Below are 72,089 nucleotides of genomic sequence, written 5' to 3' on the forward strand. Positions count from 1 at the left end.
CTTCGTTCTAATGATGGAAAAATGATCTTTTAAGGACAATTGAAATGGTACAGCCGGGGTCATCATTAATTTTGAGCAATTTGAACCCAAATGTAACCTTGGGGGTGTTGCAAACAACATTCCAGTCATTCGGACTCATTCTTTCTGTGCACCTGTTCATATCCAGAGATACAATGACCGGCCAGTCTGTTGGAAATGGTGTCGTGATCTTTAAAAATCCGCATGACGTGACAAATGCCATAGAGGCTCTGAATTAGTCTGGGATCTTGGGTCAACAAGTGCGCATTCAGTTAGCAAGGGCAGAAAAAAGCCTCTTCCAGTCATGGGGAAGAAGACGCCCAGATTCTGTGAGAAGAGTTTTCACAACCCTCAAGCCATGACTCTCATCGGCCTGCTGATTCTGGCATACGTCTGCATAAGAAGCGGCAGGAGTGCAGATTTACGGTTTATGATTGAGAGATCTGTTGAACTGTACTCCAGCCGCTAAAACACTTGTTTAAACCACTTGTTGTGGCTTAATCTCAATGAGGTTTAGGATGCTGACGGGTCGAGAGGCATATATAATGTACATGCTTCAACATCATGTCATACTGATATATGACTGGTTCCTGATGGAAGATCAGTGTGTCTTAATTATGAGAATATGCTCACAATTACGTGACTATTTAGTTCATAGAAGAAAACAGAGATCTTCAGAATGAAGAAGTGGCAAAAGCCATCGTGTGGCAAATTGCGCATTGAATATGGTGTTCATCATAATGACAACACTCTCCTCCATCCGGACACAATGAACATAAAGTTAATAGATTTTGGCAAGGCATTGCTCAGCAAAGAAACACGCGAGTTTGCTTTCTGAACACATTTCAAATAAACACTTATTTACTACACTTCACTGATGATGCTAAACACTAGAAAACATATCGTTTACAGGAAGAGAAGAAACTATTTATTGTTTAACATTTCCTATTTTTCTGATGAATGTCCTTAATTTAATTTCATATGTTCATTTTAATTAAGTTTTTATAATGCTAATACTGACTCGGTTTCTAGAGAGCAAAGGTTTTGTGAAAAAACATGGAAGATTTAAACACAAAGTATGAAAAATAATTGTTAAAAGCATCTAATGATGAAATTGAATAAAAGCTGAATATTCCACTAATTTATGTGTAGTACTTTAACAATAACCGAGAGTGTGAGAGACAAAACTGTTATTCAAATGGTCCTGTGTTTTTTCTTAATTCTGAATAAATATATATAAATATACATTAACAAATATAAATAATATAATATAAATCAAATATAATAATAAATCAAATATTTCACTCTCTCACACAGTTCTTTCACATAGCAGATGATCGATACACTTACTATAACACTACCCAAAATCATTAATAAAACAAACACCCAGTTGATCTAAAAGAGTAGATGGCAAAACATTTGAATAACAGTTCCTTTTGTGAAATGTGATCATTTTTAATAACTTTTAATAATAAATGAGAGTGAGAGAAACAAGACTTGGTGTTATTCAAGTGGTCCTCTGTGTTGTTGTTTGAGAATGCTTCACAGTCGTCATGACAACTCAACTGCCAACTGTCACTCTGAATTCAAAAAAATGCAGCTGTTCATTGCAAACTCAGTTATTTAAAAAAGTAAAAGTAATTTAAAACATACATATATATATATATATATATATATATATATAATATATATATATATATATATATATATATATATATATATATATATATATATATATAAACACAATTTAATATTTTTGTTACCCAAATTTTACAGGGTGGTCACATTGTTTGTTAGGATAGGACAATATTTGGCTGAGATACAACTATTTGAAAATCTGAGGGTGCAAAAAAAAATATCTATAGAGAAAAATCACCTTTAAAGTTGTTCAAATTAAGTCCTTAGCAATGCAGATCCACTCACAAAAATAATTGTTTGTAGGGATGGGCATATCGATATGAAGTATCGATATATCGATACTGACGTTGAATATCGAAAGTATCGATACTCAAATAAAAATATCTGTACTAAGATGTGTTTTTTTTAACCAGTGATTTTGTGTAATTAACAATAAATTTAATGCATACAATATGTACTGAATTGGACAAATAACCTATGTTAGTGAATAATTGTTGTAGAACTATTTTCCTGCTCATCTGAACACACGCAAATGTTGCAAGTAAGAACCAATCAATCATTAAAGTGTTCGCTCACTGCCGACACTACATTCAAACAGCTGTATGCGTTTAACATTGTAAGAAACCATTGATGCTTTTTGGGAAACGCAGCCCAGAACGATGCTTAACAGAAGACGGAACAACATAATATGTTTGAGTTATTTCACAACAAACAACATGAAATAGTAGCCTACATAGTTTTTGCAATTACATTTTTTTAAATTGAACATTAAATGTTCGTATTGATGTTCTGTACTGTAACTACACTTTCAGAATACAAAGTTTGCATTTTATGCATTTAACAGCCTGAAACTGGCAGTCCCTTATGAAAATGAATCATTACTACAGTGACCATAGTTCAGCTAAGTATTTGTAGATTTCGATGGTTACCACTACAAGTAAACATTTTAACCATGTGTAAACAAAAATATAATCTAATAAATTGCAATTAAGGCATATTGAATGTTAAAATACCTTTCAAATATAATGTTAAGTGGGTACCATTACCCATTTTACTCATAGTAATTCAATAATTTAGGGACTTAAATTATTAATAATTTAATAACTTAAATTCAGATTAGAGGTATCGTATCGGTATCGATATCGGCGATTTTGGCCTTGAAAGTATCGGTATTGTATCGAAAACAAAATAAGTGGTATCGCCCATCCCTAATTGTTTGATATATTTACAGTAGGAAATTTACTTATTGCATTACAGACTGATGAAACAGCAGCAGCTCAACGTCTTGTGTTTCTTAGCATAATAATAATAATCATTTTTATTTATAAAACACCTTTCCCAAGCTCAAGGTCACTGTACAAGGAGATAACACATACAGCATCAAAACTGTAAGAAAAGATTTTAGTTGTGATTTGAATGAGGAAATAGTGGCAGTGTCACAAAGAGTAAGAGGAGGAAGAAAATTGCAGTTTTGGAGCCAGAGCACTGAATGGCAGTTAGAGTAGAGCTGTTAAACAACGTGAGAGGCAAAACTGGAAAATAGCGACATAAAACACGAGATATGACAAAGAGTTTGCGATGCAAACTGAAGTGAAGCACTACATTGAGAGTGGCTTTTAGCATCAGGACACAATCAAAAGAGGCAGACACACAGTTTGGCAGTTCCAATCTAAATGCCTAAATTTCCCACAAGTTTCTATTGTACTTCTTAAGTTTCTCTTTGTACTTTGAAGCTAAACTTAAATGTGTCTCTTTGTAAGATTAGTACTAAATCCTTTTACACTGACCACAGAATTGAGTCTCTTAACAGCCTATCAAAGAGCAGCTGTTTGGGATGGCGTTGAGCCACAGGCCTCATCATGGCTTTACGTGTTTAAACAAGAAATCCATTAATAAGGATAAAAGAATGTGAAGGAAAGTCACTTCCTCATATGTTCCTTGCATCTTTTGAGGTCTTTTGCGTTACTTCCCTTTTCCTGTTGAATTGTTAATCCTGTGATTTTTCTGAGAGTCTATTGCCAGACTTTTCTCTAATTGTGCATACAGCAATATTTTTGGGTGGATATGGAAAATGTTTATCAAAAGGAGAAAATATAATATATATATATATTACATGAATATCTGTGTGTGAGTGTTAGTAATGAATAAAATATTTTACTAAAGAGGAAAAAATAGATCCATCTCTTTGACTGTAATCACACATAATACACCATTATACTACCTTTATTTAGAATTTATCATTCATTTAATTCTTGTTTTTAGTTATTTCCCACCTTTGAAATAAATGAAGATTAAACAGATGTGCAAATCTGCTGGGATTTTTTTGTAGAATACACTGTAAAACCCAATGAGTTGAGAATAGTGATGGGAAGTTCGGATCATTTTACTGACTCGGACTTTTGAGTCTCGTTCAACAAAATGAACGAATCTTTTTTCGAGTCATTTCGTTCATTTTAGCAAAATGTAATTAAAATGTTACGTGTTACTTCCCCAACACATCTACTACTTATGCAAACGTTGATCCCACTACAAACAATACAAAACTACAATGCTATAAGATTCAGAAATGATTAATTCATTACCTGGGTCTTCAGTTTATGACAAGCTGATTAAGCTCACCTCACCTCTTGTCTGACAAGTCTTCGGGTTTAAGTCATTCCTTAATGACGTGACAGGCAGTCCCATGCTAAACCAATGCAGTCTGAGCCGGAAAGAGAATTGATTAGTTAATTTCATGAGTCTTTCGGGTTTTTGAGTCGTTCCTTAAACACGTGACAGACCCATACACTAAGCCAATGCATTCTGAGCCGCAAAGAGAATTGATTAGTTAATTTCATGAGTCTTTCGGGTTTTGAGTCGTTCCTTAATCACGTAACAGACCCATACGCTATTTCTGACATTTCTGTCACTGTTTTTGTTACTGAGGATCTGTGGTGTGTTATTATAAATAAATAAAGCCCTGTTATAAATAAAATATTGATTAATTTATCTTTTTGACTGTCTATCTGTAAATAAACACTAGGCTATATAATAATATAATAATCCAAGCCTACAATACAAAGTATTTATAGCCTAGTTTGTTCATTTTTACTCCAATTTTGAGTTTGCTGTTATAATAATTGTTTTTCCTAGGCAGACTTGACATATTGGTCTAATATAAGAAGATTGCTCAAAAAGGACATAATGACATAAATTAAAAGCAAATAACATTTTGAATTTGAATTATTAATGTTAGTTTAAAACATCAAGGTTATGATAACTTCAGCTTTAACAGTTGTAACACAAACTCAAACAAAACTGGAGAGTTAACGTTATTTACTAATAAATATAATGTGCTTGGGTCACACAGCATAGTGTATGGGTATGTCACGTGATTAAGGAACGACTCAAAACCCGAAAGACTCATGAAGAGAACTAATCAATTCTCTTTCCGGCTCAGAATGCATTGGTAGCGTATGGGTCTGTCACGTGATTAAGGAACGACTCAAAACCCGAAAGACTCATGAAATGAACTAACAATTGAATCATCAGGTGAACTACTTCTAGCAGTACAGAACCTGTAGAATATTGCACATGCGCGACTGAACGAATCACCCCCCGAGACAACTCGTTCTTCCCGAGTCACATAAAAGATTCGTTCAAAATGAACAAATTGTTCAAGAACGACACATCACTAGTTGAGAATACTTAAAATTATAGTAGACACTGATTACCTCGAAAAATAAAAATACAATTAAATGTTAACTAGTCAGACCACACCAAAATGAACTATTATAACCATCAAAGAGACTATCACTATTTACTTGTATGAACTGTTAATCAACACAGCATTTATAGTCTCAAAGTTTCCCAGCCCGTTCTCGACCTGACCACAGGCTCTACTCTTCACCACGATGGTAACCCTAAAAATTTCAGCATCACAGAAACACATTAAAATACCAAAATAACAGAACATTAAACAATAATACATCTTCCCCTGTATTAATCCTGTACAAAACACACAAAATAACACTTATTTCAACATTTATTCTCCCTTACAGAGTGACGCAAAGCACGCTGGGAACTTGAAATCTGCTGCAACTCAGTTTAACGTTGAACGGATTCTTCTGATAACGTCTGTAACATCGGCAATGATGTGACATTTCACTTTATTTTTATCTCTAAAGTAATTTAAGGATAAGGGTTTACTGAAATACTGATCATTTTTAATAACTTTTAATAATAAATGAGAGTGAGAGCGACTTTGTGTTATTCAAGTGGTCCTCTGTGTTGTTGTTTGAGAATGCTTCACAGTCGTCATGACAAAACTGAACTTAACTCTTAAACTGAAAGAAGAAAATGATTGAACTGTTTGAGCGGTTATTGCAGACATTACACAGACTGATGAAACAGCAGCAGCTCGACATCTTGTTTCTTAGCATTGTTATCATAATAATAATAATAATAATAATAATAATAATAATAATGTTTTATTTATAAAGCACCTTTCCCAAGCTCATGGTCACTGTACAAGAGATAACACATATACAGCATAAAAGGGGGTTGAAGTACTGTAAGAAAAGATCAAAAACATTGGGATATTTATTGGCGAATTCCCTATTTTTCTGATGAATGTCCTTAATTTAATTTCATATGTTCATATTAATCAAGTTTTTATAATGCTAATACTTGAACTTTAAAGAATTTCAACCCAAACTGACTGGGTTTCTAGAGATTAAAACGTTTTGTGAAAAAAGTGGAAGATTTAAACACAAAGTCTGAAGAAAAAAAAAAAGAAAAAAAAAAAATTTAAAAGGATTTGATGATGAAACTGAATAAAAGCTGAATAAATCAGCTTTCCACTGATGTGTGTGTAGTACTCTCTTGAAGAGACTCAGTGTTGTTCAAGTGGTCCTCTGTTGTGTTTTTTTACTTAATTCTGAATAAAAAAATAAATATACATTAACAAATAAATATAATAATAAATAAAATATTTCAGACTCTCTTACTCAGTTTTCACACAGCAGATGATCAATACACTAACAGACTTTTCTAAAATAACACTACCAAAATCATTAATAAAACAAACACCCAGTTGAACTAAAATAGTAGATGCCAAAACATTTGAATAACAGTTCCTTTTGTGAATTGTGATCATTTTTAATAACTTTTAATAATAAATGAGTGAGAGAGACAAAACTTGGAGTTATTCAAGTGGTCCTCTGTGTTGTTGTTTGAGAATGCTTCACAGTCGTCATGACAACTCAACTGCCAACTGTCACTCTGAATTCAAAAAATGCAGCTGTTCATTGCAAACTCATTTAAAAAATATTTAAAACTAATAATTAAATTAATTTAAAACGTATATATACTTATATAAAAACAGTATAATATTATTAAATATTATATTATTATATAATATGTGTGTAACCTGGCTAGCGCACTTCCCCTAATGTTTACGCATTAAGTCAGTCCTTTGTGGCTGTTCGAACACATTCAATCACATGAACGTCTAAACTACGAAAGCAATACACTACTGTTCAATAGTTTGAGGTTGGAAAATGTTTTTGAAAAGCCCTATTTTTGGAAACTTCTAACAAACACTGCCCTTTTTAATATCAGTGTCAGTTAAGAGTAAGATACTTGTCTGGATTTCTCGGTTTGTTTGTTATAAAGAGCCACTTCTATAAACTTTTCAAGTTTACTGAAAAAGGGTTTTTTATAATAAATGATTTAGACCTAAAGACTATAGAATAACACAAGACGTGTCACTCGTATTGTTTTGAATGGGAGAAAGTGTAATGCGCAATATGGCGGAATGAGTCCCGCCTTCTAAATAAAAGCCAATCGCCGAACTGGTAAAGTCATCGCGTCACTGCAGCAGCCATTAGAAACACCGGTTTCTATAGAAACAGTCAGACGCGCGCCTCTGAAACATGGCAGAAGAGACGTGCATTTAGGTCTGCGCATGCGCATTAGCTTGATCCAGCCTAAAAAATACAGTTTTTTGTCATGATTCGAGCGTTTGGATAAAACATTTATAAGACAGCTGTTGTCAGATTTCATTGGTGATTTCAAATATGAAATGTAATCATAAGGTTGGCGAACAGTTTTGGAGAATTTGATGTTTCCCCATTCAAAGAGATAGGGCATGATGCCCAGGATGCCCGAGAGGCGTTTCAAAGATGGCCGCCGAGTGAAATGACTTGTCTTAAAGGGACTTTGTTTAGACCTACCACAGGGCAGTAGAATGCTTGAATCTGATTGGTTGATGCACATTCTAAGGTGTACATTCTGTGCAAATATTTTTAGGGAAACATTATATGATCAAACAATAAATAAAAGACATATGTCATACATGATACAGGCAAGCACAGCAGATGACCGTCTGTAACGCCCAGAAAACACACACTCCCATCCGAATCGGGACATGAAATTTTTTTGTTTTTAAAAGAAGTCTCTTATGCTTACTAAGGCTGTATTTATTTATCAAAAGTACAGAAAAACAGTAATATTGTGAAAAATTACCATTTCAAATATTTTTCTCTTTTAACAATGTTCTGCAGTTATATTTGAGAAACAGGCAGCGAACGTTTTCTGTGATTGATTGGTATCTTTCAGCATTTGCCTATGATCTGATGAGAAGAAAGTTCTATACTATACAGTTATTAGTTAGGAGTTTATTTTTCTGCTTTAAAGCTTTTTTTAGAGATTCAATTTCATGCTAAATAAATAAAATCACTAGTAAAAGTTTCGTTAGAGTGAGCTTAAATGAGTTGAACTGAGTTTAAATGCTTGAAGCGGTACATTTTTGTTGTGTTTGTCACAGGTTCGCTGGTTAGATTCATAAGTACTGCATGTGCTTATTGGGGGAATTATTAAGGCCAGATCTTCTTCTGCTTAGACTTGCCAGATCACTGATCTGTGGGATTGTTTTAATGATGGTGTGATCGAGAGTGTTGCATATCAGAAGATGTGAATGGGAGTTCCAAAGACAACCTGTATTCTTCCAGCTCTCTCCATACAGACGTGGCGGCAAGCAATGCACCCCTGATATTTTAGTGCACCTCTCTGTGAATTTGTAACAACAGTGATACCGATAGTTGGGATTAAGTTGCATTGAGAGAATATATTTTACTTTGTTTCACAGTGATATAAAATCAAGATTCCAATAAATAAAAATGTGATTGTGAATAATTTTCATAATCTGTTTTCATATATAATTGAGTAACAACATGATTGTTAATGTGGGGTCTGTTTTTGTTTGTTCTTGATTTAATTATTATTGAATAACATGAAGAAATCAGTGAAAATCAGAATAACGTGGAAGAAACATAAAGAAGACAATAGTGTCTGAAATGATAGCTTTCACTCAGAGATCTCCCAACATTTTCCCATCAGCCTTTTTTTTCAATTAGAAACATTTCATGCAAAAAATAAATAAATAAATAAAATTTCACATTTAAATATTGATGGTACATTAACACATGACCCAAAGTCTATACTATTGTGTTGCTCTGAATTTTTGTCTAAATTTAAAATCCAGTCACTCCTAAAAAATATGTTATTTTGTTGTGGATGCTGTTCCCTCTGCTGTTTTTCTTCCCATATTAAGCGTAACAATCAACATGTTCAGGCTCTTTTTCAAAGGGATACAAATTTGTTCATTGTCAAATACATGCAGAAACTTTTTTTTTTATTCAACCAGATTTTGGTCCGATTTCTGCTTATTTGTTAGCGATCATATCATGCCCAGCATTCAACTTTGTTTTGAAAATGTTTCATTTGGCTTTTTCACTTATGACATGTCTCAAGGAATATTATTTGATTAATTTGTTACTTCTGTTGGGAAAATTTAGTATACATAAATGTAAGTATAGTGGTCATAAAAAAAACATTAATTTTGAATCAGAAGTTCAGCAATACCTAAAGTCGATTTATAAAACAAGAAAGCTGTAAAATGTATTAATTTGTGTGTGTGTGTGTGTGTGTGTGTGTGTGTGTATATATATATATATATATATATATATATATATATATATATATATATATATATATATATCTCACCTGGCTATTTTTACATTTTGAAACCTCTAAAAAAAAAAAAAAAATAAAAAAAAAAAATTTAGCTTATGTACTAGCATAGCATAAAGATGCCCGAATTAGCCTGCATGTATTCACAATCATCTTTAATGTAATTGTGTTAAATTAAGTGTTAGGTAAATGTCCAGATATTTCAGTCATAAAAAGAATGTAATGATGTTCAATTATTCATCATTATTAATTAATTAATTAATTAATTAATTAACAGTTTCTTTAAGTTAAAACAGCCCAAACATGCATTTTAGCTTCAGCCTTGTTTGTGAAACCAGGGGTTAGTGTGTTAGTGTAAGAAAAGACTCCGTGGAGTGAGTTTTTCCATATATAAAAAGTGCATATTTGTATCCTCATCAGAAACGCATAGTTTTTAAAGAGATCTTTTAAGTCTCGGAGGGAAAGACTCACACAGAGAGAAAGAGTGCATTTACACTGACACAGCGTTTAATAGCTCATTTCTAAAAAGTATGGTGTCCCATCAAAGCGCCAGAGATGGAAACCCGAGTCCGTGACTTGGACTCGAGTCGCACTTAAGTCGCAAAAATAAACGACTTGCAACTTAACTTGGCTTCGTGAACTACTAACTCGGGACTTGACTTGGACCTCAAAGACTTGAGACTTGACTTGGCCACAGGGACTTGTGAACATCTCTGCCAAATGCACATGGGCATCCATTTTTGTCACGGTGTCTGGGGAGCGATTGGGGGTTAGGCGCCTTGCTCAAGGGCACCTCAGTTGTGGCCAATGAGAGTGGAGGAAAGCGCTGTTCATTCACTTCATTCTCGCTGGTGAGACTCGAACCCGCAACCTTCGAGTTACAAGTCCGAGTCTCAAGCCGTTAGGCCACAACTGCCCCATGCTGTTGTCGAGCAGCATCATCATTGCTGCTCTTTCTCATTGGAGGTGCTGAGCTTTTTACTCATCTGCTGAGGAACATTCAGTGAAGTGGGCAGCCGTTTTTGTTGTGGCGCCCGGGGAGCGATTGGGGGTTAGGTGCCTTGCTCAAGGGCACCTCAGTTGTGGCCAATGAGAGTGGAGGAAAGCGCTGTTCGTTCACTCCCCCACCTACATTCTCGCCGGTACTGAGACTCGAACCCGCAACCCTCAAGTTACAGGTCCGAGTCTCTAACCATTTGGCCACAACTGCCCCAAGCTGTTGTCGAGCATCATCTTCATTGCTGCTCTCTCATTGGAATATTTCAGTAATATCTATAGAAATCTAAAGATTTTATCTTCTGCTTTATAAATATATGCGATATCAGGAGCAAGTCCATAATTCCTTAGGAACAACAGTGTCTCATCAGGAATGTTGAAGAATGGGCTTACACGAGCCTTCCGACGTGGCACAGCAGGAATCTTCCAAGATGGCCCAGCCTCATCAAAAGCGTGAAAAAAGTTTGCCCGCCTAAGAGCAGCCTCCTGAAGCTCCTCGGGAGAGAGTTCTTCTTCGGGCTCCTTTGGAGCAGGCTCGTCCAAAAAGTCAAGGTAAATTATCTGACGTGGTCTGTTATTCGGGATTATTGGGGGTACCCACCACCACTCCTCATCCTCTTTAAATAAGGCATTTTTCAAGTGCTTCCAATGCCTTATGCTCTTGTGTCCGAGCAGATGGAATCGAACATCATCGTAAATCCAATCGTCCCTCCAGTCCCAATTAATGTTCTTGGGCCTTTTCAATTTGTTAATGGATGCTGTCCATGCTTCCTGTTTTCTTTTCACGAAATCTTGAACAAGCCTGATCTTATTCTGAATGCCATGGATTAACCTTAACAATGGGGTTGTTTTTCTATCCCTCATTGTTGCAAGATATGTCACAGCAAAGTATCAGAAGAAATCACAGCAGATGATCACAATAAATCACAGCAGATAATCACAATAAATCACAGCAAAGCAACTAGCGCAATAACCGGTAAACTCACTGTAGAGGGACTCGCGGTTTGCACTGCTTTATATAGGCTTATCCCGCACTGACGCCGTGACGTCAGGCTGACTGTGACGTCACAGTCGCCCCCGCGCAGATGGAACCTGCTTCTAGTCTGGCCGTGCGCAAAAGTAATCAGGCGCATTTTTTGAAGACCCATCCAATAAAGTTGAGCTGCATTCATTATCAACCAAGACAATAATGCGAAACGCGAGTAAAACAACAAGAGTGCGCAATGAAAACATTGTGTGTTCATTTTTATGAACAATATTATCTAAGGTTGTCACATGAATAGTGAGTGAGCAGACAAAATACAATAATAATATTGTTAAACAAATAAAAGACTGGCCAATCATTTATATCTATTTATTTTTAATGAGAACAAGCTGAGAGTTCATCATAACGAGACAGCACGGCGAATCTGACTAGCAAAACATGAGCAACTTGGCTAAAAACAGATGCTTACATTATAGCCTGTCCGTTCGGACGACGGAGATTTTATGTTAATCTACAAGAATTAAACGCGTTTATTGCAGTCATCGTGAGTATCAAAAACCTCACTTAATTTGGAGACTATACATATTAATATTAGTTTAAACTAATGTAATGCATGTTACAAATGAACTGCCGTCACGAAACGAGCTTCTTTTAACACTATATTAACGAAGCTTTTATATGGAAAGCTTTGTTGTTGTTGTTGTTGTTTACATTGGGCAGCATATGAAAATCTGCAATAACACGCTATAAAATACTATGTAGTTTCAAGGGTATCTGTGTCACAGTGCTGATTTATCTAAAATGCCTTGATATTGATGAAGAAAGGCTAAACGGACAATTGGTTTTAGAGTGAATTAACATAATCTTTCCAGATGGCATCTATTAGAGTTTGATTTCTTACAAAGTAAGATTTTAAATAGGTTCAAGTGGATTTCAGGATTGCCATGAGTTTGACTACAGGGATTTTGAGTCCTAAAATTGCAGGGAAAAGTGCAAAGGTTTTTTGTTTTTTTACACAGAAGTATAATGCAAATAGTTGCCAGTTTGAGTAAAACCAAGGCAATATTTTTTTCAGTGCATGGGCAAATAATGTTGCTCATTTCTGTACGTACCTTATTCTCATCTCCGCTGTCTGTAGATTAAAATAAAATATTTGACTGTTCATGATTTTTGCAACAAAGTAAAATAGTTTCACCTGTAAAAAGAGCAGGGGAACAGATTGTTTTTGATTGTGCAGTGCAACTGATATGCCCAATTCATGCAATGTAGCATAACAAATAAATGATTATTAAAATACTATATGTGATCCTGGACCACAAAAACTGTCAAATTTATATATTAACTGAAAGCTGAATAAATAAGCTTCCCATTGATGTATGGTTTGTTAGAATAGGACAATATTTGTCTGAGATACAACTATTTGAAAATCTGGAATTCTTTTAATATAGTTTTTAATTTTACATGAATATTTTAACATCTTATTGCTAATATTTAGTGGCAAATTGTCCTTCAGAAACAATCATAACATCAGGCTGTCACAGTGATTCCTCTGGATGCTGTTGACAACAACGGTGATATGTTTAATCAAATTAAATGAACATTAGAGACTTTCACGTCTGTTACCTGGAATAAAAGCTGGCAGAATCCAGATGAAGCTGCTGAAGATTCATGGTGTTTGTTGGGTTTGTACCATGGTAAACAGCAGTGTGTTATAAAGTCTTTGAGTCTGAACACCCCACTAAGCAAAGTTATGTCCAAAAGACTTCTTTTCAATGTCTTTTTTTTTTAAAAGTCATACATTGAAAAGACATCCACTGAGGAGCCAGAATAAAAATTATGATGCCGTTTTTCCCGATAAATAGACTCAATTTGTTAAAATTACCCTTGACATGATGATACTCTATGGATGAGACCGAGATCTCTGTCATAACTCCAGTTCTTGCATGTACAGTACCTCTCTCCTTCGCCATTTCTATCACTCATTCATCTCAGGTTTGGTTTTGCGTTGTCTTAATGCATTCAGGGTTTCCTAGTTTTTTTGATTTCATTGAAATTTGACCAAAAAAAAGATTTTTTTTTTTTTTTTTTTTGAGGATTCAGGGAATGAATAATGCTGTCCTCAAAACAATACCAACAATACTAACAAGTAAGCCATGAAAAAAACTGTTAAACCCCACTCCATGAAGATGTAACTTTGCAAATACAGAGAATGTATTTCAGAGAGACGTTAAAAACAATTACCTGCACACTTGGAGATGCAATGGTCTGTTTAAAGAAATCAGACAAAAATAAATAATCACTAAATACTACACAACAAGATTGAACAATAAGTAACTCATTATCAAATAAAAACTCTATAGCGCAAGAATTACAAAGTAAAAACCTTATATTGTGAGAAAGCAATTGAACCCAATGGACCAACGAACCAAGCAATATCATAATTAAAAATGTTATATTGTTGCTGAAAAACAGCTAAAACCAGCCTGGTTTTAGAAGGGTTTGACCACTTTTCTTAGTTGGTCACGCTGGTCTTTTAACGAATAATTTACCAAAACAACTCCTTTGATCGCTCATATAGCTGATAAGGCCAGCAACAAGTAGCCTAATGTACTCGTATTAAAATCAAAAGCCATTATGGTAATGCCAGTTTAGTAGTCTGCCATCATTTTAATGAAACCGAACAGAAAAATTACCTCAGAAAATACAACATTTTAAGGCTGAAGTATTTAATGCACTGACTTTGCACACATATTCACATATTGTCTCGTTCTTATTCTCTCTTAAATTTTTGGGTCGATGAAGAGGAAGCCATTTTTCACATGCTTTACCATTTCTTCTTCTACATTTGATTGGCAATTGCTAATCTTACAATTGCATTATCCTCCCATCTACTGAGCTGCTATATGATAGATAGATAGATAGATAGATAGATAGATAGATAGATAGATAGATAGATAGATAGATAGATAGATAGATATCACCATTGACAATGTAACCATAAAATTTAAGTTATGTGCTCAGGAAAACACGTCATTAAACACACATCTGTCAAAGCATGATGTGAAGATGCGGTAAATGCTTATCTTTTGTTTGAAGTGGATATACAGTATCTCACAGAAATGAGTACACCCCTCACATTTCACAAGTCTAAAATGTCTGTTTTTAATCAATTTTGAGGAATATTTGGGGATTGATTGCAAAAATGTCAATGTGGTGCAACCGTAAAAACTTTGTACCAAATAATTCAGTTAATAATTGTTTTAAAATTGCAAAATAAAGTAGCAAATTACTTGCATACGTTCTCTTTTTTGAGAACCTAATTCTCAATAAAACACCATATTAGTAGTTGGCATAATCTTAGATTAGAACAATTTAATAGTATATAAAACCATTGTTCTGAATATTATAAATAATTTGGGGAATCATGTGAGTCAAGTCAAATTCCTGAAGTGTCAAGGTGGTGTAACCACCATTCAAGGAGCCATTTTGTTAATATTGTGCAAGAAAACCACATGACAGGAAATTATATCACAGAGAAGGACCCCTGCATGCAGGACTAACTGCTGCATGCAAAGGTTATTTACTGTCTTTAAAATATGACATAATTTGACATATTTGGGTATGGTCAGGTATTATTGGGTATACATGTCAAATGGTATGACCCCATGAATACATTGACAGTTCATCATTATTATAAAATGTGTATTAACTTTAAAAATTAAATTTGAAATATTTCCACCAAGGCCATGTGCTTACATAGGTGTCCATGATAATACCTGTCAAATTTGATTTTAAATTGAAATGTCAAATGGTGTAACCCATTATAAGCCTTTCTGTTAGGGGCAAACTTAGTCAAATATCAGGTCAACCTACCAGAAGGCAGGTGTTACTTCAGATTAACGTTGTCACATGTTTAACACACCATAATATTGGTGCTGTTCACTTTATTTAAACAATTTATTTTGATTTAACACCATTGTTTCTGGTTCAAATGTGATTGCTTCATGTTAAATTGACTTGAAATGGTTACTAGAACTCACTTGATGTTTTCAGTCAAGTAACCCAATCAAACAAGACTTTCATTTCCCATCATGCTTTGCACCGGGCTGAATTGGGAGAGTAAATGTTGAAAAAGTGTTATTTTATGGATTTTTTTAGAAAGATGAGAATATGGAGAGACTTCTTACTGTTTAATGTTCTATTATGTAAAAGTTTTTGTTATGTTAGTGTTTTTTGGAGATTACCGTTGTGGTGAAGTGTTGTGCTTGAGCTGAGGACCTGCTAACAAGAATGGCCTTTTTTTTTTTATGTAATGAAGCAACCACTATGATAGTGCTTTGGATCAAACCAGTGTCATTTCTAGACTGCCAACACCGATTATCACAGATGTAAATGGTTACGTTTAGTTTGATGCTATGTAAAAGGACAAAACAAAAGCATTAATAATCATCTATTTAAAAAGAATTCCTTACAAACATATTTCCTGGCATTTTTTTCCCCCACAGCTGATGTATTTTGCTTGCTTTAGTTTAGTTTTTATATTGGAGTCTTTTTTGCTGCCATTGTTATTCTTGGATTTGCTTCTCAGTTCCATGGAATTTTAAGCTTTTCTTGGTTCATTCCATGTTTTACAGGCAACCTCTCTCATGCTAATTCAGATTAGCTCAGTTGGTTTTAAATTAATCTAGTGTATTGTAAATCAGGACTCCATAGTCCAGGTTTTAGTAATTAAGTTGGCTTGAAAAAGCCAACTTACTGTAATGCTATTTAAACTTATTCTTCTGACACTAAAACTGTTGACTGCTACTCCTCCTAGAGCTTTAACTCTACAAACTCCAAACTCAGCTCAGACCTTCGGACTGTTCGGAAGTTAGTTGCTATATCTTTTCAAACTGATCCGACTTACGGTTTTCCTAAAAATGACTATTAAAGCTCAGAAAAATCCCTGAATATTTAGGAATATTTAAATACTGAGATTTTTTTTTTTTTTTTTTTTTTTAATGCAAAAGAGTGAATGAAATAGGTAAGCTCTCTTTATACACACCTGAGGTTCACCATGTACAAAATTAACACAGGTCTGACATCCGTCCCTTATTTCTTTGTGTAGCAGAGGCTGGCATCTCACCGCAACCCTCACACAAACCCTGACACCATGGAAACAGTCTCAAGGTTGTCAAACTCACAATGCATTATGTGAAAAATCTAGACATTGAACAAATTTATACAAAACAGCTGACACTATAAAAGATTGGGAATGTTTCCTGATAATATGAAAAATAAATGTTAACATTTAATAAAGACCAGAGTTGGTTGTCCAGCAGAGGGCACTTCCCTCTTGTTCACTGACATTCACACATGAACTACATTTCCAATAACTCTTCCTGGACTCATCATGCCTGATTGTTTCCACCTGTGGTTCATTAGCTTGTTTGTCTTTGTCTATTTAAGCTGTGATCTTCGTTTGCTTTTGTATAGTCTTGGTTGTGTTGTTACTGCTGCATTTCTGAGCACCTGTATTCTTGTTCCCAGTTCCAGTCTTTCATGTTGTTTGCCTGTGTCCTTGGATCATACATTTGTCAATTATGTATTTTCCATATACACCTATGTATATAAAACCCCATTTATAACTTTTAGCTTTGTAGTTGATCAATTTAACAACTTGTTTAATTGTTGTAAGCTTGTAGAATTGAACTAAAACCTTGTGAATGTGCTGCAGGTTAGCTAATTTCACCAACTCACAATTTTTCTAATCATATAGAGCATTATGTGTTTTGCAGAAAAAGATGAATTAATGCATGTCAAAAACATGAATGTAACATTCCATTGTGTTTTAATTAGGGCTGTTGATTTAAAGTGTTAATTACATTAACCCCTTAAGCCCTGAACAGGGCTCCAGACAAAAAATTAAAAATCAGTCAAGGAGCCACTGAGGATGGGGTCATCTGCTTTCAAAACTAGCTTTCTGTTGCTAGTATCTGAAATTGCCTATATGATTAACCCTCAGGGGTCTGAGGATTTTTGGGGCCTTGGTGAAGTTTTGACATGCCCTGACATTTGTGCTTTTTTCAGTTGTTCATAAACATATTAATGGAAAAAGTGCCATTACACTGTATTCAGCACAAACTAGGCTACAATAATATGTGAGGAACATGTATGTACATGTTTGTGTTTTTGAAGGAATAACGTTTATGCGTGGTTATTGAAAAAACAAAAAACATAAGTCACTGAAATAAAGCCAACAAATATTAAATCTTTGTTCACAAGACTTCTGGGTATTTGAGGTTGTAGACTAGAGTTTTTGCTTCAAAATGAGGTAAAAATTATGCTGCCTGCTTGTTCATATAAAACAATAGAGATATTTAAATTTTCTAAAACATCTTTGGTCAAGAAACACAGTATGCATGGAGGCGTGAATAATCATGAATAATGGATGATTCTCACCTGAGAAGACAAAAGAATTGCATAAAGAGCTCTAATGAGCTGCATAAATAATGAGGCCTTTCAGTCAGATAGGCTGTGAAAAAACCCTCTGTTGATCATGTCTCAAGCTCATCATAATGTAAATCAAACATACAGAAAAAACAGCAATACTGTGAAATATTATGACAATTTAAAATAATGGTATTTATTATATTCTTTAAAATATAATCTATTTCTGTGATGCAAAGTGTCTGAACAATTATGTTACCTCTATGGCATTTCATATAGGCTTTCAGCTTAAAAGCATGCACATTTGGAGAAATACTGATGGATTCTCATATGTTTGTCAATTTTCTATACAGAGGAGTAATATTTATTCAGGATTTATTGTCATTACTATGAGTGCTGGATACTGTGTTTTCAATTCATACTTGCAGCCGGAGGGCACTCTGTACACCTTTAGTCCACAAATGCCTGAGCACTAAAGAAGAATGGGCAATCCAGGAAATAACTGAACTAACAGAGGCCAGAGATCGCCAACTATGGCTATTCAAAACACTTTTCAAGACAATAAATACACGATTGAGACGATGAATGCATGCATTGACTCAGAATTTGCGTCTGAATAGCGCTGGCTCCGTGGGCGTGGCCGCATTAGCGGATAATGAGCTGAATCACGGATTTCTGACATGGCTCTCTTTTCATACAGATTACATAAACACAGAATGTTTGTTTTTGATTTGACTTACACGATTTAAAACCTGACATTTCAACGTTTTTTTAGACATAAGTCTTAATTTTTTTGTCATTAGTATTCACTAAGTTACAGTTCATTTTCTGAGAACTATCAGATTGGACTTCGTTCAGAGGGAGACGAGAGATCACGCATCATGTTAGTTTTCTTTATTTTACAAAAAGCACAACATTTTGTTGTTACTCTGAGTGTACACAAATAAAAGAAGATATTCCACAGATTAAAATGGTGTATAACTCTTAATTGTATGTGCAACATTGACAGAGTATTTTGAGTCTCTTTCACACTGGTTAGAAAAAAAACGCGGTGATCACGCCGGCGTGACCGCCGACCCGAGAATGAACTTGAATTTTAGTATAGACAACTGAAAAATGTTAGTTCACCTACTTCAACTAAACTTTGTAAGTCCAGGTTACTTGAAATAAGTAGTTAGGTCAACTATTTAATTGTAAACTAATCTTTTTTTAAGTTTAAATATTTATAAAGTTAAGTAAATACAACTTAACTAAGTCAAAGCAATAAGATAACTCTAAAAGTCAAGTCGAGTGAACTTTTTACAGTGTATTTTTCATCAATTAAAACAAATTTGCATTGTAGTTAAGGCAATTAAACAAGACAGAGTAAGCTATATATGTGGAAATGTTTAATATTGCAATTTCTAAAATCTTTTTTCTTTAGAGTGTCTGGATGTAGTCTCAGGAGAAAGTCTTGATGGTTCCTCGAGTCGATGTTGTTGCAATCAATTTCTTCCCGTTGAAAAAAAAATTATGATGAACTTGCGATGTTAGTCTGACTATTGCATTCTATGAAGAGGTGATGTACACCAATGTGTAGAGCAGTAATGAAGATTATTTTTATAGGAAGCATGAAATAACAATGTAATCATAATGAATTGACTCTTCACAATAGATAATGCTTTACAATTAACTGTTAGAAAGATACATATGGCAATTTATCTGTTTAGAAAAAGACCTGTTAAGTAATAAAAGCACTTGTTTTTTTGTGATGCATATGCGTGAATCAAATTCATTAATTCTAGTTCAATTAGATCTTGTTTATTCAACAAAAATATGTATAAGAAAAAATTGTAAGACAATATTTACAGTTAACTCATTTCAGTTTCAAATGTTTATCCTGAAATATGGATGCTTAGATGCTTAATAGGCACGCGGTCGTGTTACATGAAATTACAATCCAATTATATATTTTTCAACATTGACAAGGGAACGACTGTCAGGTGACCCTAGATGACCCAGAGGCGAAAGTAGTTCACAAAGTTTATTGTAGTCCCAATATACAAACAAAAACAGACTGCCAGGTGCTATGTAGCAAACACGCTGCAGCTGGAGAACAAAGGAATAAACAGTAGCTTCCCGAGTTGCAGATCCTCGACAGTAGTCCCACTGTAGAGAAGCGTAGACCAATGGGGATGGTTCAGGCTGGCAGATAAAGGCAACCACGCCAGTAGACAGGTAGCTCTGTACGACTGAACTGGACAGCAGGAAATAAGGTCGGGTTCTGGGCTGGGACTGGGTCTGGGACTCAGACTCAGAATAATAGCTGCTAACACACACATAAATCTCATCAAGCACAAGAGCTAGGATCATGTAACACTCACATACAACAATTCCCAGACACAGAGAAGAACAAAGAACAGGGAGAAGTAGGCAGCGCAATCAGCGCGAAGACACAGAACCGGTGCGTGCACGAGAGCGCGAATGCCAGAGATAACGGAACAGCTGAAATCAATGAAAGATGAACGATAGAGGAGAAAAAACACCCAAAAAACATGAGTAATCAAACCTGGCTCATGACAATGACGTTATTTCTCTTGGTGATAATGGCCATTTTGGTAGCTAAAGCTATTAAACAACATTCTTCACTTACTTGACTAAATTACCTGTCCAGCAGAAAATAAGCAACTTTGCTGTTGCTTTGAAAACATTTGTCCTGCATCCGTGCCTTCCATCTGGGAAAATGGGACCTGTGGTGTATATAGTTAGAAATGGCTCATTATGAGATAATTAAAACATAATTTATTATGTAGTGTCTTTATACACCACTGAAAATATAGTTATGTATATTATATTACATTTCTGTCAATAGATCATCCTAAATATTACACACTGGACCTTTAAGAATTCAAAATTACAAATATTTAAATGATTCACTCTGCCTATTTTTTAATATGATTGGTAATGCTTGAAATTCTGCCTGCCAAAGTCAACAAGCGAAAAATGAAAGATCGACTTTGGGGAATAATTCTCATTGCAAAATTAAGATGGCCAAGAAGGGAGAGCATGTCGTGTTTGGTAACTGTTCTTGAAGAAAAAAATGGCTCTGCAACTGACCTAATTCTATTTAGTCTCTCATCAGGAAATATGGCTTGCATCTTGATAGTGTCAAGAATAATACAGAGGACTTCTAGAGACGTAGCGGGACCCATAGTTTTCTCTTTAGAGAGCGGAAAACCCAATTCGCAAAACACTCTTTTAAGCGTGTTGAGCACCGTGCTACGCAAAGAAGGAAAGTCAGTTAGCAGAAAATCGTCGAGCAGGTGTAGCACGATTGGGAACTTGCTTACATTCAAGAGGATCCAACACAAAGCCTCAGAAAGGCAATTGAACATGTGCGAACTACTCCTACAGATACTCTCACTGCGAAATAGAATTTAGATTCCCATTTGATGCCAAACAACGGCCAGTCGGAGGGATGAATAGGCATGATTTTGAACACGTCAGTAAGTAGTTAGCAATGCTCCATATCCTGCCAGCTTGATTAACTGTATAGCATTGTCGACTGAAGCATGGTACAAAGATAAAGGTTCTAGAGAGATACATTTGTTAAAACTAACAAAGCTGTTGGAATGGGGAGAAGACATGTCTAATATCAGATGCTTTTTTCATGAATATTTACGTGTGGCTATGCCCATAGAATTAACTCGAAAAGCAAGTCTTTTTCAAGAAGGCAGGAGACAACTTCAGGTTCAGCTGAAGCAGACTGCAAGTATTTTGTAATGAAAGAAGAAAATAGTGATGAAAGAACGCCGACCTGAAACCCTTGAGAAAGCCCAGAAATTAAATGATCTACAAAGACTGGATCAGGGTTAGAAAAAGGCTGGCCATTCAGAATTTTTTCTGTGGCTTTTCCTCATCTCGCTGGACTGAAACGACTTGGGCAGATGGATTCCGGGTGCGGATCCTTGCAAAAACTGCAAACATGCGAAAATCTACAATTGGAGAAAGAACACACTGATTCATTGAAATCATTGCATAAAGTAATGCCATTAAACATAATGATAGGTTGGCCTTTTACATCAACTTGGAAACTGGAATGTTCAGCACCATGGACAGTGGTCTGTCCTCTCCTGAGTTTTAGGGCAGAAAGATGCTGAGTGGTCTTGGGAACTGTACATGACACAGGTCGGAGCTTTTTGACACCGAAATGCCGGACCAAAAGTTCAGTATCTATGTTTGACCAATCCAAGCTACTTTTGAATAAATTGATGAATGAAGCAGATTTAGCTGAAAAAGACCTGTGATATTCATAAAACAAAGTACTCCCATATCTTTGACTGAATTCTGCCATCATTGCCAAATACAGTTCTAATTCTTCTCTGCGATCTGGAAATGTCTTGTATAAGATGTCTCTGTATATTCCAAAATCTACAACAAATTCATTGAACAAAAGGCTGCGTTGCAGTCTGTGTTCTGCAGTTTTCAAAAAAACTGCCACGTCGCCACAGTCAACCATTTGTCGATTGCTAGGTGGTGATGGAAGCAGCAAAGCAGCGAGATTGATATCCTTACCTTGTCCAATCTCATTTTTTTGTGAGACAATGGCAGCAGCTTGAGGAACAAAACGTCTACCACAAACTTTAGCTGGAATAGCCGAGGTAATGTTGTAATGTGGTGTAGAAGGTGAAGCAAAGGCGCCTTACAATGAGGATTGCGATGTTGATGGAGCCGATGCTGGTGTGTTGGAAGACATAGACTGAGCTGTAATCAGCAAATCCGGGGTGAGAAGAAATAGCTGATGGGTTGCCAGAAGATGTTGAGGGCATAGAAAATCCAGGGCCCATATGAGCAGACTCAAAAAGTCTCACCCTGATTTCGAAGCTTTTAAAGCTATCAGACAGTGCTTGTACAGCTCTGACTAGAGCAGAGTTAGGATGTTCAGTTTCAAAGCAGACAGCAGGTGATGAAGTAGGCGCAGAAAGCTTAGGTCTTTTAGCTTGTCAAGGTGAAGATGACTTTACTGGTTCTATTTCCACCAGGTTGGCTTGGTTTAACTGACAGTGTTGAGGTAGACGCAGCGCCATCCGTAATTGATTCAGTAGGGCATCCCAGGGTGTTATAAGCCAGAAGAAGATCTTTTCAAACCAGTCTTTCATTTAGTGCATCAAGAAATGTGATGAGGTGTTATTGTATGGGCCGATAGTTGGTAATGTGGCAAAGGACACCATCATTGGAGATGGCAGCACACATGGTGATATTGCCACTGTAACTGTGGCCCTCTGCCCAGTGATGTTCCTCCTATGTCTCCTCACTTTAGAGGTTGAAGCTGGCTTTATCCATTTGATTGAATTTGTGATGTGCCCCTTCAGCTTCAAGCTCCATTACTTTATGAGAAAAAGCTAATTCATAAAGCTAGCCTCGTCTCATTAGAAAAATGTACCTGTGGGAATGTTTTCGCGAGTCGCAAAATACGTACATATCACTGCAGCTTCAATGTGAAATGTCCACTGAGTGGTTCTAAAAGCATGTTCAATTTATTTTGCCGGAACAGATAAACGTGAATATGGAACCGGAGGGAACCGGCTTTGGGTGAGCTGCTGATGCCATGTGTGTCCTCGATGGGACTGGATGAGAAATACTTTCTTTCTTTAACTTCAACTTCAAAATTAGAACCATTTAAATAGAGAACAAGATTAATAGACTCGGCTATAGCGAATAGTATCCTCATCCAGGCCCAAGCGAAAACGCACAACTAGAGAGGCGTCAGGCCAGTTCACCCGATGCGAGAGCTCGAGAAACTCCTCCACATACCTCTCCAACGGGCGGCCATTCTGCCTCAAACCCCACAGGCGGTCCTCAGCTAGGATGGTGTTGTTTAGGTTTGGTCCTGTCATCTGTCACGGTATGTGACCACAGACGGAAGGAAGCAGGTTTCCAAAAGAACTCAGTGGTTTAATAATAACTCAGAAAGGCAGGTAAACATCCAAAATACAACAGTGACAGGACAAAGAGTGAACAAAACCAAGGAATACTTATACAAGAACTAATGAGATAAGACACACCTGAAACAAGGACACTAATCAAATCAGAAACCATGACAACTAATGGTGGGAAAACTAAACAAAGGAGGACATGTGAAAAACAGAACATGGTGCAAGAACAGACAAACATGTGACACCCATAGTGTAGTTACCTATAAAAAGGTAAAATGGTCTGTGCTGTTCTTTGGACCCCAGGTGTGGGCATTTGAGGTGAAGCTCTGTAAAAGTGTGATTTACCAGCATGTGTGTGTTGTGTGTTGTTTGTTTTTTGTTTTGTCCGTTTTCCCCACCTCTCCTCTGCAAATACCACATGACCTGATGGCTTATGATGTCTAATGAGGATATCTTCTGGAAGATTGTTCCTCATTATGTATTCCCTGTAATGCCCCTTCTAGCCAGTGTTTTGTGTTTTTTTTTTTTTTTTTTTTTTTTTTTTGCTTTTACAATGCCAAACCATTTTTCCACATGACAGTTTTTCTCTTTTTTTGGAGTTTTCTACTGAAGGAAGAAGTGACTCTCATGTCACATGCATATCTTTTCAGATCTCCTAGTAGAATCCTCTCCAAAGTGGATAGGTCTCCATGTAATTGTCCAGAATTAATGTGATTACATCTGGAAAATAAAGAACATCAGAGTAGTGAAAATCCTTATCTTCCAAGACAGCCATGACATCTTCATAGATCTTTCTGAAAAGTTTGGAAAATGGAGAACCACCAGCAATTGTTTTTGATGAATTGTTCATCAATTGCAACAACTGCATGAGATTTTCATCCATCTCTGTTCTGTCCTGAAGAGTAGCATCTTTATTTGTAATGAGGCCCTCCAAGTATTCAAGACTGTGACATTTTTAGTGACATGTCTTGCAAGAAAAACCATGAAGAATGGTCTAAAATTGGCAAGGGCATCATCCAGATAAACAGTGATTTGCATCCTGCCAAAACATATGTTGTCACATTTTGCAGCCCTTTATCACCTGTCTTCCTTTGGACAGCTTTAATGATGTGAGCTGCACACAGTTGCAAAACTGTTGCCGATTTTATATCTGCCTAGGTTTTTTTTACTTTTGGCACATGGCAAAAAGGCCAACATGCTTTTCTTTATTAAATGCCAAAATAACTGCCTGCATAAGAGCCCAGCTGTAATCAGTCTCCACCTGGTGAATTTGTTGACTGATATATTTTGACAGGAGAAAATGCATTAGCCAGAAAGTTATTAGAGGAATGGAATGCTTGCAGTTACGTTGAATATGTGCATTTTCTCTCTCACAAATGTTGGACTGCTGGCACATAAAGCAGAGAGGGCAACTAGTTTAGTCCATGGTTGTCATAGTTTATTGAAACATTTCAAAGGGTGAAATTTTGTTCTATACCTTTGAATAAATAAACTTTAACTTTAGTTGAAGTTTGTGGCACGTTTGTTCTGGATTTTCTTTTAGGTCACAGTTGAGTTATTGAGGTTCTCAATTGTCGGAGGAACCTCAGGGTTCTCCATCACCTGAATTTGTCACACTCAGGGTCTGTCTGTTATCAGACATTCATCTCCTCAGACTCCTCTCTATCCATTTCTGTTCTCTCAGTTACTTCTAGTTTCATTTCCATTTCTTTTAAGGCAGGGTAAGTTAACATTGAGACTCTTTGTTTAGTTGTAATGTAGTTCTAATATTCCTCCTGTTATATGTCCATACAATAAAAAGCCATTGCCTGTTTTATTGGAATATCTCTTCCAAATATATTGTTGGATAGTGTGTGCCAGATTTCTGAGTGGTGTCTTCATTTACTATATTTTCAGCTATAACAATTTTTTAATCACCTCTGTTCCTCCAGCAGCTTCCCACAAGTCTTTCCTCAACACTCCCTTACCTCTTTTAGACCTTGCTTTTGTTGTTTGTAATGGTACAACTGGACTTCCCCATAGGCCTTTATACATTTCTAAGTAGCAGCAGAAGCTTTCAATCACAGAAAATTAGCAAAGGTATGTGGCTGGTTTGTGTGTATACATTACAGGTGACCATTGTGATGTCAGCAAATTAATTAGAAAATTGAGAACTATGTTAAAGCAGTAGGCAAATTTTTCAGGGGTGTCCAATCCTGCTCCTGAAGGTCCACTGTCCTGCAGAGTTTAGTTCCAACACCAATTAAACACACCTGAAGCAGCTAATCAATGTCTTTCTATAGGCTAGAAACTTCCAGGCAGGTGTGTTGAGGCAAGTTGGAGCTAAACTCTGCAGGACAGTGGTCCTCTAGGACTGAATTTGGACACCCCTGATCTAGAGACAAAAGAAAGACATCACCGCTCTTCTGGAGAAGCTGTTATTACAGATATCACTTGGTTTTTATCAAAAAACACTTCCTTAAAAACCCTATATTTTGCCTTCACTGACAAACACAAACCCTGATCTAGTCATACTTTGAGGACTATGGTGATACATAGACACTGGTTAAGGTATACTTTCAGTAACTTGTAATATTATAAATTATTTATCCTAGCCTAATGGGTGGTTATATATTGCAAAAATAACGTTACACATTAAAATGAAAGATGACATACATGGTAGGATATCATGTGTCTAAATAAACATTTTTAAATATTGATTGTTAAGTTAAACTAAACAAGTATAATTTTCTTCTCAAAACTGGCGCCTGTCCATTGACAATAATGCAGGTGGAACTTTACTAATCAAAGCCGGATGTGACGACGCACATACTGTGATAAGGGCTATAGTGATGGGCCGATTTCAAAACACTGCTTTGGAGCTTTACAAATCGAATCAGTGTTTCGGATCTCCTATCAAACAGCTAAACTTTGGTGCTCCGAATCACTGATTTGATTCATAAAGCTCTGGAGCAATGTTTTGAAATTGGCCCAACACTCTATTGTTGAAAAGTCGTTATTTTGTTTTTTTTGGCACACAGAAAGTATTCTCGTCGCTTTATGATTTTAAGGTAGAACCACTGAACTCACATCTTAATTTGTGTTCAGAAGATGAACAAAGGTCTTACGGGTGTGGAACAACATGAGGGTGAGTAATAAATGACGTTATTTTCATTTTTGAGTGAACTAACCCTTATGACTCTGACCACACTGGGGGCACAAAAAACTGAATTAGGACATCCCTATTTAAGAAATTTAGAAGTCTTCTTTTTAAAGCACTATAGTTTGTACATCATTTGACTAGACATAAAATAATGTAAATGTACATGTATCACCTGTGTAAGGCCCTATAAAGAGTAGACTTAACACCACCTTAACACTGCCAGAAGTTTTCAGTTTCCTCACAAGTAAATGGTCAATTGGTTCAGGATGGATTTCCTGTTTTTAAAAATAATATATATTATTAAGAGCAAGTTTATAAAATGCAAAACCATAACTTGGGTATAGTAAATGGTTATTAATTTACATGAGTCCTGGGCCTGTGCCAAGTCTGAAGAGAGGTTGTGTTGGATAAAGTGAATGACACTGATTTAAGTTTCATCATGCTGTAGTGTGCACTCTGAAACAATGAGCCAACCAAATGCCAATTCAATTGTTCTTTTAATCTGTCCTGAGAAAGAGGGAAATGCAAATTGGCACCTTTCAGATCCGTTGTTTTGAATGGCTGATGCTGTCAGAGGTGGACACTGGATGGTCCCCTCATTTAGTATGAGGTTCATTTGCAATGCTTAATGTTCATGTATAGAACAATGCCTTTAAGGTTTTTCTTATGCATAGTTCACTAAAAAATAGTTCGCTGAAAAAATAAAGACCAAACATCATTGAGCTATATTGAACTTTTACCTATGCATTCATGTATACCTTAATAGGTAAGTTTGTATATTTTGCATGTACACAAACTCATTAACCCTCTGGTGTCTGAGGATTTGGAGAAGTTTTGACTTTAAGGCCCTGACATTTGTGGGGGGGTTTTTCAGTTGAGCAACATGTATGTACATGATTGTATTTTTGAGAGAATTACATTTATGCGTGGTTATTGAAAAATAAGTCATTGAAATAAGGCCTCAAAACACATACTAAATGTGTGTCCACAAGACTTCTGGGTATCGGAGGTTGAAGACTAGAGTTTTTACTTCATAATAATGTAAACGTTTTCCTGCCTACCCATTCACATAAAACAATATATTGATTTAAATTTTGTAAGACACTTTGTTTAGAAAGACAGTATGCACCGAGGCATGAATCTTCATGAATAATGCTGTGATTCACACCTGAAGAGACAAAGACCCGCATAATGAGCCTTTCAGTCAGATAGGCTATGTGAGAGAGAAGTAAAGAATCAAAATACAAAGTAGTTTTTTGTTTGTTTGTTTTTGTAGTTTATTTAGAATATAGTTAACAATATAAATGAGAAGCATTTTAAATAAATGAAGGGCACATTTTGAGTATACAGTTCCACCTGGAAATAAACCCTGTTCAAATATATAAGTGAACACCACATATCTGGCATTCAAAGGTGTTTGCGTATCACACACAATGAATACACACGCTTCTGGTCTGGTGACTGCAGGCTTTTTTCAGGTGTTTTTAATGCACATCCATGTATTAAACAGTTTTGTAAACAGTTGATGTAAGAAACATTGTATCACCTGCAGTTGCTATGAGACACCAGCTGTCTATAGGCTGGTTAAAGGCCAAGTCACATACAAAACCATCTTTTTTTCATTCTAATGACCTTTAAAATATAATTTAGTATGCCTCAAATCAGGAGAGAGAGTCTCAACTAAACAATTGCCTCTTTAAAATACCTTCATAGCTAAAGGAAGCCAGGAGATGAGAGGATAGTTTATTTTGGCTTAAACTTACAGGAACAGATTCACCAAAAATGAGAAGTTTCAAGTAAATGACAGAAGTGTTGCTTTTGGTGAAATATTATTTTATGTATGCTCAGCAATTTTCTATCAAATGGTCGTTTTCATCAGTTTGTCAGCCTTCCCTTCCCTTCCCCCTCAACAAACATCTACAGGAAGTCATCTGATTGTATAGTGCCATGATAGCCATTTTGCATAATGCACAACAGATGGAAGTTCATTAACACCCACATCAGTAGTGAAGAAAAAGAAAAAACGAGAAAAAAGTTGTTAAATTATGAGAACAAATTTGTTTGTTCTCATAATTTAACGACTTTTTAATGACTTTATTCTCAACATTTTATCTCGACTTTTTTCTCGAAATTTAACTAATTTTTTTTCTTATAATTTAACGAATTTGTTCTCGTAATCTAACGACTTTTTCCTCGTAATTTAATTACTTTATTCTCAACATTTTATCTCTAAATTTAATGTTTTTCCTCGTAATTTAACGAGTTTATTCTCAACATTTTATCTCAACTTTTTTCTTGAAATTTAACGAGTTTTTTCTCGTAATTTAATGAGTTTATTCTCAATATTTTATTTTGACACTTTTCTCGAAATTTAACGAGTTTTTTCTTGAAATTTAACAACTTTAATCTCAAGATGGTTTTATTTTTTTATTATTGCTTGGCCCTAATCCTCTTCCGTATATATGCACTATATTAGCCTATATATTATTTACTTAACCTGTTAGTTAATGTAAGGCCTAAATAAATCATGAAAACAAGTTGAGACAGCCACTAATGTTAATGATTATGTATCAACAATGAATTGGAGAAACAAAAGTTAATGCAAAAACTGCCTTATGTGTAATTTACTTGCTTACAATACATATTTTTTTTAAATTATTATTTTAAATGTTAATTATGTCAGAGATAGATTTTTTTTCTCCTTAAGACAATTTTTAATTATATTTGAATAGATTTAAAGACAGAGGCACAAATGGTTCAGTAAAACATTGTTTAATAAAAAAAGAGAACCCGTACCAAACTGTGACTTTAAAACCGATGAACGTACCGAACCGTCATATTTGTTATTAACCGGTTAATGGAAATTTCAAATAAGCATTTCTCTTTGGATCATTTGAACTTGATTTTGTTTTCGTTTTTATTTATACTACTGTTGAAATTGTTTGTTTCAGTTTTTTGTTTTTATTCCTCGTACCGGTTCAGGGCCCTGGCTAGCTCGTTATATACGTCAAGTAACTTTTTTCCCTTTTTTTTTTTTTTTTTTTTTGCCAAATATTGTATGTCTTTTTTTGACATAAACATGCATCTCATTGACTTTATTTTTAAATGCTCTTCTCACAGATACATTTAAACTTATCATTGCATGGGTAATCAGCCCATCCTGATTCACGAGTTAGAGCACAGTTCTCTCCTCTATGTCCACCAGGCTCTTCAGATGCCCAGAACCTGAAAATATAGATCAGCATTAGATCAGTGATATGATACTGTGAGAATCCTTTATTAGATATTATTCAGTTCAGTGATTTCTCACCCGGAGGTCTGTGTGCTGCCATCAACCCATTTCCAGCTGCCCTCCACTTCACTGTCAGTCAGACCAATCCAGACTTGAGAACAAAAAATTTTCTTAATAAAATCCTAAGAAAATAAAACATTTACACATTTATGTCTTAAAGAGAATTAACAATGGACACTTTTCATGAAACAATATATAGAATAAAGTGTAATAAGTGTAAAAGAATAAGTTCTTCCTATAGACTATTATCCATAGCTAGAAAAGTAGTTTCACTCACTTGTTCCGCTTTGTTGTTTATGATGATCAGATCTGCTCCTCTGTCTGTACAGTATCTTCTGCTCTCAGTCCAGCTCCTCTTCTCAGAGGAAATTAAGTAAAAACTGTATTGATAATAAACCCATCCATCTGTAACCAAAACAATTTTACTGTTAGCACTGATCTAACAAACTTATTTTTAACCAGTTGCATCTAAATAATTTCTATATGTATCCTGTAAAACAAAACTTGGTTGTAGTTCATAATTACCCATTTTTAACAGTTCGTTTTTCTCCTGATTTAATTGGTTTCTTTGTTTGATAAGGTCACTGTTATTTGATGATAATGCATCTCTCTCTTCTGTGAGGTTGGTGATATTGGTTAGTAGCTGGCCTCTCTCCTCAGTAAGGTTGATATTGTTTGTTAGTAGCTGATCTCTTTCTTCTGTCAGGTTGGTGATATTGGTTAGTAGCTGGTCTCTCTCCTCAGTAAGGTTGGTATTGTTGGTTAGTAGCTGGTCTCTCTCCTCAGTAAGGTTGGTATTGTTGGTTAGTAGCTGGCCTTTCTCCTCAGTAAGGTTGGTATTTTTGGTTAGTAGTTGGTCTTTCTCTCCTGCGATGTTGGTTATCTTGGTTAGTAGCTGGTCTCTCTCTTCTGTGATGTTGGTGATCTTGGTTAGTAGCTGTTTTTTCTCTTCTGTGTAGTTGGTGCTCTTTGTATGGATGTAGACACCCAGCACTATGACTGCAGTCAGCAGAAGAACACACAGCAGCACCAAACACACTGCAGTTGCTCTGGAGCTTCTGATCTTCACACAAGCCATTTCTGAAGATGACAGATATCAAGACAATTACTCATATGCAGAGTTCCCGTGGGGTCTTAAAAAGTCTTAAAAAGTCTAAAATTCTGAACTTTAAATTTAAGGCCTTAAAAAGTCTTAAAAACAGCCAGATTTTCATCCGAGGTCTTAAATTTCATTTAGTCAGGTCTAAATTTTTTTTTACCCATTTCCAGAAACGCTACCTGCTGAAAGTTATTACAAAGTAGCGAGTCGTAGGCTAGTTCTTTCTGGGGTATATTGGTGTTGGTATACGCGGTGATAAAACTACAAATCCCGTGATAAATGCAATAACTGCCTGTGAAATACGTCTGCGTCTCCTCAGAGTTACTTTCAACTAGACATGGCTAGATCACAGCGATTTCTGCTGTTGGTTACAAGCGGTATCCAGCTCCATGTACGAGTCTTACTGCAAACTTTGCAAAAAAAAAAAAAAAAAATCAATTAGGGACTCTGGGTGTGAAGGCGCTGGAGTCACACGCCAGAGCGGAGAAACACAAGCTAGCCACAAAATGCCTTCAGCGGACTCGGCCAATTAGCCTCACCACTGCCGTCGTCCTCCTCAATGCCTGGTCTCTCCGGTCTCCAGCGCAATATCATCGCAGCTCCGTCGAACAACCTTCGGGGTACTTTTGGATCGACTGACACATCGAAAGCCGAGGTGCTTTGGATACTACACACGGTGACTAAACACCACTCATTTAATAGCAACAGTGACATTAGCGATCTCTTCCAAGTGATGTTCCCTGATTCAGTAATTGCGAAGACGTACTGCGGGCCCAACAAGATCGCTTATGTGGCGAGATTTGGATTGGGGGAGTTTATAAAGAGGGAACTGATTCGTACTCTTACTGGGCCGTATGTCGTAATGTTCAATGAAATTAATATGCTGTTTTGTAATGTAAATAAATATGAGATGAAATCTATTCTATTTGAGGGCAAGTTTGTTTTAGCCTATTTTCATTTTGGGCCTAAGGTTTTGGGCATTTGGCACGTTGTGGTGTGTGGAAGGTTACTAATGTGATTGCTTTATCTGTAAATGAAATTAATGCTTTTTCGATGACTGAATTCATTGAAATAAAATGATTTTTTCAGAATTTCTTTGATTTGAATATTTTTTGGTAATGCATCGTGTAGGTCTTAAATTTCAATCTTTATGGTCTTAAAATGTCTTAAAAAGGTCTTAAATTTGACTTACTGAAACCTGCATGAACCCTGCATATGACTCAAATGTGTGTGATATAATGAATCAGTCTCAGTACCTGTGTGTTGAGGAGTTTGGTGTCTCTTGGAGTTCTCCGTTTCTGTCCTGACTTCAAAACAGTTTATAGGATCAGCATTAGCATTGATATTCATCTCTTCTTCATCTTCTCTGTCCATCCCATGTGTAAAGGGAATGTTGATATCGCCGTAATAAGACATATTCAGTCTGCTGGAGTTAAACGTGAGACTAGAAGTCGTTTCTTTAGGTGGACTGCACTGCTCTACATTTCTGCTTTTGAGCTTTTAGACCACTGTGGTCAAGAACATGTGATATCCTGTTAGGATGCTATAAAAATTGCTGACTATCGTATAACTTAAATAACTCTTCTTGTAGTCATTTTCTGCAGATCATTAAGAAAAGTTGCTCTTATATTTTTACCCCTTGACTACAGTTTCATCTTTGTATAATAAACGCATTAGTTAAGAACTAGTTGGTATGGTGAACAAGGCCACCCAACTTGCATATTAAAATTTTCTATTGACAATTACATTTTTAATTTTTATATTACATTTTATATATATATATATATGAAGAGTTTCGTTGCAAAACGAGATAAATCTTGTTTTTTGGTTGTGCATTCCAATTAATATCAATTCAACTGCAGTTGGTTTGTTTTGATTTAAACCTTCATAACTTAAAAAATACAGCTAAGTAGCACCATAAAACAAAATAATAACATGATAACATAATAATAAACATGTTTTGACAAAAATGTTAAAAACGGAGTTATCTCGTTTTGCAACGAAACTCTTCATATATATATATATATATATATGGTTCCCAAACTTTTGAACTTTTTTAATAAATTCAGCCATTTTTTATCTTGTGGAACATATGTAAACATATTTATTTAAAATATCTTACCCAGGACAGTACTAAACAAAAAATAACTTGCATTATGATCTCTTATTTTGTTAAAATTATTCACATTTTCACAGATTCTGCAAGTTGTTCATATATATATATATAGTGTGTGTGTATGTGTGTATATGTATGTAACCGAGTACGCACTGGAAGGGAGTGAGTCCAGTGGTAGGTTGGCGCAGGGAATTCTGTGCATACTCGGCCCAACCCAGAAACTGGTTCCAAGAGTCCTGGTGGCCATGGCAGAAGGTTCGGAGGAACCAGCTGATCTCCTGGATCTTCCTCTCCGTCTACCCGTTCGACTGCAGGTGGTATCCAGAGGAGAGGCTTACAGTCACACCTAGGAGAAGAATGCCTTCCATACTCTGGAGATGAACTGTGGCCAACGATCCGATACAATGTCCTCAGGAATTCCGTAATATCTGAAGATTTGGTTGAACATGAGTTCAGCGGCCTCCATTGCAGTGGGCAGGCCTCTTAAGGATACCAGTCAGCAAGACTTAGAGAATCTGTCGATTACCACCAGGATACAGGTACAGTTGTCGGAGACAGTTAGATCCGTAATAAAATCTACTCCTGGGTGTGACCGTGGTCTGTTGGGAATGGGCAGAGGATGGAGTTTGCCGAGGGAAGATGGCGAGGGCTCTTCGAGATGGCGCATTCCTGGCATCCTTGCACGTACCTTCTCACATCCCTTCACACATCCCTTCACACATCCCTTGCCATGTTTGGCCACCAGAAGCTCTCCTTCAGAATCTCTTGTTTGTGATCAGCTGAAAGAGTTCCTGTATTCAAATGATATCCTCTCTAAATTTCAATCAGGCTTCAGAAAAAAAGCACAGTACTATCACCGCTACTATGAAGGTGATAAATGATATTATTGTGGCACTTGATAAGAAACAGTTCTGTGCTTCACTTTTTTTAGATCTGTCAAAATCTTTTGACACTGTAGACCAGGGGTGGGGAACATTGATCCTGGAGGGCCATTGTCCTGCAGAGTTTAGCTCCAATCCTAATTAAACACACCTGAAGCTAATCAAGGTCTTCAGGATTACTAAAGTTACAGGCAGGTGAGTTTTTTTCAGGGTTGGAGCTAAACTCTGCAGGACAATGGCCCTCCAGGATCAACGTTCCCCACCCCTGCTTTAGACCATATGCTGTTTTAAAGAACAGAATAATTTGCTCAGGATTGTCAGAGCATGCAGTTGCATGGTTCTCAAATTATCTGAATAACAGGACTCAATGCATTAACACTCTGAGGTCTAAAAACGCGCCGGCGCGTTTTGCAGGTTTTTTTTCACATTGCAGCAAAACAGACTTAAAATACTCTGTCATTTTTTGTCATAGAAACATAAGTAATACATCAATTGAAACTATAGAATATCTCCTTTTATTTGTATACACTCAGAGTAAAAACAAAATGTTGTGCTTTTTGTAAAATAAAGAAAACTAACATGATGCGTGATCTCTCATCTCCCTCTGAACGAAGTCCAATCTGATAGTTCTCAGAAAATGAACTGTAACTTAGTGAATACTAATCACAAAAAATTCATACTTATGTCTAACAAAACGTTGAAATGTCAGGTTTTAAATCGTGCAAGTCAAATCGAAAACAAATATTCTCTGTTTATGTAATCTGTATGAAAAGAGAGCCATGTCAGAAGTCCGTGATTCAGCTCATTACCCACTAATGCGGCCACACCCACGGAGCCAGCGCTATTCACAGGCAAATTCAGAGACAACACATGCATTCATCATCTCAATCGTGTATTTATTGCCTTGAAAATTGTTTATCTGGATGAAAAAGCCATGGTTAGCGATCTCTGGAAGACATTCAGTAAATTCCTGTTTGTTTTCTTCTATTGATAAGTTTTAAGTGAGTTTTTGTTTCTTTAGCGCCCTCCGGCTGTAGTATGAATTGGTAAACACCATTCATGGAATATCGTCTTCTTCTTAGGTGAATTTGTGGACTAAAATGCACAGAGCGCCCTCCGGCTGCAGTATGAATTGCAAACACCAGCGCTCATAGAGATAACAATGAATATTAAATAAAAAATAACTCCTCTGTATAGAAAATTGACATAAACATATGAGAATCCTATATTTCTCCAAATGTGCATGCTTTTAAACTAAAAGCCTATATTCAGACTCTTTGCATCACAGAAATACATTATATTTTAAAGTATAATATAAAACCATTATTTTATATTGTAATAAAATTTTTCTGTATGTTTCATATACCATGATGAGCTTGAGACATCACAGAAGTTTTTTTTCACAGCCTACCTGACTGAAATGCCTCATTAATATGCAAGTCTTTTCAGGTCATTACTATTCAATTCTTTTGTCTTCACAGGTGAGAATGAGCCATTATTCATGGAGATTCACGCCTCCTCGCATACCGTGTTTCTTGGCAAAAAGTGTCTTACAAAAACTAAATCAGTATATTGTTATAAATGAAAGAGTAGTCAGCATAATTTTTACATAATTTTGAAGCAAAAACTCTAGTCTACAACCTTCAATACCCAAAAGTCTTGTGAACACAGATTTAATATACTTTTATTGGCCTTATATCAGTGACTTAAGTTTTTTGTTTTTTCAGTAACCACGCATAAACGTTATTCCTTCAAAAACACAAACATGTACACACATGTTCCTCACATATTATGGTAGCCTAGTTTGTGCTGAATACAGTGTAATGACACTTTTGTCATTAATATGTTCATGAACAACTGAAAAAAGCACAAATGTCAGGGCATGTCAAAACTTCTCCAGGCCCCAAATCAGCCTCAGACTCCAGAGGGTTAAATATGAGGGTCTCTGTTCTGATTTTATTGTTGTCCACAAGGGGGTGCCACAGGGCTCAGTTTTGGGGCCCCTCCTATTTATCTTGTACATCAATGACTTGGGTCAAAATGTTTCTGATGCTAACATGCATTTTTATGCTGATGATACAGTCATTTACTGCTATGGATCATCCCTTGCTCAGACCATTGAAACCCTGCAGAAAGCTTTTGTTGCTGTCCAGCATTCACTTTTTCAGTTAAAACTAGTCCTTAATGCTGACAAAACTAAGCTGATGTTGTTTTCAAATTTTACGATGGTGACTCAGACTGTTCCAGTAGTGTCCACTCTTGAAGGGAATGTCATAGAGGTGGTTCATGAATATAAATACCTTGGTGTCTTGATTGATGACTCCCTCACTTTTAAACCACACATAGAAAAACTTGTGAAGAAATTAAAACTTAAACTGGGGTTTTTCTTCCGTAATAAAATGTGTTTTTCTTTTGAAGCAAAAAAGCACCTTGTCCCTGCAACTTTTTTATCTGTGCTAGATTATAGTGATCTTTTTTATATGAATGCTGCTTCTTCATGTCATCAAATGGTAGACACGGTTTATCAGGCTTCTCTGAGGTTCATTACTAACTGTAGAGCATCACTGTGATTTGTATTCACGAGTGGGATGGCCTTCTCTGGCAACTAGGAGGCAAGGACATTGGTACACTTTTATTTTCAAGGCTATGCTTGGATTACTGCCTCCGTACATTTGTACTTTGATCGCAGAGAGTAAGAGTCAACACTTCCCTGTGTGATTAAATGACCAGCTGTTGCTCTCTGTTCCTTTTGCCCACACTGAGTTGGGGAAGAAAGCCTTTGTCCACTCAGCTCCTTTGTTGCAGAAGGACAGGAAACTGACTGAGCTCTTGTCCTTAAACACTTTTAAAACTAAGCTGAAAGCAATAGTGACTGCCTCAATAATGTGCAATTGTTTTTCATAACCTGTGTTATTTTAATGTTTCTTTGTATGTTTATAATTGTGTAAACGTTGCTGCCTTTTGGCCAGGAATCCCTTGAAAAATGGATGAGTGGAGTGCGTCGTGTCCTGTTGATGCATTGCAAACCTGGTGGGCAGCCCGGCGGAGTGTTTGTGGAGGCATTGGAGGAGGGAATGGTGGATTCAGACCATCTGATGGGACTCACAATAATGTTCTCAGGCAGGATTGATTCAGGTTTTTCGTGGTTTTCATCTGGGGTGTACAGACGGGATAAGGCATCTGCCTTAACATTCTTGGGACCTGGACGATAAGAGATACTGAAGTGGAAACGTGTGAAGAATAACGCCCAACATGCTTGCAGTGGATTCAGTCTTTTGGCGTCTCTTAAGTACTTAAGTTTTTATGATCTGTGGAGAAGGCGGCACATGGATGGAGTTTGGCTGGATTCCCCTGCTGCTGCTGTGATAGCACCGCTCCTACTCCTGTGGTTGATGCGTCTACTTCAACAATGAAGGGCTTTTCTGGGTCGGGATGCACGAGGAGCGGTGTGCTGGTGAAGGCTTCCTTTAGGGTGTTGAAGGCATCTGTGGCAGCTGGTGACCAGGACAGAGACTTGGGCTTGTGGCAGAGGAGGTTAGTGAGTGGATTTGCGATGGAGCTGTAGTTCTGGATAAATCTACGGTAAAAGTTGGCAAATCCAAGGAATCTTTGGAGTTCTTTGATGGTGGATGGAGTTGGCCAGTTCTTTATGGCTTCAACCTTTACCTCATCCATCTGGATGCCACTGCTGCTGATATTGTAGCCAAGGAACTGCACTGAGGGTTGATGGAATGAGCATTTTTCGGCCTTGAGGAACAGTTGGAACTCCCTCAGGCATTTTAGGACCTCCGCAACATGGTGGCGATGTTCAGCCATACTCCGGGAGTAGATTAGGATGTCATCAGTGTAGACTAGAACAAACTTGTGGAGGAACTCCCGGAGCACCTCGTGGATGAAATTCTGGAATACGGAGGGGGCGTTGACCATGCCATACGGCATCACGCAGTACTCGTAGTGTCCAGTAGGGGTCACAAAGGCTGTCTTCCACTTGTCCCCCTCACGTATTCAGACGAGGTTATAGGCGCTGCGGAGGTCCAACTTGGTGAATACAGTGGCGCCGCTGGGACGAGGGGAAGTGGGTAGCGGAATTTGACTGTCAACTTGAGAGCCCGGTAATCTACGCAAGATCGGACGCTGACTGATGGTGAGTGTGAGCCTTTTGTAGTGGTGCTGATTGGTGACAGGTGTGTGTGTTCAGAACTCTGGTGAGGGAGTACGCTGTGATTGGGTGATGGTGGAGCCTGGCGTGTCTGACAATACACACCTCACACATTATTATTATTATAGAGCTATAGAAAAAATATTTGTCTCTTTTTCCTTTCTTAGTATTTTTTAGTGCTTTAAAACCTTTTTTTGATAAAAAAAAATATTTTAAGGTACTTTATGATATGTTGCCATACGGCAACAACATACAATAGTGGAAATAACTTATAAGTGTAAGTTTACCTATAGTTAATATTTTTCCTCATAAATGTTGTTTGTATTGATTCAGTTGGTGCTATTATAAGCTTTAACAGTAATTATAAACAACACCTTACACATACTTTCCAACATCTTGTGCTTTTATTTACTCCGTTCTTTTTTGCTGAATAATGCTTTATATTCTTTGAATTTCATTACATTTTTCATGATTATTATTTAAATTGCAAATGTATACAGTTAAAAACAAATATAACACTGTTTATCATGTATCATAAAACATTGACATAAAACATTGACATAAAACCAAAAACACTGCAGTTCATGAAAATTCAACATTACGCAATCTTATGAGAGGAAGATTATGAACATGAGTCCCCCATAATCCTTGAAACTTTTTTTTTTTTTTTTAACCTTTTTTTCTGTATGAAACTTCACAAAGCAATTTTTTTTTTAGAGGTGAGGCACAGGTACACATCACATTTGGCTAACAATACACTTACAGCCACTTGCACCTACCTTTTTGAGACACCATGGTAGGCCAGTGGTAGGTCTGGGCCAGTAGTGGTGGCAGTGAGCAGGCAGGTTTCTGATGTTGACTTAATCCATAATACAAATGCCATGGCAGTCCTTAACATATGATTAATCAACATTATATCACTAGCATTAATGTTTTTACAACTTAACAGACTGCAGCTGACCTTTGATAGCTAGCTAAACTATTACAATAATGTTATTCCACTATTACACAGTGTTGCCGCTTGGCAACACAGACATTTTATCGATTTACCAAAAACTAATTTCATAAAAACCTTTTTTAGTGGTGAATATGTCATCATAACTTACCTGAGATGATGTTACCAATTTTTTTGTGAATGTGACATGGGCTGGTCCTTATTTGTTACCTATGTTTTAGTTTGCTTTCAGTAACTACTGACAAGAGATGGCAGAAATCGTGCCACAGAAAAATATTGCATGTTATGTAACTTAACCAAAGCACATCATTGGCTAAACTAAGGTCTTCTTTCCAACAAATAAAACGAGAATGTTCTCTTCAAGAGACAGTGGCAAGGAAATGAACACAGAGTTTGTTGCCATATGGCCACACCATGCGGTAGAGGGATATATATATTAGGGCTGGGAGGCGATTCATTTTTAATCAAATTAATTACATGATGTGGTGATTAATTAATCGCAAATTTATCGTACATCAAATTTGGAAGAAATTATCCCCAAAAGATAATTTGAAGTCATTTTTACGTAAATAATCAAATAGATATTACAAAAAGTAGATTAAGAAAGACATATATTATTTGATTCAGCAGAATTTATTACACAAACTTTTGGACCATGAGGTTGAGTAAATGATGATTGAATATTAATTTTGAGGTGAACTGTATGTTGATTTTTTTTTTTTTTTTTTTTTATCAATATGGAAATATGAAGCTGAAAGTAATATATGGTCAACTGATGTTTTATGAATCATTTTCTTAGATAAGTTAATTTACTGCATGAAGGCTACCAAGAAAGTTAGGTAACTAAGTTAATTTAATTCACAATATGTGCACATTTATTATTAATGTGGAGGGTGATGCGTCACACAGGCACAATATCGCTGTATGACAGATGTATAACTTTTATTTTGTTTTCATTTTTTAATCAAAATATTCACAAACTTGATAAATATAGCCCATCATGAACTATAGCCTATAGGCATTGAGCACCCACGGAAAAATGATATTCTCTATTCATTTTAACCAATAAAAAAGGATTGCAGCTTTCAGATATGACGCTCTTTTAATTTTTTGTAGTTCACTTGAGGCAGTATGGCATTTTTTAATGATGCATGTTTTTAATGATGCATGTGTATTCTGAAAAGAGGAGGCACAATTTTTACTTATTTATGAATCAATGTAAATTCATGCATTGCTTTTAACGTTGACACATCTTCCTTGTTAAATGAACGTTATTTTATATTACATCAAAAAAGAAACTAAATACAAAATAAAATGTATTATAATAAATGTTCTCAAAACAAAGTCAATCTCATCAAGTTAGTGTTTTAAGCATTTCTACATTCATTCCAAAATAATAACTAAAGGCAATAATAATTTAAACAATATATTTTATTTGTGTATTGATGTTTTTCTTTTTAATAGTCAACTTATATTTTGGATCATCAGACATGCTTCGTAAACACTGTCTGTCACAGACACAAATTGTATTTTTAATTTCACCAAGCTGATTGCACTTAAAAAATCATGCAGTCATCATGCTTTCAGTCCATTTCAAGTTTGATTTTGACGTGACATAAAGCAGTGATATCTAACTGTGATCTGTTTACTTACTTTTCAATTAGTCTTCCCATTGACGCCATCATTTGTTCATTCAATCTGACGTGCAGAATGTGCACGTCAACAAGAGGTGGGATTTATCGCACAAACTAATCATAACCAATTACATCCAATCATAGCGCAATGGAGACATTGCCTCCTCTCACGTGACATTTTCAATTACCCCCCACAAAACCCACTGCACGCTTTAGGGGTCTAATGGTTTTCTATGAGTGAAAAGGGAGGCATGACTCCTGCTGTAATTTCACCTGCGGGTGTCGCTGTTGGGCAGTGTTCCTTTAGAAATATGAGTGACTTGTGCTCTTTTTAATGTCTTAATTTGTAATATTTGTGTTGTTTTATATGTAATATGGATTATTTTCTCATCCTATTTTTTATGAGGAAGCACTGCCTCCTTGGAGGAAACGCCCCTGATCAATGTAACGTGCAGAACGAATCTCTCCTCAAAACTCGTGCGTTCTCCTCAAGGCTCAACTCTGGCTCAAATATTACATGTGCGCACTCGGTTCGGCTTTATGTGCGCACTCTGTTTATGGGCAGTTCGGCTGTAGGTCAGCGCCTAATATTTGAATGTGATGTGTAGTTTAAATCGTATCAGTTGATGGATGCTGCCAACGCAGCCAAAGCGCGAAAGCACATTTGAATTTAGCAGTGAACGTTCTGATCTTATCGTGTTGTTTTGCGCTTCAAAGGGTTCAAATCGTTCGCCTTTCACATCTTTATGGACATTCTATAGGCTATATCACACAGTGAGTTGTTGCCCTGCAATTATATTCATCATTAGTCAACTGTATGAAATGTCAGATGACCTGTGTAGGCCCGGAGGCAGGGCAAGTGCGTTAAATGCGTCAAAAAAATTAACGTGTTGTTTTTTTCTGTAATTAATCTAATTAACGCATTAAACTCCCAGCTCTAATAACAAGTGTAACACAACCAAATCAATGAGTGAAACCATAGCAACGAACAGAAAACTAGCGCTGTGTTTGAAATCGCCTCCATATCCTAATTCGCTATTCCCTAAGGTAGTCCACTAATATAGACCACTTGAGGGAGTGAATGAAAACGAGCGAGTGAATTCGGGCACTGAGTGCGCCAGAAGGGCTGCCGCTTTTGCATAATTTGTGCTTGTTTTTTAATAATTTGAAACATAGCAATTAATAATAATTATTATTAATATCATAAACCAGAACAATGAGACATATTCAAAGTAAAAAAAAAAAAAACGTAGTCATAAGCAGTGACCTGCATAGTATTGCATTCTGACGCCTCTATTGCACAATATAATGGGAGAACTGTGCATGTATCTGTACACATGTGGGTAGAATTGTATTATTGACTACTCTTTTCAAAGAGGAAGTTTGAACTGTTGAAGTGATGTAATTGTGGAGAGCTGAAGTGATATGAGTAAACAAGATGGATGAAGTTTACTACTCCTGTCTGGTGTGCTTTATTGTTTATTAAAGTCCCCGTAAACCGGAAGTTGCAAACGTTTTTTCTCCAGTGTTGTGACATATTTCCAAGTGAAAAAGAAAATTGAATAGAGGGCAGAGTTTTACTTCAGCGCTCCTCCTCTCCATCTCTTCCTCATAGCAGACTAACGGTTGGAGAGGAGTGGTTTAAGCGTTTTCAACCCAAGCCGTCAAACTGACGTCATTAGAGAAGGAACACCATTCCAGACCGGAAGTAACTGTTCAGATTTTGATTAAAGATTACCACGACAAACAATTTTTTTCTGTGTACTATCTTGCACGGATTGATTGTTCACCACAAGACTAGAAATATGCACTAACAAAGTAAATAGGGTCAATTTTGATTTCATAACGACTTTAAGTCCTGACAGGTACCACAAATTAACAATAAGGATTCGGCTTTTTTTTTTTTTCCTTTTTTTTTGCTATACTGCTCAGCACATGACTGCTGATCTTTGAAAATTACCTATGATTTATTGATGCTACATGGGATGTTCGGTCAGATGAAAGATGAAGAGTTGTACAGCTTCACTGCCTTGGCACACAGGGGCAATGGATATTCTACTCATTGCCGAACAAATTGAAAGCCTACTTGGTGCCAAAAGCTAACATAGTAGCTGAACGACACGCCTTTTGTAAACGCTGTCATGCACCTCACAAGATAGTTGTACAGTAAGCTGCTTTGTGAGAGCTTGTTGTTTCATGCGAGTTTGGTGCCAGTAATGAGGAAATGATTCACGATCAGTTAGTATACAGTAGAATGTGCTTAGCCCACAAGTACGTGAGAGACTTTTACTAGAAACTGATCTCACACTGGACAGAGCTGTTACGATAGCAAGCCAGATTGAATATGCTGTATTCAATCAATTTCATTGGCCACCCCCATACAAGCTGCACACAGTAAAACACAGAACAGGGGGGGAAACCATCACATGCACCTCAATTCTGCTCAGATGGGGAAGAGGAAGTCATACTTTCACTGTGGATCGGAGGCACACTTATCTGATGCTATGAACTGCTCAGCTGCAACATGCAGAAAGTGTTAAAAGTTTGGATATTACGCTAAACTGTGCTGATCAGTGCAATCAAACATTGGCGAGGTCCGTAAAATTGACTTACCAGAAGTTGCTATACTGTACATTGTACTCACAGCACAGTGAATATATCTATTTCTTACTCATAGACTTGCTTGGTGGATTTGGTGGTTGACACTGGGTTATTATTACAGCTATATTTATTACTGGGTTATTACATATTTCTCTGCTTTTCTGGAAGGAAACAATATTTGTCACCTTCATTCCTGTCTTTACCACCCGCCAGCTAATGGTGCTGTAGAGAGGTTCAACCTTGTACTCAAACACAATGTCCAAATGGCTATCCAACAACATCAGTCATGGAAACCTGTGATAACTGACTTCTTACAGGTGATCCGTGCCACTGTTAATGAAGCTTTCAGTTGATCATTCTAATTTATTTTGATTGTGTTTATAGTGTGCAATATAACATGTGTTCATGTTTCGCGTGTAAAAAAACACAGTATTTTTCACATAATTTACTTATCTGTATACCGCTGTTTCCACTCATAAAAACGGGCTGATGACTTCCTTGTTCTATGAAGTCCCTCCTTCAGAAATACGTAACGAGTTCTGATTGTGCCAGCGGTTCCTGTGTTGTGATTCGACAGCTCTGAGCGCACCGTGCCCGGAAAAGTCACACCTCTTACCATAACGTGGAGATGCATGCGCTCAGTGTTATTGTAAACATGTCTTTAATTTTACCCTATCAATTTGAGCCGGAATCAGACCCGGTGATTGGACTGCGGGATGAAAATAACAGCGTTTCGACGACATGGCGACAAACACACTCTACAAACGCAACTCTTGTGTATTCCTGTGGGCGGAGGTTAGTCAAAAAACTGTTTTAGTGACGTCATTAAAGAAGGAAGTAGAGGGATGTAGTCCAAACTGGCCGTTCGATGTAGGCGATTTCTGTTAAATAAAATATCTCGCTTGGCATTGAACTTTGAGCTTTAAAATTTTCAGATTTTATTTATACTCTAACAACAACATTACACACTAACTAAAGTTTGAAACATGGATCACGAAGAACGGGACCTTTAAAATTACTTCATCTTGTGGTCTTCAGTGAAGTCAACCAGGAAACAAAGTTTTTTCTTCCTGTCCCGTGTTGATTCAATGAGCATGTAAATGTCAGTTAGACCGTTTGTGCATGAGGAAGATACAGATTATATGATTAAAATGCTTAAATGAGTGTTTATCTTATGTGAGTGTACTTGATTTGTAACATTTTAAATGTACTATTAATTTCTTTTGTTTTATAGTGCGTCTCTAAACACCTTTACCTTATTTTTATTATTCTCAGGTTAGGTAAGTAAGTCAAATCTGATCTAAATTATAAGATACTTACAATCAGACAGAAGACTTCTCGGTGGTCTGTTCAGGCTCAACGACTTAAATTAATGTCACATGAGGCAGAGTTTAGTTATAAAGTTATAAGTTCATTTATTTATTACATTAGCATTTCTAGCATTATATATACTCTACTAACATTCTATACAAGTAATTAAATAAAGTATAAATATCAAAAAGTTCTTCAGTCAAGGCAATATCAGCGATGGAGGCTTCATCTGCATTGGGTTCTGGTGTCAGAGAAGCAGCCTCAGGTGTGAAGTAGCCCCTCCTGTTCTCTTCATGTTCCAGAATTTATTGACTATCTGACCACTTGATGTCATTTTCTTGGGAATTCCCCTCATCTGTCTATATATAGAGGCCTCGTCTCTTTGTTCACAGACTCTTTCTTCTCTGCTGCGGCCTGCGCTTCTGATCAAGACATCCTTCAATGGTAATGATTGCCTCTCTTACTAATACATGTTATGTCTATACTGTTCTACCAGCATGCTTTATTAAAATCTTAAAACAACAGTTGTAGTGTCTTCCTTTATAAACATATTCTTAATAAGGCTTTACAACAATAATGTTTTTTGTGTCTTTTCTTTATAAACTACATTCTTATTAAAGTACTTTTACAAAAAACTTGTTTTTCTTAATAAGCAATTAATCTTATTTAACACTTTTATAAAAACCCATTTGTCTCGTTTTTCTCAATAAACAGTTATCATAAACAAATTATCATACATTTTTTCACTGTTTTCAGACAGACAAGTTATCAAACATGTCTTTTCCTCCAAGATGTCGCTTTTACATTTGTTTTTAATATAAAAGTCTTCAAATCACAGTTGTGTTGTTACTCTTATAAATCACTTATCTCAGTAAATGTTTTTTCTTAAATCTCAGTTGTGTTCTCATTATTATTCTTTATAAGTAGAAGAGGTACAAGTAGCCTAGAAAAGTTGCATTCCCTAATGAAGCAGGGTGTCGCTGATATCAACACTGTATAATATTTGGATGGAGAAGCAATAAAAAATAGAGTGCATCTTTAAGGGAAACTTTTGACAAGCAGCTCTAAAAATATTTTAGTGGAAGTGAAACTGATAAGTGGTTGCTGTCACTTGACATCTTAACTATATCACAGCATTTTTACATGCTTATGTCAGGTGGCCATCAGTTAGCCTAAAAGCAGAGTGATGCCGTTGTTGTAATGAAGGGTCGGTAGAGAGTGGATCCATTTGCAGCTTTTATTGAAAGTACAGTAATACAGCAGGGCAAAGACAATACCGTGGTCAGGGACAGGCTAAGGGTCAGGGCTGGCAGCAGATAACAGAGTCGGGTCACAGGCAATGGTCGTGGCAGGCGGCAAGCAAACAGGGTCAGAGTCCAGGCAGAAATCAGGGCAGGCGGCAACGGATCAGGCAGAGATAAACAGTCCAGGCAGTAACAGAAAATCAGTCCACAGAATAAACGCTCAGAATTGATCACCTAGGCAAATCAAGACTTCGCGAAGTATGTGTGCAGTGGAGCGTCTTAAATAGTGTGGGTGTGATGAGGTGCAGGTGCATGAGTAATCAGTCCCAGGAATGAGGGCCTATGGGAACTGGAGTCCAAATGTGAAACAGTCAGAATTCGGGTGATTCATGATAGAGCCCCCACCCTGCGAGCGGCTCCTGACGCAAGGAGGCGGGCGCCGGGGTCTTCCATGTGGTCTCGGGGCCGGCCGTTCCAGATGCGTCCGATGGAATTCCTCCAGTAGTGCGGGGTCCAGAATATCATCTGCATTGACCCAGGATCGCTCCTCCGGTCCGTACCCCTCCCAATCGACCAGATACTGCAATCAGCGACCCCGGCGCCGCGAGTCGAGAAGTTCCCGAACCTGATAGGCCTCCTCGCCCTCGATCAGTAGCGGTGGGGGGTTGCGACCCGTGGCTCAGCAATAACACATGGAAAGTAGGAGAAATACGGTAGTTAGCAGGGAGATTCAAATGAAAAGATACAGGGGTTATTTGTTTTGTGATTTGGGAAGGCCCTACAAACCTGGGACTGAGTTTCCTGCATGGCAGCCTCAGCCGAAGATCCCTGGTTGATAACCAGACCCATTGTCCGACCGTGTATTGGGGCGAGGGTCGACGATGGCGATCCGCCTGGTCCCTCTGTCTCCTGACAGCCCGTTGCAAGTGATGGTGAGCGAGGTCCCAGGTTTCCTCGCTTCGTTGTAGCCAGTCGTTGATTGCCGGGAGCTCTGAAGGTTCTCCAGACCAAGGGAACATTGGCGGTTGATAGCCCAGGACACACTGGAGTGACTCCGGTGGAAGGCTTCCGTAGCGAGTTTTGAGCGTATTCCGCCCACATTAGATAGTGGCTCCACTCTGCTTGTTGCTGCTGACAATATGTGTGCAAGAAGCGGGTGAGCTCCTGGTTTAGGCGTTTAGTTTGCCCGTTGGATTCTGGGTGGTACCCGGAGGTGAGGCTGACATTTATATTGAGGGTTCTGAAGAAGGCAGCCCATACCCGAGAGGTGAATTGAGGACCCCGATCGGAGACAATATCTTCCGGTAGCCCATAGAGCCAGAACACTAAGTCACACAGTACCTCAGCGGTTTCCAGGGCCGTGGGGAGTTTGGGAAGCGGTATAAGACGGCATGCCTTAGAGAAGCGGTCGACCACCGTGAGGATGGTGGTGTGTCCCTGGGAAGGAGGCAGATCCGTGAGGAAATCTATTGCAATGTGTGACCAGGGTCGGTGTGGTATGGGAGTGGTTGTAGTAGTCCGGCGGGTGCTTGGTGAGATGGCTTGGAAGTTTGACAGGCGTGGCAGTTGTGTACGAATTGGATGACGTCTTGTAGCATGTTCTCCCACCAGAACCGATTTTGCAGGAGGTGGTGTGTGGCTGTGATACCAGGGTGACCGGAGTTGGGTAGATCGTGGACCTGATGAAGGACTCGGTCTCGTAGGGGCCTTGGGACAAAGACGCGGTTAGGAGGACATTCCGCGGAGGAGGAACTAGCTTGTTGGCCTGGGTAATCTCTGTCATGATGTCCCATTGTATGGGCGTTAGCAGCATGGACTCAGGAATCACTGGTTCAACTGGGTTGGACTGTTCGTTTTGGTCTGTTTGCCTGGATAATGTGTCGGCCTTCGTGTTTTTTGACCCGGCCCGGTAGGTGACTTTGAAATTGAATCGGGTGAAGAACATGGCCCACCTTGCCTGACGGGGGTTTAGTTGCTTGGCCGCGTGAAGGTATTCCAGGTTTTTGTGGTCTGTGAAAACTGTGAATTGATGTTGAGCTCCCTCCAGCCAGTGCCGCCACTCTTCGAGCGCTGCCTTCATAGCTAATAGCTCTCTGTCCCCCACATCATAATTCCGCTCTGCGGATGACAACTTCCTGGAGTAAAAGGCACACGGATACAACTTTTCAGGATTGCCTTGACGTTGTGACAGGATAGCCCCAATCCCGGTAACCCAGGAAGGACGTGGAAGTGCGGTGGAACTCACATTTCTCGGCCTTGGCATATAACTGATGCTGAATGAGTCTCTGAAGCACTGCCCTCACGTGCTGGACATGCTCGGGGAACGAGTTTGAGTAGATGAGGATGTCATCAATATATACAATAACCCAGCGATTCAACATATCGTGGAACACATCTTTGATGTACGATTGGAACATGGCCGGACTGTTGGACAGGCCGAATGGCATTACAAGGGTCTCGTAGCAGCCAGATGTTGTGGAGAATGCGGTCTTCCACTCGTCCCCCTCGCGGATGCGGATGAGATTATATGCACATCGCAGGTCGAGCTTGGTGAAGTACTCCGCTTGGCGTAGTTGTTCCAAAGAGGCAGGGACTAGAGGCAATGGGTAGCGAAACTTGACTGTAATATCATTCAGGGCGCGGTAGTCAATACAGGGTCTCAATCCTCCATCCTTTTTTTCACGAAGAAGAAGCCCGCGGATGCGGGTGATGTAGATGGTCTGATAAACCCCTTTGCGAGTTCCTCTTCGATGTAGGCTTTCATGGATGCTGTTTCAGGCTGGGACAATGGAAAGATTCTACCCTTGGGGGGCACGGCTCCAGGAAGTAACTCTATGGCACAGTCACTGGGTCGATGAGGCGTTAATTCGGTGGACCTCTTCTTACTGAATGCTATGTCTAGGTTGGTGTACTCAGCAGGTAATTCAGGTTTCTCAGAATCATCTCCAGCAATTTCCACGGAGCGGATGGGTAATGGAACTACGGGATGCAAGCAGTGTTCATGACAGTGACGGTCCCATTGTAGAATCTCCCCCTCCTTCCAGGACACATGAGGATTGTGAGTGCGGAGCCAGGGTAAGCCAAGGATGATGGGGTTTCCTGGTGAGTGGATTATGTAGAAATGGATGAGCTCTTGATGCAGAATGCCAACTTGCAACTTTAATTCCCCGGTGATGTGCGCCACCCTGCCTCCTCCGATGGGTTTACCATCTAGTGCTTCCACTGTTAAAGGAGAATGATATTCAGTTAGGGTGATGTGATTGGCTTTAGCGATGACTCTGACATAAAATTTCCAGCTGCCCTTGAATCCAACAGAGGGTGGGAATACTGCGGTCGTTTAGAATTACTTGAACTGGAATCTTGAGACAGTTGAACGAATATTGGTATTGAGGTGGCGTACTCAACCGCTTTGGAACCTGCGGTAGACGTCCAGCCTGGCCACAGTGCAATATTAGCATTATCAAGAGATATAAACTGGTTTCAGGTCATGTCTCTGTGGAAATAAAGACTGAACATTCCCTAAATTTCCACTTTGTCCTCAAACGTTATAGAAAATGCTTTTTGTTGTCTAGGATATTGACAAAAAACATGAAAAAAGTTACACTTCATATAACTGTACTCCACTACAGTTTCAGTCTTTGTATAATAAACACATTAGTTGCATTGGGTATCATGAACAAGCACTTTTCCTAGGTCTGAATTGAAATATATATATTGTATGTTTTAATGGATCACGCTACAAACATAATGATCTTAAAATACATGATGCATTGCTGTGTCCATTATCGCATAATTCACACTTTTGGACACTTTTGCTTTAACGGACATTAGACAACACTGCATAATCAAGCTGTTATATTCATATATTTATTGTCCAACATTCCCAATTTTTCTGATGCATGTCCTTAATTTAATTTCATATGTTGGTAATAATTCAGTGTTTATAAGCTTTTTAAAGAATTTCAACCCAAACTGACTGGGTTTCTAGAGAGCAAAGGTTTTGTGCAAAAAGTGGAAGACTTAAACACAAAGTGTGTAAAATAAACTGTAAAAAGGATTTGATGATCACTAGTGATAGTATTTTATTCTGTGTTATCATCATTCATGTTGGATTTCAGCTTTAGCCCTTAATATGTCCTTGGGGTCCAGCTGACCCCGCTGGCATTTTCCTTCATTTTTTAAAAGTGTTCCCTTCATCTCAGGGGCATGAAACTCTGGGACTTTTCCTAAATAATCTATCTAAAATGCACAAAAAAATCTGGGCTTGATTTGGTTGTTCTAAAGGTGCGTAAACAAAAAATCACCGATTTAGTCCCTCGGGGTCAGATTGACCCCACATTGAAAATGAATGGGAAAATGAAAAAAATGATTTTTTTTCAAATAATTTGTCAAAAAAATAAAAATAAATCCAGAATAAATCTGAAATGTTCTACATTTCCATAAAGGTCTGGTCCTAGACTATAAACACGAAGTGGAACGAACTTTCTATCTCATACACACACACATGTGTGTGTATGCAACAAAGAGCTTTTTTATAGAAATTGTCAAATAAAATCAACAAAACTGGCCTAAATCTGAAAAACTTTACATGTAAATAAAGGTCTGGTCCTTGACTATAAACACAAAGTGGAACGAACATTCTATCTCATACACACACACACATAAACACAAACACACACACGCACAGACACATAGACACACACGTGTGTGGCTGCAACAGAGGGCATTTTTGTGGAAATTGGCAAATAAAATCAACAAAACTGGCCTAAATATGAAAAATTTTACATGAAAATAAAGGTCTGGTCCTTGGCCATAATCACAAAGTCGAATGAACTTTCTAACTCATACACACACACACACATACACACACTCAAACACACACATGTGTGTGACTGCAACAGAGAGCATTTTCTAGAAATTGGCAAATAAAATCAACAAAACTGGCCTAAATATGAAAAGATTTTACATGAAATTAAAGGTCTGGTTCTTGACTATAAACACAAAGTGGAAAGAACTTTCTATCTCATACACACACACACATACACACACATAAACACAAACACACACAGTCAATATTGAGCCTCTATTGACCTCTATTGGAAAGTTTTGGCCATTGCACCATAATTCTTTAACTATAACCCATAAACTTTTTCCACAAACCTCTAGATGGTAGTATTCTATCCCTACCACATGGAGCAATGTCCAAATACAATTTAGATTTAATTAAGTTCATCATTAAAGGTTTTTTTTTATTAAAAATCAATTTTTCATAAGCCAATTTATGACATGGTTAAGTAATTGTTCAGTAAATAGGTAAAAAAAATACAAAATATCCACAAAAACACAGCATAAATGCATAGATGAGAAGTAAATAAAAAAAATGATATATAGTTTATCATATAAAAAATTTATATTTCCTTATGCAATCGCTCTGCAAACGTTTGGGGTCAATCTGACCCCAAGGGACTAAATCGTCGGTACAACAAAGGGACCATTAAGGGTTAAACAAAGCAGCTGATATTGCCATAGAAACTAGTGGACTGACGACTCGCTTTCACCACAAAATGGCGGAAACACAGGGCTGCTGCTGGGCGCCAGTGTTTCAATGGAACGTTCTATTGACTGTCATTTCTTGTTAGTGTATATTCTTTGTCCCTAGGAAGGATGGCCCATGTGTGTTCCTGTGGGCAGGGTTTATGTTAATTGCAGGGTTTATGATGTTACCAACCTGGGAAGAAGCTCATTAAAGTCCAAACCGGTCATTTTTGTAGGCATTAAACTGCTATAACTTTAAAAGACAATATCTCTGTTTGAATTGAACTTTCAGCGCTGTAACTTTGCAGATACTGTTTATGCTCAAGCAGCAACATTACACACTAACTAAAGTCAAAACAGTGAAATCGCAATGAACCACCCCTTTAAGGCTAATCGGGTACCTAGTTTAAAAAGCGTGTGTGTTTTTTCTAATATTCAATCTTAGTTTTTTGAAAATAGTTGTTGGTGGGGGAATTGATGGAAGTGAGTGACGGACAGTCCTAATTAGTTTAAAATAATAAACAAATAAATAATATTTGCATAAAACAAATATTGAAAAGGTTTATTTTATATCACAAAAAAAAAAATCACTCATCATAAAAACTCTTATAAAACAGAAAATTACTTACAAAAATAACCCCAATCTCTGTCTGACACATGATGTTAAAATATTAGACAGAACCAAATACAAAGTAACAAAGGCAAAGTAAGTAAACACGAACAAAAACCAAACAAGCTAAATGGAAGCAAACAATTTCAACACTCTTGCACGCTTCCTTTTTATAAAGGACCAAACAGGTGCTAATCATTTTCTCAATTAGCCCAAACAGACAACGTTAGGTAGACTCTTGTGGCTTTCATATAACAATGGAAAAAAGTTGATCTGATTTAATTTTTAAAAGTACAATACAAATACTAAAGAAAGAGAATACTGGCTGCAATTGCTTCACACTGTGCATGTTTTCTTAATAATTCCTTGCTTTCTATTTCTCTTTTATTTTTATTACATAAAGCTGCAGTTCATAACTTATTTTACAATGCACATACAGATCCAATAATGAGTATCACTGCATGAGTAATCAGCCCATCCTGGTGAATAATTTAGAACACAGTTTTCTCGTCTATCTCCATTGGGCTCTCGAGGATCCCAGAACCTGCATCAATATGTCAGCATTAGATGTGTAGTGCTGTGGTATGATACTATCTGTGAGAATCATTTTTTTAAAAATAAGTTCTATTCAGTGATTTCTCACCCAGAGGTCAGTCTGCTACCATCAACCCATCTCCATGTGCCCTCCACATCACTGTCAGTCAGACCAATCCAGACTGCAGCACCACCAGATATTCTTTGAATGAAATCCTGAGAAGATTAAACAACAACACATTAGGGCCTTTCACACCAGGAACTCTGTTATAAGGACTAGCCAGCAGGGGGGTCCCCCAAGAACTAAATTTTCCCCTAGTGACATTTTCCTGATTGCATTCGCACCGCCAGTAGGAACTCTGAATTGACGTAAAACATCATTTACGTCTTGCCACTCTGGTTGTTGTGCAGGACTTTTATTTTGATGGCATTTAGATTGCCACAACAAAAAATTAATTAAGTACAAGAAAATGGGGCTATAAAATAAGCCTAGTTTTTGATACATGTAACCTTAATAAATAGGGTTATGACACCAAAAGCTACTAGATTAACTCACTTAAATTTTAAATATTGTTTGACAAATAAACAGTAAGTAATAAAATAGTGACAAATAATCAAATTATGAGTAATAGCACAAGTAAATACAACAGAACAAACACATAAAAGAAATAAACTGTGCTTTAAGATTTTCATGTAGGTTTAAACTAGAGATTTTCCAGTACAGCAATTGTAATCTAATGTATAACTATAAATTAAACTTTATCAAAGTTAATCAGTCAGTAGCAGTTACAGTTCCATAAATAATGTTTTGAAATACTGTTAATTGAAATTATTAAAAAACTGAAAAGACACTTTAAATGTGAAATTAAACCCGCCAGTAGGTGGCAGCGAATCACTTTTAATAAGTGAGTCATTGAGATTCAACTGATTCATTCAAATGGCTGATTCATTCAGGAAGTGTTGCTCAGAGACGCAAAACAATTCAGTGGACTTTGTTTAGAATTATTTTTGTTGGCTAAATAGAGTGAAACAGGCAATTTGGTGTCTGAAATGCAAGTCACTTGATATTAAGTTCTTGTTCATTAAATTGTACTCTGTATAAAATCAATATCACATTTGTAATAATGCTGATATTTGGAGAAAAACGGCACTCTGTTTAATATTGGTTAACTATATTAAATTGTATAAAAGATATACAGGAGTATTTTTGTCCCTTATCTTGAATTTTGGGCATTCTAAATGAATTTTAGTAGACTAAATCACGCACGTGCACAAGTGGCACAAGCCTAACCTACTAGACTAGGTCACGTAGTGTATGCATGCACTCAATGGGTGTGTTTTTGTTTGTTAAATAAACAATTACGGTATCATAGACGATATATATCACACACCCTACAGCACTGGCCCGATTGGGCAAGTGACCATTCCGTCTACTGTCCCGAGCGTCGTTCACACTGGCCCCGGGCCATCGGGCAGTCCTTATTGTCGAGCCCTGTGGGTTCCTGTGTTTCGCATGCATTTGGCCAGTGAACACACACTTACGTCACTAGGAGTTCCTATTGTGCTGTTAGAACAACCTATCTAGTTACAAAATTAGTTTCACTCACTTGTTCTTCATTGTTGTTTATGATGATCAGATCTGCTTCTCTGTCTGTACAATATCTTCTGCTCTCAGTCCAGCTCCTCTTCTCAGAGGAAACATAATAATAACTGGATTTATACCTCGTCCATCCAACTGTAAACACAACCAGTACAACTATTAGCACTCTATTTTCCATCACACTGATCTTCCAAACTTATTTTAAAACAGTTTCACCTAAATAATTAGTAACGTAAATCATTTAAGTTTTAATATACTTCATGATTACCCTTTTCACAAAGACATTTAGACTGTTCTCTTTGTAGAATCAATACATCTCTCTCTTTAGTCAATTGGATGCTCTTAGTTAGTAGCTGGTCTCTCTCTTCTGTGAGGTTGGTGATATTGATTAGTAGCTGGTCTCTCTCTCCTGCGATGTTGGTTATCTTGGTTAGTAGCTGGTCTCTCTCTTCTGTGATGTTGGTTATCTTGGTTAGTAGCTGGTCTCTCTCTTCTGTGATGTTGGTTATATTGGTTAGTAGCTGGTCTCTCTCTTCTGTGAGGTTGGTGATATTGATTAGTAGCTGGTCTCTCTCTCCTGCGATGTTGGTTATCTTGATTAGTAGCTGGTCTCTCTCTCCTGCGATGTTGGTTATCTTGGTTAGTAGCTGGTCTCTCTCTTCTGTGAGGTTGGTGATATTGATTAGTAGCTGGTCTCTCTCTCCTGCGATGTTGGTTATCTTGGTTAGTAGCTGGTCTCTCTCTTCTGTGATGTTGGTTATCTTGGTTAGTAGCTGGTCTCTCTCTTCTGTGATGTTGGTGATCTTGGTTAGTAGCTGAGCTCCCTCTTCTGTGTAGTTGGTGCTCTTTGTATGGATGTGGACACCCAGCACTATGACTGCAGTCAGCAGAAGAACACACAGCAGCACCAAACACACTGCAGCTGCTCTGGAGCTTCTGATCTTCACACTAGCCATTTCTGAAGATGACAGATATCAAGATAAGTGTTTCTTAAACACTTAAGTGACAAAAAAGTGTGTATTAGTTGTTTTTATAATGAAATGAGTCTCAGTACCTGTGTGTTGAGGAGTTTGGTGTCTCTTGGAGTTTTTCCGTTTCTGTCCTGACATCAAAACTGTTTATAGGATCAGCATTAGCATAGATATCCATCTCTTCTTCATCTTCTCTGTCCATCCCATGTGTAAAGGAGGGAATGTTCATATTGCCGTAAGATGACATTCAGTCTGCTGGAGTTAAACGTGAGAATATTAGTTGTTGTTACTTCAAGTGAACCTAACTGCTCTGAAAGTGTTCTGCTTTTGCCAAATGTGGTCATGAACGTGATATCCTATAAAAATAAAAATCAATAATATCGATAATATCCCCCCACCTTGGGTTTTTTTTTTTTTTGAGTAAGAGTAAAAAGTATCCAATGAAAAAAATTGTAGTTACTAGTTACTTTGTGGGGGAAATGTTGAGCTTCGGTTTAATTTCCATATGATTTTAATTATATGCTTATGGTTAAATGATTTAGTTTTTCTCAGAAGTGCTTAAGTATGCATTCTTTGGGTGACAAGGGGAAAAACACAGAAGTGGTAAACATGTTCCTAAAATGGTAAAAGGACAGAGGCTTCAGCCTTGGAGGTTAGAGATATGAAAGTAAGGGGAAGCTTTCGTTCTTTGTACACACTGCAGCTACTTGTGTTTCTGTTGACTGTTTGACCTTTCTTGCAAGAAATAAAACTTTCGAAAGACAATTGGATGAGTTTGTCTCTTATACAGTGAGAGTCTGTTGATTTATTGCCACAAAAATTTGGTGTCAGAAGAGTGGGATTCCTTGGATGTGCCTTTTGGACCCGAGAGCGGACGGTGACTGATCATCTTGGACTTAGTAGTCTCAGCCCTACCCCAAATAGATTGAGGGATGAGGGGCCGACCGCCAGGGTCCAGAAGGGGACACCACTGGAATCAGTAAACGAACCCAGGTGGCACCACGGGCCTATACCTTGATGGTAGTTGAAAATACTCTGGGTTATAGGATTAGTTTAGAGTTGACAAAACCAAACAACTCCAATCCGGCTTTGTCCCCAGAGTAGGTTAGCTGTGGAACATAAGTTACTATGGCGATGAACACCGCTAAAAGCCAAGTCACTTTCATGGTACCTAAAACCCAGGATTGGCACAAACTAATCTGAAACTTACCTAGCTAGCCAGCTAATCCGGCTTCATTGTACAGACTCAACGACTCTCTGGTAAGAGCTAAATCAAAATTTTATGGGGAATTGAAGTTTTGAAATTTTGTGATTGAGAGTGATTAAGAGTAAAATTTGGAAGATTAGGAAACGGGAAAAATTGAAAATTTGTGATTTGGGTAAAAGATTAGGAAACGGGACAAACCATATTGGTTGGTCTGGCTGACTCTGTGGTCGTGGTCAAGGGATTTCTAAGGGGAATTGAGATCATGTGGGCAAATACAACAGTTATTTCTGGAAGAGAAATCCCATCATTTGTTGAACCTCGCTTACTGTCTCTGGCTTTTTTAACTGGTTTATTATTTCTTTCATTGATTGGGTAACTCCTCTATTACCTGAAGTAATCCAAAAGCCTAAAAATTCCATAACATCTGTCATCAATTGTGTTTTCTTTATGTTTAGTTTTAAACCTGATGTTGCAATCCATTGCAGTACTTCCTTTACCACTTTTACATGTTCTTCCTCATTCCTCATTCCTTCGCCATCTGGTTTGGAGGCTAGTGTCAATAGTATCAGAATATTAGTTATGGCACCTTTGATTTCTTGTATTACCCCTTGCTCCTCAAGCTCCTTTATTGTTTTGCAGAAACTACAGCTGTGTCTTTAGCTTCCTGTTTCTTCTGTGTGTATCTGTGATCATTTTCAAAAACAGTATTGCTTCAATACCCTATTTCCTCTTACTCTTTTTGTATTATAAGCTCCATTTATCCGTTTTTCTATTTTCTATTGAGTGGCGCTAAAAGTGTAATGCTCCATTATTTTTTAAAATAACGTACCACCAACACTACACCTAAACCTACCCAATAATATTAACAAAAGCAAATGAGATATAAAAAGCATCCGTAATTGTGCCATTTTATCTTGTTTTGATCTCTCATTGTGACTCGTTTTTCATGGGATTCGTAACCAAGGCTTCCTTGTCCTCGTTCATAATATTGTCCTAAGTTCAACTCCGGATCAGCTGAGCTACAGAGCAAGCTTATGTCAGAAAAGTGGAACATATGGAGCTGGTTAACCGATGCAAAGTCCAAAATATATTCGTTTACGAATCGTGCACTTTGGTAAAAAGCGTTTTGAAGACATAACATAATATTATGCAAGGAGATATTAAAACAAGTCTTTATTAATCCATAATCTGACCCTGTAATCATTACTGTGTATGAAATTGATTAAAAGCGCTTGCTGTTTTACTGCCTCTACTGTTCATTTCTGTTAGAAACTGCTGTGATATGTACGTATTGGTACATATTTTTGCGACTCGCAAAAATGTTCCCACAGGTATGTCTTTTCATGAGACCAGGTTGCATAAAAGCAAAATATTCCAGTTGCATGTAACTATGCAACAGATGTTTTCCTTTTGTTCAACACAGTGAATCCAATAGAGTTTCAATGAGATCTGTGCTAACTGTTTTGACAAAGGGTGTGAAAAATGTGTGAAACAAATGAAAAAGTGTTAAGACATTTGCAAGAGAAAACTTATGCTGTGCTAAGAAGGTGATGATGAAGATCAAGTGGGTCCCAGTTTCATTAAGCATGTCTTAGCAAATGAGAAACTGTAAATAATAGACATGTATTACAGTTTCTCAATTGATGAAAAATAATTTGTGTACTGTTGATTATTGGAAAAAGTATGTAAATATAAGAGTGCACTTCTCTACATAGTTTGTTATGGGGTTGCAAAGTCAGAAATTCTTCATGTATTAACATCATATCAAATCAGTAATGGACAGCCTTTATACATGCCCTGTATGACCTGTTCAGTGGCTTGATGTAGCGTCTGGACCAATCAGGTACACAATTATTCAATATATTTAAGGAATTACCCATTAACTCACTCTTATCAAAGTTCTGTGAACCCGTCCCCCTAAAACTGCAACTAGCATCCCAAACATAGCTAAACCACAGGCAGAACTAGGTGTCCTGTTACAGATACATGGTACTTTTATGATCAAATAGAATGCTGTAGAGACTAGTGACTCATTCTTTCTGAGAAGGACAAATAAACTCTCTTAATCCTATGTATTCTCTATATAACCACTTGGGAAATGTATAAACATGTATCCAATTTTCCCATCTCATGACTTTCCTTTTATAGGCTTTATTCTATGTATTAATTAGGGGCCAAGCCCCGAAGGGGCTGTAGCCCCTATTGTAATTGTACGTTTTCCCTTTTATTATTATTATTCTTCCTCCCGAATGGGAGTCTATGGCAGCCCTATCAACGGAACATGAGAAAATGATGAAATTTGGCACAGTTGTAGAGATGCTCATGAATAGTGATTGGACCAAATTTGGAGTCTCTAGAACCAACTCTATAGCGCCACCACCAGTTCAAAATTTCAACATTCTAACGGTTTTAACATTTGAACTGTTTGTCATAGAAAAATTAAATTTAGTTCATCTGATTCGTCTCTTCATGCTGATGCTATTCAACTTCTTACATTAAGTCTCCACCCATTACAGTAGCGGCCATTTTGAAAAGTACAGTATTTGTTTTTTTCGCTTCTCCTCCTTCAAAATTTGTCCAATTTTGTCCAAACTTTGATCAGGTGATCTTTGGTCTGAGCCGCACAGAAATGACTGAACAGATTTTTTTTATTCATCTTTGTTCAAAAGTTATGATGTCACGAAGTTAACGAGGTTGACCCAAAATTGCTATAGAGGCTGTATCTCGGCCAAACTTTGAGCAATCGAAACTAAAATTGGTACACTTGATCAAGACCATGATCTGAGGTTCCATGCCAAATTTGGGAACAGCGCCACCTACAGGTCATGAGATCTGAAAAATGGCTATTTTGGCCAATAACTTTTGAACACTTTATTAGAAAATCAAGATCTTGGTGTCTATGGATTCCCTGTGCCATGCCGAATCCGAGGATATCGAATTCGTCAACATCGGATGAACCACGTGTCCGCCATTTTGAATTTTGTCATAAATTGCAATAACTTTTAAACAATTTGACATATCTTCACACAAATTGGTACGTATGACCTTTAGAAGGTCCTGAAGGTACCTGAGAAGTTTCAACACAGCGCCACCTACTGTTCCACAGATGTAATGATTATTGCAAAACCACTTATAACTTTTGAAAACACTTTCCAAAATGTGTATGCTTTATGTCATTTTATTCCCTGGCTTATGCCGATTCCGACGATGTGTCATTTGTCATTTTCCTTAAATGTACCTGTCTGCCATATTGAATTAAATCAAAAACAGTTTTTTTCGCTACTCCTCCCACAAATTTTGGTCAATTTTGTCCAAAATCAGCTCAGATGATCTTTGGACCGAGCCGCACAGAAATGACTGAACGGATTTTTGATATTCGCTACCATTCCCAAGATATTCATCTCTGAATGTGACCTTGCTTGTGTTTGTTGTCTTATACTAGTTAGCTTAGCACAGTAATTGCTTAGCATGCTAAACTATTGCTATTCTTTCTAATGTGGTCTTCAGTCAACAGGTTAACCAAAACTTAGTTGGCATTAAATAACTTTGCATACTAATATGGTTAACATGCTATGAAGCTTTTTTTTTTGTGAACTCTTTCTCACACTGAAACCTCTGCTTAGCATACTGATGAACTTGCATGGCTGATTAGCTCAATGTGTTACGCCACGGATCCCGAATGCTTTGCATCGTGGGTTCAAAACTCAGTGTGACACATGCCCAGACCGCATGAGGTACTGTGGCAGGAAAAGATGCAGAACTTGTGTCTGTTCTAGGCATTCTGCCTAAAACTGGTCTAATCTGAAGCTATCACATGCAATTCCTTTATGTCCAAATTCGTAGTTATTCTTCTTCCCCCTGTATGGTAATCAATGAACCATAAGAAGGAAAATTATCAAATTTGGCATGCTTGTAGTGATAGTAATTAAAAGTAATTTGACCAACTTTGGAGTATCTAGGACTAAGTCTATAGCGCCACCACCAGTTCAAATATTCACTTTTGTAAAGGTTATAACTTTTGAACCCTTTGTTCCAGAAAAATGAATGTCAATACAACTGATTCCTCTCTTCATACTGATCACATTCAATATCTTACATTAAGTCTCCACCCAGTACAGTAGTGGCCATTTTGAAAAGTACAGTATTCCGTTTTTTCGCTACTCCTCCTTCAAAATTTTCCAATTTTGTCCAAACTTTGATCAGGTGATCTTTGGTCTGAGCCGCACAGAAATGACTGAACAGATTTTTTTTATTCATCTTTGTTCAAAAGTTATGATGTCACGAAGTTAACGAGGTTGACCCAAAATTGCTATAGAGGCTGTATCTCGGCCAAACTTTGAGCAATCAAAACTAAAATTGGTACACTTGATCAAGACCATGATCTGAGGTTCCATGCCAAATTTGGGAACAGCGCCACCTACAGGTCATGAGATCTGAAAAATGGCTATTTTGGCCAATAACTTTTGAACACTTTATTAGAAAATCAAGATCTTGGTGTCTATGGATTCCCTGTGCCATGCCGAATCCGAGGATATCGAATTCGTCAACATCGGATGAACCACGTGTCCGCCATTTTGAATTTTGTCATAAATTGCAATAACTTTTAAACAATTTGACATATCTTCACACAAATTGGTATGTATGACCTTTAGAAGGTCCTGAAGGTACCTGAGAAGTTTTAACACAGCGCCACCTACTGTTCCACAGATGTAATGATTATTGCAAAACCACTTATAACTTTTGAAAACACTTTCCAAAATGTGTATGCTTTATGTCATTTTATTCCCTGGCTTATGCCGATTCCGACGATGTGTCATTTGTCATTTTCCTTAAATGTACCTGTCCGCCATATTGAAATAAATGGAAAACAGTTTTTTCGCTACTCCTCCTACAATTTTTGTCCAATTTTGTCCAAAATCAGCTCAGGTGATCTTTGGACCGAGCCGCACAGAAATGACTGAATGGATTTTTGATATTCGCTACCATTCCCAAGATATTCATCTCTGAATGTGACCTTGCTTGTGTTTGTTGTCTTATGCTAGTTAGCTTAGCATGCTAATTGCTTAGCATGCTAACCAGTTGTCATTCTCTTTAATGTGGCTCTTCAGTTATCAAGTTAACCATGAGCTTCATTAGCATTAAGTTAGCTTAGCATGCTAATATGGTTAGCATGCTAAGTAATGCTTTTTTTGTGAATTCTTTGTTAGACTAAAAGGTTTCTTCCACAGTCTGTTGAATGTGCATCCTCAAGTAGCTCAATGTGTAAAGCCAGTTATCTGAAGAGCCCTGTATCCGAAGTTAGTGGGTTCGAATCCCAGGTGGAGCGGTTTTATAAAATAGTGTGTTTTGATTCCTTTACTGCCTCTTGGATTAGAAATAAATGCTTTTTGTTTCATGCTGTGTTCATTTTCATCTAAGCTTATGTACATTCTGAGTTCATTCTTGCCCGTAATTCTGAACCAGCTGTTTCATGTTTGTTCATTTTCTGCTGTTTTTCCTCTTCCTGCTCTGTATTGCACTACAGCATGATGAGCTGCAGAATGATCTAAAGTGCAGCTTTATAAGAATTCTTCATTTTGAGTTCATTTTCACATGAACTAATAAACTTCGGCAGGTGTGGAAACATTCACTTGCACAGTGGTGCAATGAGATGAGAAATGGACCTTGGACCCGGAGGTCGTGGATTCGAATCTCGTGTGGGGTTCCTTTATACAATTGTGTGTAATGAGTCATTTTGATACCTTTTTTATCCAAATAAGGATTGTGCTAATCTTTATTCCTCTTCAATGAGATACAAGTATTTTAGTTCATTCCGTGTTCATTCTCTGAACTTCTATTGATTTTCATTAGGGGCCAAGCCCCAAAGGGGCTGTAGCCCCTATTGTAATTGTACGTTTTCCCTTTTATTATTAGGGGCCAAGCCCCAAAGGGGCTGTAGCCCCTATTGTAATTGTACATTTTCCCTTTTATTATTATTATTCTTCCTCCCGAATGGGAGTCTATGGCAGCCCTATCAACGGAACATGAGAAAATGATGAAATTTGGCACACTTGTAGTGATGGTCATGTCTAGAAATCTGACCAATTTTGGAGTCTCAAGGACCAACTCTATAGCGCCACCACCAGTTCAAAAATTCAACATTCTAAAGGTTATAACTTTTGAACCATTTGCTCTAGAAAAATACAATTTAGTACATCTGATTTGTCTCTTCATGCTGATTCTATTCAAATTCTTACATTAAGTCTCCACCCATTACAGTAGCGGCCATTTTGAAAAGTACAGTAGTCCGTTTTTTCGCTACTCCTCCTTCAAAATTTGTCCAATTTTGTCCAGACTTTGATCAGGTGATCTTTGGTCTGAGCCGCACAGAAATGACTGAGCAGATTTTTTTTTATTCATCTTTGTTCAAAAGTTATGATGTCACGAAGTTAATGAGGTTTACCCAAAATTGCTATAGAGGCTGTATCTCGGCCAAACTTTGAGCGATCAAAACAAAAATTCGTACACTTGATCAAGACCATGATCTGAGGTTCCTTGCCGAATTTGGGAACAGCGCCACCTACAGGTCATGAGATCTGTAAAATGGATATTTTGGCCAATAACTTTTGAACACTTTATTAGAAAATCAAGATCTTGGTGTCTATGGATTCCTTGGGCCATGCCGAATCCGGGGATATTGAATTTGTCAACATCGGATGAAAAGCATGTCCGCCATTTTGAATTTTGTCATAAATTTCAATATCTTTTAAACTATTTGACATATCTTCACAAAAATTAGTATGTATGACCTTTAGTAGGTCCCGAAGGTACCTGAGAAGTTTCAACACAGCGCCACCTACTGTTCCACAGATATAATGTTTTTTGCAAAAATGCTTATAACTTTTGAAAACACTTTCCAAAACGTGTATACTTTATGTCATTTTATTCCCTGGCTAATGCCAATTCCAACGATGTGTCATTTGTCATTTTCCTTAAATGTACCTGTCTGCCATATTGAAATAAATGAAAAACAGTTTTTTCGCTACTCCTCCCACAAATTTTGTCCTATTTTGTCCACAATCAGCTCAGAAGATCTTTGGACCGAGCCGCATAGAAATGACTGAACGGATTTTTGATATTCGCTACCGTTCCCGAGATATTTGTCTCTGAATGTGACCTTCCTTGTGATTGTTATCTTATGCTAGTTAGCTTAGCATGCTAATTGCTTAGCATGCTAACCAGTTGTCATTCTTTTTAATGTGGCTCTTCAGCTATCAAGTTAACCATGAGCTTCATTAGCATTAAGTTAGCTTGGCATGCTAATATGGTTAGCATGCTAAGAAATGCTTTTTTTGTAAATTCTTTGTTACACTAAAAGTTCTCTTCCACAACATGTTGAACATGTGTCATAATGTAGCTCAATGTGTAAAGCCAGGTACCTGACGAGCCCTGTACCTAAAGATAGTGGGTTCGAATCTCGGGTGGAGTGGTTTTATGAAATTGTGTGTTTTGATTCCTTTATTGCCTCTAGATTAGAAATAAATGCTTTTTGTTTCATGCTGTGTTCATTTTCATCTAAGCTTCTGTACTTTCTGAGTTCATTCTCGCCCATAATTCTGAACCAGGTGTTTCATGTTTGTTCATTTTCTGCTGTTTTTCTTCTTCCTGCTCTGTATTGCGCTACAGCATGATGAGCTGCAGAATGATCTAAAGTAAAGTTATTAAATATAACATTCAGTGCAGTTTCATAAAAATTCTTCTTTTTGAGTCCATTTTCACATAAACTAGTGAACTTCGGCAGTTGTGTCAACAGTCACCTGCACAGTGGTGCAATGACATGCGCAATGGACACTGGACCTGGAGGTTGTGGGTTCGAATCCCGTGTTGGGTGGTCATTATGCAATTGTGTGTAATGAGTCATTTTGATTCCTTTTTTATCCAAATAAGCATTGTACTAATCTTTATTCCTCTTGAATTAGATACAAGTGTTTTTAGTTCATTCTGTGTTCATTCTCATCTGAACTTCTATTGATTTTCATTTCATTTCCACCTGTCCTTCTGAACCAGCTGTTTTGCATGTACATTCAATTTCTGCTGTTTTTGCTCTACCTGCTCCGTATTGCGCTACTGCCCCTTCTGGGGCTTGGCCCCGAATTGCTGCTTGCAGCTATATTTCTCTCTTTTGAACTATTTTGGTATTAATGTTCCATGGTTACAAATGTATAGTTAAATGAAATTACATTGGTAGCATGTTTGGTATCTACGGACTCCAACTTTCATTCCCTATTTGGTAATTTATGTTACATGTTACTAACTCTGTGACACATTAGTATTATAAGAATCTAGAAAGTTCTTTTCTCATTCATCCAATCCAGTGTCTTATGCTAATATCTTGCTACAGAACAAAGACTCGTAAAACTTCCCTCTGAAAGGGCAACTCCTTATTGGCTCAGACACCTTAAGAGGGTGTGACATCTTCACCTCTTATATTCACTGATCACAAGATCAAACTCTCTTTCTCTTTTTCTGTTTTACTGACGTCAAGATGACGCTTTAAGAAGTTAGAAGCTTCTATGAAACCCCCAAGCTTGTGCCAGGCCTCGGCCTAGACCTTCCATTCACCAAAGATCCTCTGAATCCAACTGGTTCTCTTTCTTCAAGACAATATCAGCAAAGATTCAACGGGAGCCTCCACAAATTCCATCAGGACAGTTTTAATTCAACTTGGAAAGACATGCAAGTATCAAACTTAGTCTCATTATTGGATACATTGAGTATCCTTACCCCTTTTAAAGAAGGGCCTGTTAAAACTAAACTGATGGTTTGCTCAAGGCTGTTGATCTGCTGAATGTCAAACAATGCTGTAAACTCTTGCTTCCTGTACTCTGCTTTAACTCTCTCTTTCTCTTGGTAAACTGTATTGCATGTATGTGTGTGAATGTTAGAGTAGTTTAAAGGTGGTATAGAGGATGTTTTCGTCGACTGAGTTTTTGAAATGAGCGTTTGAAATGATACACATTTTACGACTAGCTAAAACTGACTGTGCTCAACATACAGCGATAGTTTCCTGCTCCTGAAGCGGATTTATATACTTTCACATGGAATTTGAACACCGACTGTAATCGCAGATTGAACGCAACTGGCTCTGACTGGACGCGTTTGAGCGCGATCAGTCATAAGTATCAATTTACATTCATAATCGGCCTTACAATTGTTAAGCCGCGCACACACTTAGTGGATTCATTATGTCGGACTCACCTCATAATCTGCAGTTGTTACTCCTGTCTCCTGACAAAAACATTGCATGCGGCGCATGTAGTGTGGAAAGTTACTAGAGCGCGCATCTGCGCTCGTCTCTCACAAGGAACGCCACGGCAGTGATTGACAAGCCAGAGGGCCAATCCGCACACATCTCTCACAATGGCAGTGATTGACAAGCCAGAGGGCCAATCGTTTACGCGATGATCGCGTAAACGATTGGCTGATGTTTTTAAGGCCCTACCTCGTGCACAGATGATGTATATTAATAATATTCCTTTCAGTGCACCTAATAAATAGTCTTTTATCACTTAGTTGTTAGGTAAGAACGATGGAAGACCAGGGTGGAATGCAGTTAACAGTCTTTAATGAGAAAAGTAAATAGTCCTCACTGAGTAATTAGAACACAAATCACAGGCATTAAACAGAGCCAGAACGGAAAGAGCCAGACGACTGGATCAAAGAAAATCTGCATAAACTTCCACGAGGACAGAGGCAGGGACCCCAAGATGCATTCAGCCAGTGCCAGTCAGAAATAGTGAAGACAGCAGTCAGGGTGAACAGCCAAGGACGAGCGCAGAACAGGTACTCTGCAAACAGGCACAGCTGGATAATACACAGTCCAATGGCAGTATAACTCACAGCAGAAATAATGACTTCACTTTCCACAGATAGGACAGGACAGGACAGGACAGGACAGGACAGGACAGGAGAAAAGACGTTTCTCACGAGAGGTCATTGAATAATCCGACAACAAGACAGGGCTAGGAAGAGGGAATAAGAAGCAGAGACAATCAAGAGGAAAAAGGGGACAGGTGAGGAGAAGGGAACGAAAGGGGAACCAGCTGAAAGAGATAATGAGCGGAGAAGTGGAAGTGTGTGCGTGAGTGTGTGACCACAAGAGGGAGACAGAGAAAGAGGAGAAGAAGCCAGGATCATGACATTAGTAAAGACAGTTTCAAGTAATATTGCAAAAATGTATAAAACAAAACATCCTCTTTACCACCTTTAAGTGTTTAGTCTAGTTAATAAAGTCTTGTTCATGTCACATGTAAAGTTGTCCGTGTTTTGCGCTCATATATTGGAGTCCCTATTCATGTCGATTCTGACTTACAGGCTCTGAGTAGTACTGTACAATAAGATTATTATTTCCCATAACCTGGAAATGAACATTTCTTAGAATTAATAAACAATTAACACTGTGTGTTCATTGGACAACGGGTTAATTGATTGTAATATTAATTTTATTACTTTAAGTTAATTTTATTAACTGATCCAAATATTAATTATTCATATTTATTTTGAGCTAATTTGCTACATTGACGTTCCCATTGTCACGGTATGTGACCACAAACAGAAGGAAGCAGGAGAAGCAGGTTTCCAAAAGAACTCAGTGGTTTAATAATAATTCAAAAAGGCAGGTAAACACATACAACAGTGACAGGACAAAGAGTGAACAAAACCAAGGAATACTTATACAAGAACTAATGAGATAATAAACAAGACACACCTGAAACAAGGACGCCAATCAAATTTGAAACCATGACAACTAACTAATGGTGAGAAAACTAAACAAAGGAGGACATGTGAAAAACAGAACATGGTGCAAGAACAGACAGACATGTGACACCCATAGTGTAGTTACCTATAAAAAGGTCTATGCTGTTCTTTGGACCCCAGGTGTGGGCATTTGAGGTGAAGCTCTGTAAAAGTGTGATTTACCAGCACTTTTGTGTTTTGTTTTGTTTTTTGTGTACATTTTGTTTTGTCTGTTTTCCCCACCTCTCCTCTGCAAATACCACATGACCTGATGGCTTATGATGTCTAAGGATATCTTCTGGAAGATTGTTCCTCATGATGTATTCCCTGTAATGCCCCTTCAAGGATATTTGTGCTTTTTTTTTTTTTAAAGAATGGATGTTTTTTCAATGCCAAACCATTTTCCCACATGACAGTTTGTGTCTCTTGTTTTTTACTTTTCCACTGAAGGAAGTAGTGATTTTCATGTCACATGCATATCTTTTCAGATCTCCTAATAGAACCCTCTCCAAAGTGGATAGATCTCCATGTAATTGTCTAGAAGGAATGTGGTTATATCTGGAAAATAAAGAACATCAGAGTATGAAAATCCTTATCTTCCAAGACAGCTACGACATCTTCATAGATCTTTCTGAAAAGTTTGGAAAATGAAGAACCACCAGCAATTGTTTTTGATGAATTGTTCATCAATTGCATGAGATTTTCATCCATCTCTGTTCTGTCCTGAGGAGTAGCATCATCATCATCCAGATAAACAGTGATTTGCATCCTGCCAAAACATAGGTTGCCACATTTTGCAGCCCTTTGGACAGCTTTAATGATGCGAGCTGCACACAGGTGCAAAACTGTTGCCGATTTTATATCTGCCCAGGTTTTTTTTACTTTTGGCACATGGCAAAAAGGCCAACATGCTTTCTTTATTAAATGCCAAAATAACTGCCTGCATAAGAGCCCAGCTGTAATCAGTCTCCACCTGTTGAATTTGTTGACTGATGTATTTTCACAGTTTTAGGAGAAAATGCATTAGCCTGAAAGTTATTAGAGGAATGGAATGTGCACGCTTGATATCATCTCACATACTGAAAGTGGAGGATCGTCTCTTCCTTTACTTGGTAAAGTAAGAGCGTGGATCAGGATGTGTTTTTTATGTGGTATTTTCGAAATAACACTCCCAGTGGCATCTAGGTCAAAGGTGACAAGGAATCTGTCTCTCAGCTTATTCGCCAGTATGCTTATACTGGTTTCTCTATACAGGTGAGCACCAAAAGGATCCACCTGGAAATGTTGGACATACCCAGGTGTTAAATAAGATGCAGTGTCACAGTGTCGGATTATGGATTGGCTGACCTGAGTTTCCAGGAGAATGTTGTCATGTTACTGTATGGCTTTCTTGATTTCATGGTAAATCAGTTTCAAAATGTTTAGGTTGAGGCTGTGACTGATGTTACCAGCCAGAAGTTCCTGAATGGGTGTGTTTAGCAGCCTTTTATAATAATCTGTATTTACACCTTTTGCTATGGTTCCCCTTCTGACGTTACTGGCATGACTGAACTGTTGTAACTGTGTGCCATACTGGTAACATTTTACATCTAAACAAAGAACAAGAGTAACAGTTTGGTGTTTGGCTGGTTTGGTCTTCATGGTGAAGGAATAGAGTGCCTCAGGGATGACGCATTTTTGTAGGCAAAACCCGGAAGCGAGTTAGCATTTTAGGATTTCCGGTTCCAACAACGTGTAAGTGTCATAACCCTTTGTTAAACACAGAGCTTATTTTCTGCGATTTTCCAAAAGTCTATGGGAAAAATACATAGGCTTTCAATCGAGGGAACCCGTGCGGCGCTAACTTCTGGGTTGGCCTACAAAAACACGTCATCCCTGGGGTACTCTATACCTTGCATGGTATGTTGAAAATGTACATTTTGCACATAATTTTAAGTACGCACACATACACTTTCGGCTCCCTATTGCTCAGACATGCAGGCACATAAAGCTGAGATGGCAACTAGAAGTAATGGGTCCATGGTTGTCATAGTTTATTGAAACATTTCAAAAGGCGAATTTTGTTCTATACCTTTGAATAAATAAACTTTAAGTTTAGGTGGAGTTTGTGCCACTGTAGTGACGAGTCGGCAGAGTGTGGATCCATTTGCAGCTTTTATTTAGAAGAGTCAACAAAGCAAACAGGGCAAGGGCAGAGGCATAAACAGGGACAGGCAATGGTCGTGGCAGGCGGCAGACAAACAGAGTCAAGGGACAGGCAGAGATCAGGGCAGGCGGCAATACAAACACAGTCCAGGAAACAGGCAGAGATCAGGGCAGGCGGCGATGGGTCACAAGAGATAAACAGTCCAAACGATAACAGATAGCAGTCCACAGAAAAACGCTCAGTAATGATCACCTTGGCAAATCAAGACTTCACGGTGTGTGTGTGTCTTAAATAGTGTGGATGTGATGTGTTGCAGGTGCATGCACAATCAGTCCCAGGAATGAGGGCCCATGGGAAATGTAGTCCGAATGGTAACTGTTCAGTATTCCGGAGATGGCTCCCTCCGGTGGTCCGGAGGAGGGACCGAAGGAGCCACATTCGTGACAGAGCGAATGTGGCTCCCTGAGGTAAACTGTTCCTTTAATTCTTGGAAAGCCTGTACTGCCTCGGGGGACCAGGCGAGGCGGGAGGACTGCCGTTTGGTCATAGACGTGAGTGGGGCTGCAAAGCTGCTGAAGCTTCGTATGAACCGCCTGTAGAAGTTGGCGAACCCCAAGAACCGTTGTAGCTCCTTCAATGTGCGAGGCTGCGGCCATTCCAGAACCGGTTTAACTTTGTTGTCATCCATCGCCACGGCCTCACGGCTGATCACGTAGCCCAGGAAGGTTGTGGAGGTTCGATGAATTTCGCATTTCTCCGCCTTGGCGTATAGTTGATGCTGGATTAACCTTTGGAGGACCGCCCGCACATGTTGGACATGTTCTTCGTAGGAATTGGAATAAACCAGGATGTCGTCTATGTAGATGATGACCCAGCGGTTGAGCATATCTCGGAAGATGTCGTTCATGAATGACTGGAAGACGGAGGGACTGTTGGACAGCCCGAATGGCATGACAAGAGTCTCATAGTGACCAGTGGTGGTGGAGAATGCGGTTTTCCATTTGTCTCCTTCACGAATGCGGATCAGATTATAGGCACAGCGAAGGTCCAGTTTGGTGAAGTAAGCAGCCTGACGAAGTTGTTCGAGGGCTGGAGGAACCAGAGGCAGAGGGTACCGGAACTTGACCGTAATATCATTTAATCCTCGGTAATCGATACAGGGTCTTAAACCACCATCCTTCTTTTTGACAAAGAAGAACCCCGAGGTGGCTGGTGAGGTAAGCTTTCATAGCTGCTGATTCGGGTTGTGATAGGGGAAAGATCCTGCCCTTGGGTGGCGTAGTACCAGGCAGCAGGTCTATAGCGCAGTCACTGGGGCAATGAGGAGGTAGCTCGGTGGATTTGTTCTTGCTAAAAACCACGGCCAGGTCGGCATACTCATCGGGAATGTTGGGTTTTTCAGTATCAGTGCCGTGGAGTGAAGTAATTTGAATGGGTAGCGGGGTTACTGGTTTGAGACAGTTTTTATGACAGTTTGCGTCCCACTGTAGAATTTGACAGTCCTTCCAGGAAACATGAGGGTTATGCATTCTGAGCCAGGGTAAACCAAGGATTACAGGGTTGCTGGGCGAGTGGATGACATAAAATCGGATTTGTTCATGGTGAAGGGCTCCTATTTGCAGCGAAACTTCAGCGGAGATGTGAACCACTCTTCCCCCGCCGATGGGCTTCCCATCTAGCGCCTCCACTGTTAACAGGGAATTACAGTCTGTTAGAGGGATGCCATGCTCTTTAATGAATGACTCTGATATAAAATTCCCAGCGGCTCCAGAATCCAGCAGAGCGTGAGTGAGTATGTGTCTGTCATTAACAGTAATTTGGATGAGAATTTTAAAGCAGCTAGCAGAATGGTTGGACTGATGCATAGAACTCACCGCTTTAGAACTGGAGGCTTGGGGTCGTACAGGGCAGTTGATCTTAATGTGGCCGGCCTGGCCGCAATAGAGACAGAGATGAAGCTGCCGTCTCCTCTCTCTCTCCTCGGGTTGCAGTGGAGTGTAGCCGAGTTGCATGGGCTCTGGAGCGGGACTGACGGGGGCAGATAAGCGGTTCGGGCGTCGTGTTCGTAGCAGATTGTCTATGTGAATGGCGAGTTCAATGAACGTGTTGAGCGAGCTTCCTTCATCTCGGCAAGCGAGCTCGGCTTGTAATTCTAGTGTCAGACCCCTTCGGAAAAGCAGTTTTAAAGTGTCTTCAACCCAGTTAGTTTGTGCGGCTAACGTGCGGAAGTTCAGTGCATACTCGGCGGCTGTTTGTTTACCTTGGCTGAGGGCGAGTAGTTG

General features: G+C 37.9%; 3 protein-coding genes across 3 annotated transcripts; all 3 read right to left on the bottom strand.

Moving 5' to 3' along the window:
- Nucleotides 1–29,557: 29,557 nt before the first annotated feature.
- On the bottom strand, nt 29,558–33,165 carry LOC125245844 (C-type lectin domain family 4 member K-like). Its single transcript, XM_048156636.1, has 5 exons — nt 32,784–33,165; nt 30,954–31,508; nt 30,706–30,833; nt 30,447–30,550; nt 29,558–30,361 (listed from the first exon to the last, which is right to left on the bottom strand). The coding sequence occupies exons 1-5, from the start codon at nt 32,941–32,943 to the stop codon at nt 30,238–30,240; spliced, it is 1,071 nt and encodes a 356-aa protein (XP_048012593.1). The 5' UTR covers nt 32,944–33,165; the 3' UTR covers nt 29,558–30,237.
- A 4,347-nt stretch (nt 33,166–37,512) lies between these two features.
- On the bottom strand, nt 37,513–38,691 carry LOC125245915 (uncharacterized mitochondrial protein AtMg00860-like). The gene has a single exon (XM_048156743.1). The coding sequence runs from the start codon at nt 38,461–38,463 to the stop codon at nt 37,810–37,812; it is 654 nt and encodes a 217-aa protein (XP_048012700.1). The 5' UTR covers nt 38,464–38,691; the 3' UTR covers nt 37,513–37,809.
- A 13,866-nt stretch (nt 38,692–52,557) lies between these two features.
- On the bottom strand, nt 52,558–56,661 carry LOC125244505 (CD209 antigen-like protein B). The gene is made up of 4 exons (XM_048154577.1): nt 55,762–56,661; nt 54,976–55,665; nt 54,715–54,902; nt 52,558–53,323 (listed from the first exon to the last, which is right to left on the bottom strand). The coding sequence occupies exons 1-4, from the start codon at nt 55,814–55,816 to the stop codon at nt 53,213–53,215; spliced, it is 1,044 nt and encodes a 347-aa protein (XP_048010534.1). The 5' UTR covers nt 55,817–56,661; the 3' UTR covers nt 52,558–53,212.
- Nucleotides 56,662–72,089: the final 15,428 nt, after the last annotated feature.

This window comes from Megalobrama amblycephala, linkage group LG14, assembly GCF_018812025.1.
Source record: "Megalobrama amblycephala isolate DHTTF-2021 linkage group LG14, ASM1881202v1, whole genome shotgun sequence".
NCBI lineage: Eukaryota > Metazoa > Chordata > Actinopteri > Cypriniformes > Xenocyprididae > Megalobrama > Megalobrama amblycephala.

Excerpts from the sequence above, each read along its gene's own strand:
- LOC125245915 (XM_048156743.1), bottom strand. The coding sequence starts at position 38,463 with ATGCCGTATGGCATGGTCAACGCCCCCTCCGTATTCCAGAATTTCATC.
- LOC125245844 (XM_048156636.1), bottom strand. The coding sequence starts at position 32,943 with ATGTCTTATTACGGCGATATCAACATTCCCTTTACACATGGGATGGAC. Across the intron at positions 30,834-30,953 it reads AAACGAACTGTTAAAAATGG|ATGGATGGGTTTATTATCAA; the intron begins GTAATTATGAAC and ends TTTTGGTTACAG. Across the intron at positions 30,362-30,446 it reads GGCAGCACACAGACCTCCGG|GTTCTGGGCATCTGAAGAGC; the intron begins GTGAGAAATCAC and ends CTATATTTTCAG.
- LOC125244505 (XM_048154577.1), bottom strand. The coding sequence starts at position 55,816 with ATGTCAGGACAGAAACGGAAAAACTCCAAGAGACACCAAACTCCTCAA. Across the intron at positions 55,666-55,761 it reads CCAAACTCCTCAACACACAG|AAATGGCTAGTGTGAAGATC; the intron begins GTACTGAGACTC and ends TGTCATCTTCAG. Across the intron at positions 53,324-54,714 it reads TAAACAACAATGAAGAACAA|GATTTCATTCAAAGAATATC; the intron begins GTGAGTGAAACT and ends TAATCTTCTCAG.